We start from the raw sequence: 70,606 nt of genomic DNA, 5'->3' as shown, positions 1-70,606 counted from the left end.
CGGACATGGCTAGATCGACTCTGCTAGTGATGCTGATCAAGAAAATATATACTTTATAGGGTCGGAAACGTCTCCTTCACTGCGTTGCAAACTTCTGACTGAAATTTTAATAACCTTTGCAAGAGTACAATAAGTATTACTATAAACTCCCAAGTATCAAAAATAATAACTTTGCTGATTTTTGTTTTTTTTAGTTCTTCTACATATAGTAATGGTTAAATATTTCAGAATTACGGTTTAAATTTTATCAAAATCGGACGACTATAACATAAAGCTCCCATAGGAACAAAAAAAATATTAAAATAGAAAAATTTTAAAAAGATTTAACTTTTTTACTTTTTAATTTTTTTTTTAATTCTTTTTGACTTATTAATAATTTGACAGTTCAGAATTACGGTTTTAATTTTATTACAATGGGATAACGATATCATATAGCTATAGATAAATGCAAGTAAATCATAATTTTAATTTAATTTTTTAATTTTTGCAATAGCTGCATGGGTATATGAATTTCGGCTTCCGAAGTTTGCTTCCTTTCTTTCTAAAACAAGAATGAACGCTATGGTAGAGTTCCCCAACTATTAGATATCCATTACCCAGCTAAGAAAATTTCAAACTAAATATTCCCCCACAAAACAATCGGGGTAAAGGTGGCATCTTCCGTCTCTCTACATCAGCGATCGCCACGGCCCTATCTAATGAGCATCGGATAGGCGTTTGCAGGCGTAGCAGCAGCAACTCAAAAACTTCTCAAACAATAGCTCGTTTTTGGCTTTGGTTTAATTGTATTTTATTGTTTGGAAAACGCTAAAATCGCGAAAATGTCTTCTCGAAAGTAATTTCCTGTGGCTGTGCGGATAATGTTGATAAAACACAGAAAGAAAAACACTAATTCAGCAAAATTGCTAATTGTTGAAATTAAGCAAAGCAACGGTGCAAACAGTATTAAAATCTTCGTATTAAAAAGTATTAAAAATCATCCGTCTGTCCGTCCGTTTCTACGCGAACTAGATTCTTAGTTCTGAAGCTATCTGCATGAAACTTTTCCAAAAGTTGTCTTTATATTGCAGGACGTACCCAAGTCGAATCGAGCCGGACCAAACGACTATAGCATATAGCTTCCATAGGAAAAATCGGAAAAATAAATGAAAAACAGCTATAAGATTGCAGAATTCGGTTTCAATTTTATCAGAATCGGACGACTATAACATAAAGCTTTAATGGAAACAACAAAAATATTAAACAATTTTTTTTTAATTTATCTTTTTTATTTTGTAATTTTTTTTTAAATTCCTTTTTACTTATTAATAATCTTAAAGTTCAGAATTACGCTTTTAATTGTATTAAAAACGGAAAAGGACATCATATAGATGCCATAGGAACTATCGAATAATTGAGCTGTAAATCATTATAGCTTCAATGTTTTTAAACATATGCGGAAGTAAATCATAATTTAATGTATTCAAGAATATTTAATTTTCGCAATAGCTGCAAGGGTTTATAAACTTCGGCTTGCCGAAGCTTGCTTCCTTTCTTGTTCAGATTGGGAGCTATATGCTATAGACTTCCGATCCAGCTCGTTACCTTTAATAGAAGGACAACTTTTGGGAAAGTTTCATGCAGATAGCTTTAAAAATGAGAGACTAGTTTGCGTAGTATGGGACGGACCGACGGACATGGATAGACTCTCCTAGTGATGCTGATCAAGAATATATATACTTTAAGGGTCGGAAATGTCTTCTTCGCTGCGTTGCAAACTTCTGGCTGAAACTATAATACCCTCTGCAAGGGTATAATAAGCTATTGATTACCGAAATCGGGTAAGAACTGGAGATAAAAATGAAATTGTCATGAAAACAGGTAACAAGTGTTATTTTTGCCTTAAAAAAAGTGGTACAATACAAAGAACTTGGAGTGTCATTTTATGAATCAGGGAGTCCATCTGCACCGAAAAATCAAGGTTTGATTTTTGGAGGATTTTGTATGCCAGTGTTATTATTGCACTGATCACAATGAAGCAGAGATTACCATGAAAAAGGGGTAACAACCTAAGGCTTTTAAATAATTATGAACATTTTAACCCAATTCTTATAAGCGAATAGCATTAACCTAAAACTGCGGCGGCGATCGACTGGAAAACAGACTTTTTGCTCATATTTATATTGTTATGTGTCGTTTTTTACAGCAGCATCTTGTTCTTGTTCAACATTGCTTTTCAAATTCTGTTTTCATTGATTTACTTCTTTTTTGTTTCACTGTATTTGCGTTAAACTGCAAGGTGTCACATTTACTTAACACATTCACGCATCATTTTTTTCTGATGAGCATTGCGTAACTTACTCTTAAATTCACTATCTAATCTTAATATTTATCTCTTAACAGCAATATTTCTCTTTTCAACATTGCCCATTCTGAAGCATTTTAAACTCCAAAAAAAATCTATAATATTTTCTTCTTTGCAGGGAATTTTTGGATAACCCATGGATCAAACTTTGTGAGCGTTGTTTTTCATTCGATAAATTAAACGTTGAGAGGAACAACCTGAACATCACGTTTTCCAACTATTTAGATCGTCCGTTTTGGTGATGTGACCTATGATGCACTCTGTCTGCATTATAATTATGATGCGTAACTGCGATATCTTTCTATGTTTTTGGCATGTTTAATTCCACAATGGCAGAAGCATCTTACACCTGTCATGCACGAGACAGACCTTTGGCTTTTTTGCTCCATTTGGGCTACCTTGTTAATGCTACTAGGGGCATTGATCACTTAAGACTCTTAGCTGATACGCAGGTGGCAAGCTAACGGAAAATAATAAGAAAATAATAGGTCCCTGATTTTTTATTATTATAAGCAATATTTAGCCTGCATTCTGACTTGGCATCTGGCAATTGACTGTATTCTTTTTCCCACAGATTCATATAATTGTCATCCACCGTTGAATATTATGCAGAATACTTCAATAAAAAATTGAATAGATCCACTATAAGTTTTTTTGTCTGGTGTTTTTTTCACTAGATATGTTTTATATCACAGTTTAATTGGCATAGAGTAAGAAATATCTATCGCTTGTCTCTGAAAAATGTCTCTGAAAAATGATAAGACTACCTTGTATAATTGCACCATTGTTGTGCCTTCAGATCCGGCCGAAGACCCAGTTGAAGAAAGTAAGAGAGGGAGGGGGAGGAAGACTTCCTAAAGCCACTTTGAAGCATGCTAAATGCACATTTAGAAGGGGAGCGGCGGATGACCTTATTCCCTACACAAATCGGACCATTCTGGTTTCATTGCACACGGGGGTGACAAATGATTAGAAGGGGGTGTCTAGTGGTCTAACAAGGAGGAGAGCAGGGTATTTTTAGAATCTTACAAACTGCTAACAGCAACGAGTAAGCTAGGACATAAAGCCTTCAATCTATAATTATAAGGCAGCTAGAGAGGGTAAACATAAATCCTTCTCTTTTCCATCTTTCAACAGCCGACAAGGAGAAAAAATAGGGAAGGCACTTTTCTATTTTTTTAGCTGCCGACAAGGAAGGGAATAAATCCTTCCCCCATTCTTCGCTCTTCAAGCACTAGAAGGTGCTATTAATCACATTAAATAAAAAACCTTATTTTTTTAGGAAGCACCATCTGGAATTTGGAATAAAAAAAAACGGGTATTTTATTTTTTTCTTTTCGGTTAATATTTTTGAAGTTATACGCAAATTTTAAAGGTGTTTCAGGTGCTGGAAAGTAAAGCACAAACTTTAAACGAGTTTTTCTCAAAACGGTGTTTTAAAAGAAGGTGCCAATTTCACTCGAAAACGGCTAAGCCGATTTGATCAAATTTTATCACGAGCTTCTTATATATATTTTTTTGTTAATAATCAAAAATTTTTTCTCACCGATAAATATTTCATTTTATAAAAAATTTAATTTTATAAAAAACGTAAAGCCGAAATGTTGAAAAAAATTCAAATTTTTGTTTGACAATCTGCAACGCTACTAAACTGAAAAAAAGTAGTAAATCCTAAAAATTTTTTGACTCAATTTATAGCGGCTAATAGATAATTTAAACATGTTTTAAATGTTTTTGCTTATTTTATAACCTTGCAGAGAAGGAGACATTTCCGACCATATAAGGTACATATATTCTTGATCAGCATCACTAGGATTTAGCCATGTCCGTCTGTCCGTCCGTTTGTCCGTACGTCAGTCCGTTTCTACGTTTAAGCTATCTGCACGAAACTTTCCCCAAAAGGTGTATTTCTATTGGAAGTAGTATATAAGTCGGATCAGTATCAAATTTTGTGACGAAAAATGAGTGAGCATTCGACTAAGAACATTTTTTAACTGCCCCCATGCGGCACGCTGAGATAAATAATGCCTGTGTAGTCAAAATAACTGGATAAAGCTGTCCGAATTTGAACATTTAAAGAGTGTATTTTTTTATTCGAGTGCTTATTGATTTTGAATTTGATATCAGATATTTTGTGTGTTAAAGGTTCGATCGTCACTACTTTTTTACATCGTTAAGAGGTGTTTTTGTTTGATATCACATAGCTCCCATGGAAACAATATTACAAAAAATAAATGAAAAAAAAAATGTATTTTCTATATTTGTTTTTTTTTTTTTTTTTTTTGACTAATAAATGGTTTAGTAATTAAGAATAACGTTTGAAAATTTATTTAAGTCGAAAATATCATATAGCTGCTATATATATATGCGCAAAATGCCTATGCAAAAACTAAAGCTTATAGAAATATATCGGAAGAAAAATATTTTGGACATTGTCGTTTAAGACAATCGATAAATTGTCTCATTTCTCTACTTATTTTCCATCTCTAGAACATTGGACAAAAACTTTTTACTTCAGACAATATTTGTATATATTAGAGGCTTATCCTTTTAGGTCATTATTAGAAGTTTTACCCCTTATCTCCAAAATGTTGAAAATTTATTTTTCTATAAAAGCTATTTTTTTTACAAAGCTAAATATTGAATAAAATCTTAGTTTGAAGTTTCTTTCTCGGTTGCTATATTAAAATAAAAAAAAAAACGAACAGTCTTTTATGCTTGATTTGATAATAACGATATTTAAAAAAAAACTATAACATAAGTATTTTTTAATTAATTAATATCTTACACAGAAAAAAAATGAATTGTCAACATTTTTGAGAAAAGAACTTTGAGAAACTTATTTTCTAAAATACGTTCACAATTATTTTTTATTAATTTACTAAAATAAATCTTGCGTTAGATTTTTTTTTTAATTATTGTCAAGCAGAAAAGAATGCACTTTATTTTTATTTTAATGCAGTTACCTAGAACTGTATCTCAAAACTGTTCTGTCCAAAAAATTATAAGGGCAACCTAGTTTAATTAATTTAATTTATTAATTTGTTATTTCTTGAATAAAATAGATATATATGGCTGCCATACTACAGCATACAGCTTCAATATTTTTAAGCATATACGCATAAATTAGATGTTTTAAAGAGTATTTTATTTTTGCGATAGCTGCAAAGGGTTATAAACTTATGCTTGCCGAAGTTTGCTTTCTTTCTTGTTAAACTTTAAGCCGTCGTTTAATTTTTTTTATAACTGAAGCAACTAATTATTATTTCCTGTATAGCTCGTTCGTATTTAGTCTAACAAGTACACATTACAATCTTGTCATAATTCCGGACCAAATCGCTGAAATATGCTTTTGAGTGATATATTTAAGCGAAATAATATCGCTCACAAAAAAATTTTTCCTTCTAAGCGTTATTTGTTTTCGCTATAATTTTTACTTTTTGATATATAAGTTCAAATATTGATCTTAAAACGTTTAGTGCTTATTTCAATAAAACAAAACGATATCCCTTCTTTCGTTCATATCTCGCGTTTATCCTCTCGCGAATTGTGCTACAATACTGCTACCCTCGGTTGTTTTCGCGTTTTTTATAAAAAAAAAAATAAAAAACGATATAGGCGAGTTCCCAGACTATGGGTTACCCGTTACTCAGCTACACATTTCCCCACAAAAGTGTCGGAGCTTAGGTGGCGACATCTAGAAGCGGCAGAGCAGTGGCTGAATACTTTATAACTTCTAAAATAATAGCTCGATTTTGAAAATTGAACGAAACACATACACAGAGTTCAATAGCTAAGATCTAATATAATGGAAGTGACGTGACAGGGTTTTGACATTTGTGAGCGTCAGAGTGGGCGTGGCTCCGATTTGAAATAAACTTGAGTTACTAAAACCTGCCTGCCAAATTTCAAATCTCTAGCTTTTGCAGTTTCCGAGATCTCGACGTGCATACAGACGGACAGACAGACGGACATGGTTGGATCAACTCGGCTATTGATCCTGGTCAGAATATATGTATACTTTATTGGGTCTTACACGCTTCCTTCTAATACAATATACCCTTTTACTTTACGAGAAACGGGTATAATTAGAGGAAACGCTTAAGTCGAGTGTCCCGACTTTTAGATGCCCGTTACTCAGCTAATCAACTTTATAATAATAAATATGTCCCCAAACATTATCGGTGTTTAGGTGGCACCATCTGCACAAAAACTTACAACAATCAACATCAGATTTAGAATATGTTTGTATGAGTCGTTAGATATTGACCGAATAATCTTATTACGCTTTATAACCATGTGTTATAGTGCCGTGACAGACTTTCGCAATTTGGAAGTGGCCCCATTTTAAATAAACTAGTGCTAGGCATAATCAGAATGTATACATTTGAAATCCCAAATCTCCAGCTTTTAACGTTTCAGATATCTCAACGTTTATACGGACAGACATTGCTAGAAAGACTCGGCTATTGATCCTGATGAAGAATTTATACCTTATTACAAAATATGAGGCTTCCTTTTACCTTCCCTCGATAAAGATTTTTATTAACGCAAGAATTTTCTATGCTTATTATTTATGTACCGAAATACTTTTATTTATTTTTGTTTTCAAATTAGATTGATACCACTTAATTAAATTCACTGCAACTTGAAGATAAGTTAATTCCACCGCATACGCAAGATATAAGATATTTATTTTTACATGTTTCTTCTACCTGACTTAATTGTAAGAGCGTCTATGTCAAAATTCAACTGCAACTTCGTGAAGAACAAATTGACCTCCAAATTAAGAAAATTTAATAAAAATTATTTATAAAAAGTTAAGTACTTATTTTCACAAATACCTTGTACCTTACCTATATAGAAAAAAAGCTAATATACTAGCTACCTTTCCCAAACGTTTGTATACCTTTTTACGTTACGAGTAGGGGGTATAAAAATATGGTCGGAATTATCTTCTAAACTGTGTGTTGCAAACTTTAGACTGAAATTATAATACCATGTAGAAATGAAATTACTATTTAACTAGCAATATTAATAAATTACACTTATAATCGGTTCCGAAACCTTTTTAAAACTTAAAAATTCTATGCCAAATTCAATATTTTGACCAGTGCAGCCGCATTGAGAAGTGACGTCTAGTCGCACCCAGTTGAATCCAGTTGTCCAAATGCGCCGAACTAATGACCGCATTAAGTAATTTCCCTCGCACTTCCCACCCTGGAATGACCCAGTCTTGGGGAATCTCTGACTTTGTATTCTCCATAGACTCGCAGTTGCATTAGGTAGTTGGCCGTCTGCGTTTAAATGGCTTACTCAATGGCGCTTTCGTGGTAATTGGCATTTGGCATTTGGCTTTGGCAAGTCCGATGTCCAAACGCCGGACGTGCTTAACTAAATGCATAAATAGCTTCGGTTTCATGTACCGAGTGGATTCGGATGCTTAGTCGGTTGATGCTGAGATTGGAATTTAGATGTTTTTTTAGAGGCAGAAAAACTGTTAGAACAGAAAAAAGAAATTAGTCGAGGCTACCCAGCGGTGGAATGAATGCAAAAAGTATACAAATTTTGGTTGTAAAAGTGAGGCTGGATTTAAGATATTTAAATTATAAAGGAGCTAAAATCAAACATAAATTGCTTTGCTCCAAAGTGGAAACATTCGAGTTTTTACGGCTTAGGCGAAAACAAATCCCGAGTCGCTGTTGAGATTTTTATTATTTAATTTATTTCGGTGTCAGTTTAAAAGCCATTTATTCATGTGTCAAGTGCCTGCAATTGATTCAGTCTGGGCGCCTAATGGATTATAGATAATGCCAATGTACGTGCCGCATAGATAGGCATGTTTAGCCCAATTTGCTGGCCAGCTCCGTACGTTGTACATTGTGGGCCACCCACTGACGCACAAGGACCCGAAACAGAATTAGCATTTTCTGTGGATTCGACTTGCCGTTTTTTTTTTTTTTGGGTTAGGTTTTTGGCCTTGCCTTTAGTCCTTTCTCCTTGCTTTCGCGGTGGATGCTACTACTGTTATGCTTTCTTTTCGATGAAACGCAACGTGTTTTTGTTTATTCCGGCTGGTTGGCACCTTTGCTCGAGTTGCTTGTCTCTGGCTCCGAGTTTGTGTGCTGCGGCTTTAACGGGTATTTCACCGATGGATGGTTGCTCCTCCTAAGCCGCCACCCCAAGCCTCTCGAAACCCCCAGCCACATGAAGAGCGCATCTGCCAAACAATCGCAGTGAGTTTCAGCCCGCAATCGAATTTCAGCGGCTTTGACGGCAGCAATTTGAGTGGTTCGCAAGCCCCGCAATCCTTGTCCTTGTACTCAGCATCCTTGTTTGGCTTCGACAAGCGCTATTTGAGTTCCAGTCGAGCAATAAAGATGATTGGGCACTTGTGATTAGTGGCGGAAAAGTGGAAAAGCAATTTCTGCACATCCATTGAAGGTGGCCCAAATAAATCCTCTAAAATTGCCTCTCAGAATGGTGTTTTCTCTTTCGATTTGTTTACGAGGCCGTCCATTATTTGATACAAGTTCCAACGCAACAATCATTATGGCTTCATTAACAGGCAGCTCGCCTCGAAAAAGTTTTTTCGACTCTGGCTAATAACAAAAACTCGTCACGCACTCTCAGCCAAAACTAAAAACTTTATTTTCACTTCTGCAAAACATAGAAGCACACACTCCCGCCCACAGAAAAAAGAAGAATATAGAAATTGACAAGATTTAAGCCGGGGCTGACTGAAGTTTTGTGTCGACAGTCTAAGCCACTTTTCAGTGTTGTAGAAACAACGGCCAAATGCAACCGAAACTTTTCCGGTATCCCCCGAAAAAGTTTCACAGCAATGGGGCATGCAGCACATCCTATTCAATCGGCTGCAGTTGGCCACTCAAAGAAAAAAAAACAATCTTACCGACAATTAATAAAGAAAATAAATATAATCCAAATTTAATCTCTTTGGAAAGGGGTTGTGTAAATATCTTTTTTTTAATTAAAAAAATTGCAATTAATTAAAACGCGACTGCTAAAGACAATTTGAAATTTTTAAATAGGGACTTTGAATTAAACCGCAGGCATATTTTTTCAGCGTTGGTGTTTCAAATGAGTCCATGCATGCATTTCCACATGTGGGTTTCTTTGCATTTTTGAAAATCGCGATAAAGTCTTGCATGCCTTATTAACCCTATTTTCTTATTAATTATTTTGTTACTTTTTTTAGTTTTTAAAATACTACAGGTTTAGATTAAACTCTATTTTTTTTTTAAGAAGAAAATATCTTAATATACATATTTTGTTATATATTAACGTGGGACCTAATAATTTAATTGACAACGGAATTATACATATTAGACGAAAAGTTCTTAGCTTTGCTGTGCGAATTGGTGATTGCTTTCAAAATCTTAGTTACCTTCAAATAAACCGCATTTTCGCATCTCTTCAAAGGGTTTATACCGAGATCTTATGAATTTGAACAGCAGCTGGGTAGGCAAAAAGACATATAGCGTTATATTAGTAAATTATCTTTTCAACATCAAAAGACTCTTTTTAAATGTAATTAATTGAAATTTAATTTTCTCAATTCAACTTTAAATGTGAATTCGTATGACAACTTATCAGTTAAATTAATTTGATCGCTGATCAACATGAAGAAATATCTAATTTTTGTTTTCAATGCAGACACAATGCAACGTTGGAGGTAATATTATTATTCGGTGCTTATTACGTTTGTCAAAAACTTCGAAAAAAAAAAAGAGCCACGTGGCTGCCTATACTATTTTTAAATTTTTGAATAGAAAAACACCAAAAACCTTCAATGCTCTTTGGCTCGTTTTTATTTTTCCCGTGTGCAAGCACAACATGCCCGTGGCGTCAAAAAGTTGCTTAGCCAAGTCGAGTCAAGTCAATGACTGACTGGAAATCAAATCTGTTTCCCTGAACCCGAGACCATTGATGATGTTGCTGGTGTAAAGAGCCGGGGCTGATGCCGGAAAATTTCATAAATCAAGGTGCCGCCGGAAGTGCGTGGTGCAGGACCTGAGTACCTGAAGGAGCGGCAGGACTCAATGCCGGGCGCTGTAATTGCTTTATGCTCTGGACCGTGGTGCGGTCAACAAAGCAACGTGAGCGAATCATTTTTGACATGGCCCAGAAGCAGTTTTTCCTATCTCTTTCGACCCGCTGTCTCACACACATTTGGTGAAACGGAAAAGTTAAAGTTTTATGATATTTTTTGGTCATCCGGTTGCTCGATGCCTGGCTAGGGTAATGGCATTGCAGGCAAAGACCAGAGCTCGAAAGTCGGGCAAAACTTCTCGCATTGAGGTCAGCAGACACGATACTTTTATCCACAAACTTTGAGACAACTATGTATTTCCATTCCCAAAATATTGCTGACAAAGTAACCAAGAGATAATCGTTTAAAATGTTAGAAAACGATGGATTACGTAATTAAAAGCGGTGACTTTGAAAGACATTACTAAGCATCAATAGATTATAGATAGATTTTCGACGCTGTGTTTTATGTAAATAACAAAAAAGAACAGCGTGTCAGATATATTGAAGCTGTTCGATTTTTGACAATCAAGCCCAAAATTGTAAGACTTAAGTAAGTTAAATGTTTTAAAATGTAGAAAATTTAAAAAAAAATGTTTGTATTAAAAAGATTGTATTGTTTCTAAGAAACTTAAAATTCTAAATTGGGACTTAAATTAAGATTAAAGAAACAATTATTTCAAGAAATACGGTAGTTAAATTAAGATAAAAACGCTGTTGTTTTCATAAAATCTTTTTATAAAATCAAGAAATGCTTGTCTTCATTTTATGGTTATTTATCATAGATTTTAGAAAAAATGTTATGTATTCAAAAAAGTATGTTTTAAGAAAATAATTTTAAAAGAAAGGCAACTTGCCATTGGCTGGAAATTGATGGCGATTGTCTTAAATCAAAGAAAAATTTCTTTAACCAAGGGCCATTTTTTGAGTGTACATTTCGAATTTATAACTTTTTGACAACTCTGTATAACTTCGAGCACGATTAAAATCAATCTGAAATAAGGACTCAACTCAAACACAACAATATATTAGTCTAATCCAGCCAGTTCCAGTTCCCGTACCTGCAATAGAATAGCTTTTTGGAAAAGTTTAACCAAACGGGAACTAGTTAGCGTCAATATAGACATGCAAGCGGACATAGCTAAATCACCTCACCTTAAAACTTCATACTTCAAGCACCGAAAATATATTAAACTTTTACACTATATACAAGTTGTACAATAATTTTTTGTATAAGTTTTCTTAGGGATAAAAAATGTTTTTAAACTTAATAAAATGTTCTTCAAATGCACCAAAGAATGTTGGGAATTAAGCTAGAGAAAATTTTGCAATTATCCTTACATACGTTTTTACACATAGACCCACGTTTTCTGCAAGCTCTCGCTCTTTTTATAAAGGATCCACTTTTGGCTAAACTTTAAAAATTGCATGACAGCGGGTAATAAATTATGGTATCCCACCACCACACCTCCGCCTCCGTCATGTTTTATGCGGCTCTTAAAAAATGATGTATGAGCGGGTGATAAAATGAAGATTGCAAAACATCAAGCGAAACACCTCTGGCTAGAGTGCATCGCACTCGAATGTCAAAGCTAATAAGCAGCTTCAGTGGGAAATATTTTTCCCGGGGGAAAACTCTGTCGCCGTTCTTGTTTCGTTTTTTTGCCGGCTGTTCTATTTCGTGGCAGATTTATGGGTAAATATAAAGCCGAGGTGATGACGTTGAGGCTAGGCAGGTGGCGAAAGTTTGGTGCCCACATGTGGGTGTTTCCCACAAAAAGCGCTGCATATTTGCGGCTGGCTCTAATTAATGAAAGACTTCGCCCTTACCTTTCTGCCACTGTCAATGCATAAAGAAATTTTGCTAATTAAAAATAATCGCAATAGCAAAGCTGCTCTCCAACTTTGTCTTTGCCTCGGAAAACCCTTCAATCCCCCTTCCACTCTGTCCTTTAAAATTCCCTGAGCAGGTCGGCCATTCCTTGTGATTATTTTAACAACTTGGCCATGTTGCTGCACCCGCTGAAGACCCAAAGAGCCATTCGCACCATTGCAACACTCAAAAAAATAAACACACGAATTAGAAATGAGAAAAACATACAAGTATATTACAAACTCTGTAATTTAATGCACCATGATGCCATCGCAAGCCAAATTTGAATTGATAAATACCTAAAAAAGAAAGTGGCTTAAACTTTGACCTGGAGAAATGTGAAATGGGGCCTGAAACATATTTTTTTCTCTGCAAGAAGACATAGAAATTGCTCGCGGGCTGCAAGTAATTGTCTCTGGCTCGTTTCTTTGGATTTGGATTCGGATTTGGCGGCTTGGCTGGCAACATCATTAAATGTGTATATAATGGAATTGCTGTGATTTGTTCCTAGCGGAAGATTTATTATCACGCTGCCATTTTCCAGGCGAAAAAATCGGCATTATGTTCCGCATGCCTGGTGACAAAGTGCAGCCAGACGATGGCTTCCATTTTAGGTTGCTCCACAGCAACCGGGGTCGTTTACATAAACACTTTGGAAATTTATTGCTTTAGGCTGGCGTGTGTGTCTGTCAATGGCAAAAGTTTGTGCATTTAATTTGTGCAAAATTTGCTTACAACTCAAATTGAATTAACATGATGACTCAGTGGAATGTGAGGCGGTGTTCCGGCAACTGAGTTCGCCCTAATTCGGATTAAATATTGAGTACTAGCCGAGGCGATGTCTCTATGTTGGAGAAATCCCTACCGAAACGCCATCGTTTGTCGTACAAGTTGAGCCATATGCCAACTGATTTGCATTTAAAGTTTTTCCTTTTCACAAGTTTTGCTGTGAACATATGCTCGAAACCCTATTAGGTCTTCATCAAATTAAAATATGTCCGCCTTGACGTGAATAATGCCCGAGGCCATGGCTAAACTTAATTGCCTGCAAAACTATACAAAAGTTAGAGTCATCCTGGCGCTTCCTCAACTAGAGAAGGTGCGCAATTTTGCAGTAATCAAATAAATTAAAAGTTGACCAAGGACCCAGAAACAATGGAGGAAGCTGCAAAGTCTCTTAAGTCTCAGTTAGGTTGTTCAAACATCTGGGCAAATGTGTGAGGGTTTGACAGAGATTATATCTGGATTGCTGGATTCGGGGACATTCGAGCCAGAGCTTGAAATGAATTTGTGTGACAAAATGAAATACTTGTGCCTAAGTGAAATTGTTTTACTTTGCTGTTCCGCAGTGCGTAAGTAACGAAGTAAAATAAATGACAAATATACTCGTACATATTTTAAAAAATATTGGCAGTGTGCAAAGTAATCTTAATTCCTTAATGGACTTTGCAGCTTGTATGAAATCAATTTGCACCTCTGGTTTGATGTCATGTCAGGGGGGCATATAAATTACATACGTAATCCCCTAGCATGTGCATTACATTAAACAACATCAAATGTGGCTTGCATTGACATTTTAATGATTATTGTTCGTCGTATGCGGGGATATTTCTGTTAAGCAAATTCAGCAAGTCTTTAATTGCAGCTATTTAAGAACAATGTTTGCGTGAATTTTTCGCAGATTCTGGCGTTCGAAATTCCCGGGGCGAGCCAGTTTTGATCAACCACTCTGTTATTTGGCACTCTCCCTGTTGGCAGATTGAGTTTGCGCTTAATACCTTTTACGTGTCCGGCTTGCTAATTAATGTCCGTCGCCGGCCGCTCGGTGTAATAAATTGGATTTACTGTTAACATTTTAGTCAGTGTTTTGTCATTACCGGCTGTGGGGAGTTGCTGTCAATTTCGTGGTGGCCAAAGTCGGCCAAAACGCCCACAAATTCGGATACCACTTTAAAGGGAAATCTCGGCTTTAATAATCCGTGTGCGTGATCAAACTTCGGCCAGCTGGCTACTAATGCCCATAAATAGTTCATTGCATTTCCATTAGCCACTTTGTGGCAGACCTGACTGTTCGTTGACCTAATGTGTGCAATTCATTATGTGCAATTAGAGTTCAATTCAGGGGCTCTGCCTGGTCAAAGTTCAAGGATCGGCTAGGCCGGCCTCTTGAGGCCATAACACATCATTAATGGGCTGTGCGGCCGGGCTGCCAAAGAAAGTGTAACAATAATGGGCTCGTTTGTTTTCATTGCACACGTGCTGGAGCCCGGGCTTTGGTTAAATGTGCTCTTAATAGACACAGCATTCAGGGCCTTGTTTTTGCGGGGCAAACATTGGCCAGGTCTCCTGTCGGCGGCAGCTCCTATTCCCCTTTCAACGAGCCACTCCTGTGCTTCTTCTGATGGTTTTGTTTCCCTCTGAGCGGTCCAAAAAAATAAATTGAACGCGCAAATGCATATTAAATGGTGCGAAAATGTGTGAAATCATTTTGAACTTAATAACTTTACCCACCTGAATACTGGTTAAATGTTTCGCTGGATAAACTGAAAATATAAATATTTTCTGCTCATAAAAAATCATAAAAAAAAACTGAAACTAAATTCATATGCAAAATTCCAATTTCGAATGCATATTCATTTTATTCAATGTGATCATTGTTTTCTTAAAATTTGCACTATTTAAGGCACAAATACCATATAAAATATTTACACACGATTACAGGTAACTTATGTGTTCACTATTCTTCTTCGAACTCGTCGGTGAATGTTTTTTTTACAATGCGTATCCTTTACCATAATTGCATGCATACTGCCTGCATCAATTGCATGTGATTTTAACAGAGATTTTTTGTTTTATTATTATGATAAGTCCGCACGATGTTCTCGGCTATTTCCATATTTATTAATTAACACCAACGGCTTCAAGGAAATCCCCAAGGACACACACTCACGCGTTGACAGTGACAACTATGCGGCATATTTATTAAAGCTTTAATTGGTCAAAGTGCGGCCCGCTTCAGTATGCCATTTAAAATAGATCACAGCACATATGTCTCTTGACTCTGAAATTCCCGTGGGGCAGTGATAAAAAATTTTCAATATGTCCATATTGACCATTAAGTCCAACTCCTCGTTCGCGGATGTGCTGCGGGGTAAGACAATTCCGGTGAGCCGTCTGAGCCAGAAGTCGATGGCCAAGGCGCAAGGCCAGGCCAAGAAGGTGGAGCAGTTCCTGACCAAGGCCAAGTCCTCGTCCCTGATTTCGCTGGGTGGACTGCCCTCCCATTACGAGTTCAATAGGCTCCAGGAGCTGAACCAGTGGTGGGAGCCGAGGACTCGGTTCCGGGATGAGGCCGATGTCAGTTTGCATCCCAGCTACCAAATGAAGCAGTTCTCATAGTCCGATTAAATCCGAGTGACGAGTTCCTTAGTGTTCTAAACGCCCTATTTTGCAGTGATCTTAATTGCTATGTGCGGTATTTGGAAGCCAAGGAACGGCACGAAAGGCAGTTCGCGCAGGAAATGGAGCACTTCATTGCCAATCAGCGCAATATCTGCGACCAGTTTTTTCTGAAGGCGTAAGCTCACAGTTTAAAATGAAAACAATGTTTACCTTAACCTTTTTTTGGCTTTCCAGCATCCTGTGCTACAAGACACGTTGGCCCCCTCTGCACACAAAGCGAGAACTGAACAACTTTGTCTCCAAGTTCTTTCAAATGACTGCAAAGGAAAAACGTCGGGTCGAATATCTTATGAAAACTGATTTAGGTCTGGGGTACTAAAGCTTATACAATTGCAAAGTAAGCTCTGCCATTTATAACAACGGTTTAATTAGCAGATTTAATTTTGCAATTTTATTTTGCAGTACCAATCTAATTACTTTATGAAAAAAATACACAACCGATCAATTTCATTTAGCAATTAATCAGTTTTACTTTACTGCTCTGAAATTAATAAGGCAAAACATTTGTGGCTAACGGTATGGGCATTTTACAGTTAAGAATATAAGGTTATATTAACGTATTAATTTTTAATTAGATCTTTCGCACAAAAAGCATGATTGGAACACGAGGCAATCGAAATTGTGCTGAATTAAATCCGCATCTGTTAACATTTTTCCGCTAAATTACGCTTAAACAAACTGCCGTTTGTGCATATTAAATTTTTCAGATGCATTCATATATGAATTGAACAATAAATTATTTATTGTTGAACTATGTAACTATGTGGGAAATTCATGTTTAAACGCGGTGCAATTGTTTCGACCTTTTTTTACAAGTTTCCAATAGGAGACAGATATGTGCATTTGGGATTGTGTGTGTTGACAGGAAGTGCGCCATTTGTCAAAAGCTAGTTTACGGCCATTTTTTACCCGTTGACTCGAGTTTTGTTTGCGCTGTGTAAACACACCTGAAAAAGGTCAACTGGACAAATGTTTACTTAGTGAACAATGGCACGGATTCGTCATGTAAATTTTGCTCTTTAATTCAGCTATGCCTGTGGCAAAATTTCTTCTTTAAAATCAATCAAAAACCTTTAAATTTATTGTTGTGTATTTTATATACAGGCCACAATAATAAACAATCATGAATATTTGGTCAGGCGAAAGTAATTGCAAAGCTTTAAAAATTTGTTTTCAATGTGACTTTACAATTTACAGTCATTAGAGTGCGATGTTTTGATCATTGGTTAGTTGCCAAAGAACTTTAATTCAGCTTAAAACTATGCACATAAAGAATATATTCCGCTCCAGTTAATGCAAAACCCAGTATTATAAAGACTTTCTCGCCTTTTATCGACACACTATGACACTTGGAAACTGCCCTAGACTACGGTTCATGCCTGAACGGACTTTCAACCCCGATAGCCAGCTTCAATTAATGCCGAAGTTGACCAATTTTAAAGCCGCTCTGAGAAGAAACGCCCTCGCAGGGAAAAAATCACTGTGAAGCTCTGGCATCCGCAGCTCACAGCTATAAATTATAATTTCCGCATGCTGAGCTGCCCCGGCCCCCATTTACGCTACCATATATCCATATATCCAAGGGCTGGCCATCGTCCGCTAGTCCCTGGTTTTATGACGCTTATGGAAAAAATTCTTGCCACTGCATGGCTGCAAGGTGTGCGCCAATTTCCGGCACATGTGAGCGTGTCAGAGTCTGTGTCGGTGTCTGCTCGCCTTTATGCACATATATATTTTAAAAATGTTTGGCCGACACCCGTGTCCGTGCCCATACATACATATGTTGCCAGAATAGCCGGAGAAAAAATTATAATTAATAGCGCTCGAAAAGAGCGTCGCAAAAAAGCAAACTATGCATAACCTAAAGCTTGCCAAGCCACAAGCTGTCCATCATAGAGAAACGTATTTTTAATGCTCATACGCACTGGGTAAGTGGAGGCCAAATGACCTATACTCACCTTATGAAAGTATTTTATAAAGGCTCAGCCCTCACTTAGGGATAATTTATCATTCTTAAGCAGCTCATAATCGAATGTGATGTATGATACCCAAAGATGAATGGCTAATCTTGCGTAGCCGATAGCCACATTATCACTCTAACCATTGTCTAGGTTAGGCTAGGCTAGGTTAACCATTGCCCACGCTATGTTTGAATTCCATATGTAAAATGTGATTTCATCATCGCCACGTCACATGCTCAACTTTAACCTTCTGTCAATACCTCCCGCTTTTTACGCTGCACACCCAATTTCCCAGCTATCACATAAACGATCCTTCATTTCTGCCCCATTCCTCTGGAGCAACCCATTTGCCGGCGTAATAAATGTTGCTTGTTTGAGTAACATATTTAACAACAAGTACCCTTGCTGAGCAATCATTGCTTGTTTTACTCGACTGGGGTATTTGCACTGGCTGAAGAAGTTTGCTTGCGGAAAATATGATTAAGTCCTGCTGGGGACTAAAGTGTAAGTGATGTACGTCTTGAATATTAGGTACACATTGAAGTGCTTAGAGTAGTGTTTTGTTTTGTTTTACTTCATTACGAACTGCGGCTTAGGGAAAAATATTTCATTTACACGTATTTCACTAAGAAAGTGAATAATTGGTTAGGTCTCCGGAGACTTATGTGTTCTGTTTTAAAATAATTACTACATATGTTTCTATTTTTGTACGACTTCTTAATTCTGGCATAATCAAAACTAGTTGGCAACACTGAAAACGATTTATTTTGTGGTAAATTTATTTGTTTTTGAGCTCGTGCAGTATTTAAAAGGTATATCATAAATATTAATATAAATATAAATAAATGTTTTTCCTCTATTCTGTTAGCTTCTCTGTAATGAATACTTTCAAAAAAATGCAAAAAGAGCTACAGTAAAGGAACATCATACGGTTTCCCTGATTTCGTAGTCCATAACTTCCGACATCAAGATTTCGGGGCGCACACATAGGCACCCACCCACACAGCCACAGCCAGAAGTCGGTGAGTATCTGTGTGTGCTGGTGGTCCTAGCTCGCTGGTCGTAACTTCCGCTCAAAACGCACACCACTTGAGTTTTGTGTGGCATTGCAAAATGCATTTTATACGCAATAAAAATACACTTACGGGGTTTTTTACAGCTCGCTCGCTTTGAGGCAGTCTGCCGTTTCGCCCCTCGACGCCACGCCTCCTTGGACCCGGCGATTTCATTTCTTTTGGCGCCGTTTTTCTACTATAATATTTCCTACTTACGAAAATAAAAACGAAAAGTCAGTTGGTCTGCCAGTGGCTTGTTTGTGCTCTGTTTTGTTGGTTAAGAAAATTTAATGAGCTACTTAATGACGTTGTGGTGCAATTTTCCCTGCTGAGTGTGTGTATGTGTGTGTGTTCCTGGCCCATCCCTCTCGCTTTAAGATTTTTACCAGTCGGTTGTTAAATAAATTTAAATTATATTGTCGCTCCCTTTACAAGCCCTTTCTGCGGCTCGGTGGTCATTCCCTCTCCAAACAAACACATTTTTCCGGCTTGCGGTAGAAAAGTGTGTGCTACAAGTTTATTAATACTTGCCCTGCCGGCGAACACTCAATCATCGCAATGCTTCGAGGGTCTGGGGCAAACTCCTGTAAAACATCGACAAAGAAGTGAAAAACTCGGGAAGAACGAATGCCGAAAATAAACACAAATAAATTGCCTCATCATCACATTTGCCTGGAGGCCATATTTTAGCCCAAATGATTCGAAACTTTTGAGCTCAGGTAAAGGACCTGTAATGCTTATGAATAACCGCAAAATTCTGCACTCGAGAATGAAAATTTAATCAAACATTTTGCCTTCGCCAGTGCGGTTTCGGCAAGAAAAGCCCGAGCTCATAGTTTCTGCGTAAACGAATTTTTTAAATTTTCCATGTTTCAGCAGGATGCTGAAAGTGCTTTTAGAATATTTTCAGGCATTCTGTTTAAGCTGCCCCAAAAATGGCTGAGAATGCAAGCTGAAATTTTATTTTGTTGCGCACACAGAATAGTCAAAAAAACTAAAAACGACCAATTTAATTTTCCCAGTTGAAACTAAAAACTCTGCACAGAAGGGTCACTTTGTCCTCAATGAGGGCATTTTAAGCCCTTTGCCATTGATTGGCAGCTTGTTTGTAATTTTGTAACTCAATTTTCCAGAAGGAGCTCACGTTTCAGCTGGGAAATGGTCCAAATGCCCTTGGTCACTCTGTAAGTGATAGCTTGAGCCCCTTTTGATTTCCGTTTTAAATTAATTGTGCCATTCATTATTCGGGAGCAAATAGTCGTAATAGGAGCGCAATCAGCAGACGTAAAAATCAACTGCCCTTTGGCATTGCATATGTGTTTGCACAGGCAATTGCCAATGCACAGCATGCAAAATTGGAAATGCAAATGCTAAGTAAATAATGTCGTTGGAAAAACGGCAAATGATGTGGCCGAGTCAGAATCAGCGGTAACAATCAGCAGGGCAGGCTCAAATCGCATAAACCCGCTCCCGCGGCCTTTAGTTCAAATGTGCAGCGTTCGCACACCCAAAAAAAAAAAACTGAAAGTTTTGTTTTAAGTGTGTCATGAAAAAAAACCACAGTCGGTGTTTAATTGTAAGTATAAAGTCTATAATTTAGTGAGGCCTTAGTTTTAAGCCACATACGTTTAGCTCTGATACTTTCGTGGTGTTTATTTACCAACCAAATTTGTATGAACATTTTTGTTTTGGGTGCATGCACTGTGCAGACCCGGCCAAATGGATTTCCAATACTCGATTGTTGGCTAACACAACTAAATTTTCCGACTCCTTAAATGCTCTCGCTTCTGCCCCATACAAACGTTCTAAAATGCATAGATTTTCGAGCCATTGAAAGCCATTCAAAAGCACGCGAAAGGCCGCAAAATCGACTTTGGCATTTGTGACGAGTGCATCCAGGCCAACGCCATAAATTGCGAAAAAATCGGGAATCGTTCTGGGGGGCTTCGGCCTTGGTATCGGGTCAATTCGGGGTTTGGGTTTGGTTTGGGTTTGGACAGCGCTGTGACAGTGCCAGTTTGGCTATGCATGTTAAACGAAATTATTGCAACTTTTTGCCCGACCCTCATGGCGTATGCGTAACGCTCGCTCAATTCATCAATCACCGAATTTGTCTGATGCTCATGTTTTTTGTTTGTTTAAAAAAGGCTTAGATTTATGCGATTGTTGCCGCAACCCAGTGTTTTTTCTGTGCAACAACTTGTTGTTTGTTCAAACATTTTTCCGCTTTTATTCCACTTATGCTTAAATGCTGTTTTTTTTTGCCCAGCAGGACGGGCAAGAATTTCGCTTGCAAATCGTCGGCATTTAATCCAATTTCGGGTTCATCCGCCGCGCTGGAAGTACTGTGGGAATTTTCAGGCTCAATAACAGTACAAAATCTGAGTTTTAATTTCTGAATTGATAAATTTTAAAAACCAATGGCTCGAATTGCTCAAAAGGTTTGTATTATTTGTCCTTATTTTTTATTTTAAATGGCACGTTCATATAATATCAATGCAATGATGGTTGTAGTAGGTAAATAATTTAACAGTTTTATTTGACTCGCTAATTTATGGAAATATATTATTTTTGTAGTTATTTTCTGCCATGGTATCTGAGCAGATCGTTAGCGCAGTTGGCCATTTTAAATGCTGCGAACACAACTCAATTAAGCCTGTTACTGACGGAGCCAGCCTCCCACTTGGCCATTTCCACTTCTGCCCACGAGCAGCATTCATTCGCACAACCATAGAGTTAGAGTGTGATTCTGGACACACTCCATGCCAATCGACGGCAGCCGGATGGAATGGGATTGGATGGGATGTTCTGGGCTGAGTGGGGTTGGGCTGAACCGGTCTGGGAATATCTGTCTGGCAGGTGTACGAGTCGTTTTGCCACTCCATTGCAGCAAAACCAACGCCTGTGCGAGTGTCCGTGTGCGTGTTAATTACATTTGGCTTGCATTTGGGCAAAGTTGGGTCTCAAAATTGAATTACAAGTTTTTCGCTCGCCAGCATTTAGCAAAAGTGTTATTTGTTTTGGCTTGCGCAATTTAGCCACACATGGCCAGAGAGTTCAGCTGAGCTGGGAAATTTTCTCTTTATTCTATTTTGGCAAAAGTTGCTTCAAGTTTCTGGCTAGTGCTAACCAAAAAATAAAATGGTTTGGTAGTTTGGGAAAAAGCTGAAATATGGCCATTTTTACACATACACAAGTGAATTGTTTTTAAAGTGCTAAAATCGGTCACAAAATCTTTAGGGTGTTAATGTGTTTTAGATTTTAACCTAAGTAAACCCAAGTAAAAGTGGCAACAATTTATTTTTTGTTGAATGACCCTAATAATTTTTAGATAGGTAAGGAAAATAGGCTTGCAAGATGCCGAAATGAGTGCTAATAAAACTTTGCCCAAAATGGTATTTTTGTTTTTTTAAATATATAAGTTATTGTGACAACTCATTAATGGCAACAAGTTGCCCAAAATATAATCAATGTGTTGCATTTGATTTTTAATACAAAAAAATACTTATATCCAGCTGTAGAAACTTCATGAAAAATCTGTTGCCATTATTTTATTAAAGCGACGCTGCTCAGTGGGAGAAAGCTTGCAAAAGTCTTTTTCAAACATTTTCAGCTCCTTTCTCGTGTGCAGCGGCGGCCAAAGCGAGGTATAAGCCATAGTCCTACAAAATAAAAACATTTTTTTTACACATATTGTGTATTGCTGGAAACAAAAATGATCAAATTTTCAGATTTTTTTTGTACATTCTACAAATAAAACCCTTTTTATTTTCTTGCAGATGATACTAGTTGTAGGGGAGACATTTTTGGCCCTATAAGAATTATAAACTATACCTATATATACTATAGCTGCAAGGGTATGTTAACTTTGGTTTGCTTCCTTTCTTGTTTTTTCATATATTTTTCTGATTGATTTATATGATCAGTCGTCCATCCGAAACAAAAACGGAACGAGTCAGACCGGCCAACTACATCATATAGCTCCCATAAGAACAATCGAAATAACTGTTGACAAAAAATTATAGCCTCGCTGCTTTTCAATTTTGTTTAATATTCTTTAAGGTCTAGTAATGGTTTAATATTTCAGAATTACGGGTTTAGTTTCATTAATATCAGACGATTACATTTATAACTATCGTTAAAATGAATTTTAAACATGTTTTTCAAGTTATTCGAATGTACGTAGAGAAAAAGTAATTGTTTAGAATTCAAATTTACGGTTTTAGCTATACCCGTTAATCGTTATTCGTCAAACGGAGCCACGCCCACTCTAACGCCCACAAATCGCGAAACACGTCTGTCACGTCACTCTGATACATGTTAGACCTTAGCTGTTGTACTCTGTGTGTGCTTTGGTCAAATCTATCGGTAGATATGGTGGCACTGCCGCAGCTCAGCCACTGCTTGGCCGCTACTCGGCTGCTGCTCGGCCGCTGCTCTGCTGATGGTTACAGATGAGAGAGAGAGACAGAACTGTTAGTAAGGTGTGGGGGTGCTGCACTCTTCAAGGGTTGGCTGTGTAGTTCTCTCAGATGGCGTCACCGATTGTTTTGTGGGGGAATATATTGTCTGAAATTTGTTAGCTGAGTAATGGGTATCTGATAGACGGGAAACTTTTCTATTAAAGCGGGCACCGAAGTCATTTATGGTTTACCTAACAAATTGCCAGGCATTTTCGGCTGTAGACTGGTTGTCGATCAGCAGTTTTATTTCCCGCTTGAACTGCTGGGCGTACTCCCGCTTGGAATTGTGGTACCGCTCTAGACATCGTATTTGCCTGACAAGGGAAACTATAATAACATTTTGGCATTAATGTAATATGTTTGTTGCAATCTCACAATGGTATGCGGTGCTTAGAGAAAGTGGGTTCAAGCTTAAGGTCCCTGTCGTCATCAAATTCCGTTTGATAAATGGGTTCAAAAACTTCTTCATCATTCGCTTCATAACTAGCATCAACAAATTGCTTATCAGCAATATGGCGCCTCATCATGGATGAGAACGAGTTTCGCGGATCGTCACTTGGTCGGAAATTGGTCCCAATAAAAGAAGCGCAGAAGGACTTCATTCCCATGTTCATCCTTTTGTCCTCCATTAGTTTTCTCTTTTCCTGAATCATGGTCCTCCTCTCAGTCGACTGGCTCATTTTAAAAGTTTTTATTAAATATAAGTTTATCTCTGTGGATAATATTTCTTTGAACTGGTGAATCGAATATTTTTGTTTTTGTGCTGTTCATGTGTAATTTTTGACTGAATGTAAGGCTAGGCTATATTGATAGCACATTTTGCCTACACAGGTATCTTATTCATTTTTTGTCACTAGATTTGATATCAGATATTTTATATGTTGAAGGTACCTCGTTAAGAGGTGTTTTTGTTTGATATCAGAAGTTTTTGCTTAAAATATAGTCAAAGTACCCCAATATTTTTACAAAAAAAAAAACTTTTACTTTTACCAGCACTAATTTTTTTTTAATTACGTTTGTCGAGATTTTAAAGATTTATTAACAAGAATGCAAGCAAACTTCGGCAAGTCCAAGTTTATATACACTTGCAACTATTCCAAAAATTAAAAGTTTTTAAAACAACAATACAACAGCTATTTGATACTGTAGTCTGATTTTTATAAAATTAGAACCGTAATACTGTAACAATAAACAATTACTTTGTGTCGTGTATATTTAAATTACTTGAAAAACAGCCAAATTATAATTTGTTCTTAAATTTTCCCGATTGTTCCCAGGGGAGCTGTATGATATAGTCGTCCGATCCTGCTCGTTTCAACTTCTACTAATTGTCGTAAAACTGATGGGCTAGTTTGCGTAAAATCGATTGGGCAAACATTCGGACATGGCTAGATCGACTCTTTCAATGATGCTGTTAGGGTCGGGAATCTGTCCATCTGATTTATTTTAAAATACCATTTGTAAATATATAAAAGTCAACGAGAAACGTTTCTGGCCCTGCAACCTCCAAAATTTTAATAACTTCGTTGTTTTTAAGATATTTCCTTACGTCTTACTCATTTTTTGCCAAGTATCTGATTTTTTAAAGGTTTGCTTAAATTAAGATTAGTTTTAAATTCAAATTAAAAAAAAAATTAATAATTTACAATTATATAATGAAAATATATCTTCGCTTAACCTGAAATCATTTTTTTTATAGAATTTTTCCTCACCAAATTGGTGGTGGATACTTTTATCAGGCTATTCTTGCCTAAGCAGCGTTTACTTCTCCAAACTGAAGAAAATAGCCGTTTTGGTTGCTTTACTTTCCAAAACATTAATGCAGAAAAATTTTTACATACCAAAAGTTGAGGAATCTATAAACATAAAAAGTTACAAAAAAATCGGGTCTGACAATTTTTAAAAACTAGCAAATAAGTAAAAAAAATATAAAATTTAAATAATTATTCTTCAACTATTTTATTTAGCCCAATTATCTTAAGGTTTCGTGATAATACCGTTTCACTTGATAATACCTTTTATATCTCTTGTCTGTGGCTTTACTAGCTTAGAAGTTAAATCCGTGCAAAGCTGAGCTATTTTTAGCGATTTCGTACTAAATAAGATAGTTTTTATACCCTTGCAGAGGGTATTATAATTTCAGTCAGAAGTTTGCAACGCAGTGAAGGAGACGTTTCCGACCCTATAAAGTATATATATTCTTGATCAGCATCACTAGTAGAGTCGATCTAGCCATGTCCGTCTGTCCGTCCGTCTGTGCGTCTGTCCGTCCGTTTATATGCAAACTAGTCTCTCAGTTTTAAAGCTATCTGCATGAAACTTTCCCAAAAGTTGTCTTTCTATTGCAGGTAGTATATAAGTCGGAACGAGCCGGATCGGACGACTATAGCATATAGCTCCCATAGGAACAATCGGAAAAATAAATGAAAAAAAATTATAACTTTGCTGTTTTTCAATTTTTTGTTTAGTTCTTCGACATTTAGTAATGGTTAAATACTTCCGATTTACGTTTTAAATTTCATCAAAATGGGGCGACTATAGCATATAGCTCCCATAGGAACAATCGGAAAAATAAATGAAAAAAATTATAACTTTGCTGTTTTTCAATTTTTTGTTTAGTTCTTCGACATTTAGTAATAGTTACATATTTCCGATTTACGGTTTAAATTTCATCAAAGTCGGACGACTATATCATATAGCTCCCATAGGAACAATCGGAAAAATAAATGAAAAAAAATTATAACTTTTCTGTTTTTTATTTTTTTGTTTAGTTCTTCGACATTTAGTAATGGTTAAATATTTCCGATTTACGGATTAAATTTCATCAAAGTCGGACGACTATATCATATAGCTCTCATAGGAACAATCGGAAAAATAAATGAAAAAAATTATAACTTTTCTGTTTTTTAATTTTTTGTTTAGTTCTTCGACATATAGCAATGGTTAAATATTTCAGAATTATGGTTTAAATTTTATCAAAATCGGACGTCTATATCATATAGCTCCCTTAGAAATAATAAAAATATATAAAATAACTATCAAATAATTGAGCTGCAAATCATCATAGCTTCAATGTTTTTAAACATATACGAAAGTAAATCATAATTTTAATGTTTTCAAAAATGTTTAATTCTTGCAATAGCTGCAGGGTATATGAACTTCGGCTTGCCGAAGTTTGCTTTCTTTCCTGTTTTAAAATGTCGTAGAACAACCTTTTTTGTAACGACTTGACCAACGCAAAAAAAAATTATTCCAGTATTCTAATACAAGACAAATTTTTTTGAAACTGATAAACCACACGGAAAAATATTTTATATTTTAAATACACCAAAAAAAGTATTTTTTGAACGGAGCGAGGCGTATTTTGAATAAAATTTAAACAGTAATAAAAAGTGTAATATTTTACCAACACAAGTTCGAAAACTTCACTTAAAACAAGAAATAACGCTACAGTCGTGTTCCCCGACTATTAGATATCCGTTACTCAGCCAACAAACTTCAACCTAAGTTGTATTTCCCCTACAAAACATTCGAAGATTAGGTGGCGCCATCTGTCGAACTGCATAGCCAACACTAAGGGCGTGCAGCACCCACACGCTAACAGTTCTGTATTTCTCTATCTCTCTGTCTCTCTCTCTCTCTCTTTCTCTCTCTCTCTCTCTCTCATCTGCCAGCAGCGGCAGAAAGGCGGCAGAGAGCTTCATAAACTTAAAAAGAATGTAACACATAGAAGAAAGTGTTTCCGACCCTATAAAGAATAAATATTCTTGATCAGGATTAAAAGCTAAGTCGATCCAGCCATGTCCGTCTGTCTGTCCGTATGAACGGCGAGATCTTAAGAACTATGAAGGCTAGAGATCTGGGATGTGAAATGCAGATTCTAGTACTTCTATCGCAGCGTAAGTTTATTTCAGCAACGACAGCTGAGTAACGGGTATCGAATACTCGGTGACGTGACAGACGTGTTTAGTGTTTCGCGATTTGTGGGCGTTAGAGTGGGCGTGGCTTGCGTTGCGTAAGAAATACTAGTATCTGCATTTCATTTCTTATGGCCTAGTTACTCAGACACAGTTTTGTTATGCATTAGTCACAAGTTTGCAACGCAGTGAAGGAGCATGAAACTATTTTAGTATATGCATGGTATAGGTTCTAGGCACATCTCCATCTGCAATAAATCGCTTGACTTAAAGTATCCACGAGAGTAGCTGAGTTTGCTTTGTGTGGGTTTTGCCAATATCTAAATAATGCAACTTTAATGCAACTACAATTTTTAAATTGAATTTTTCCAAATATCTTTAAAGTGCTTGTTCACTTTTGTTATTTATATTTGGGTCCGCCTTTAACCTTTTTCTTTCTTTCGGTAAATTTGGTCAAGAAACCCAAGCCACAAAGGCGCAGCACCCCTTGGTCCATGCCTACTGGTTCCTGCAGGCATCATTAACCTTTCTACGAGAACACAATTAATGAGCCAAGCCATTGTGTACTTTGTTTTCCAGCCTCGCCACGCCTGGTGAAATGCAATCAGCCAGCAAACAAGTGCCAACTTGGAGATGGGAAGCGCCAAACTCCCGGAAAAGTGCTGCTTGCATAATAGAAATTCATTGCCAAATTGCATAGAAAATAGTTGAGAGCGCTAAGAAGTGCCGCTGGGCAAGTTTGCAGTATCTCGAAAGTTATTCCACTCGACTATTACCAACGGGGAATAGCGATTTTAATTACCGCAAATGCTCGCCTGTAAGCGTATTACGTATACGCAGCGTGGCAACAGCAGCTGATAAAATCGCATTGAGTGTAAGTTAATTAAAAGCTGGGCGCCCTGGCCCCCAAAAATACTCTCGACTTGACTTTAATTAAAACATCATTTGAACAAAAGCGGCCTTCGTTGCGCTCCTCACGGTCGAATCGTATTCTGGATCCAGTCCATATAGTCGGAAACTCGTGTGTACACTCCCGGCCAGCCCTCTAGTCCACAGCGGTTGCCGAAGGAGACCACGCCCTCCTGGTACCAGGCCTGGTCGTACGCCCTCCGCATCAGAGGTCCTCCGGAATCCCCGTCGCAGCTGTCCCGGTAGAATTCCCCGCCGACGCATAGCTGGGAGCTGATCAGGTTGATATTGCGCGTCGCGAACTTCCGTGCGCAGGAATCGTGGTCATTAACCGGGAGATCCAAGCGCTGTTTTATTGTGCTCTTGCGGGCTGTAATACAAGGATTTTCAAAAAATTTCAAGGAATCAAAAAATTTTTTAAGCTGGCTTAAATAGTCAGGAGATAAAAAATGTTACAAGTATTTCTGGTTAAACAATACAACAGATTTACATTTTTGGATGCCTATAAGATTACGATTTTTTTTGGGTCAAAACAGTATGTTGACCAATGCGTTATTCTTAAAACTGCAAGTAAAGTAGGCGGAATATTAAGAGTTATTAAAATTAAATTAAATAAGCATTAAATTAGTTTGAATTGTTTTAATTTACTGTCTAGATGAAAACCTGGCAAATCTAATGACATAAACATATACAAAAGGATCGAATTTGTTGGTGTAAAGAACTAATTGTAATAAAAAAGATGTTTCTTTTTTCACCAATTAAAAATATGTTGTTGGTGTGTACTTATACCTTAAAAATAAAGTTAACAGTACTCCAGAAGTTTAAGTTTGCCTAATGTCCTGACCAATATTCAAACCCTAAATATTAAACTCACCGGTAGTGGTACGTCCCCATCCGCTGACTACCAATATTTCGCCCGTACTGATGGCCTGTCGTGTGCTGACCAAAGGCAAACAAACCGGCTGGATGTACTCGTTTAGCAGAACGGCCCGATCGAGTCGCAATAAGGCAATGTCGTGTACGCGGTCCTTGTTGGCAGGATCATATTGAGGATGTACTATGGTCTGTTCAATACCCATTTCAAGGATGGGCTGGTTGCAGTCTCCATCCACACAATCAATTTCCTTGCTGGTGTCGTATTCCCCCAAGCGAACAGTAGTGCTGGAATAAGTCAGGCAAAATAATTAATTTTTTGACGAAAATCTATTTAAACTCAACATTTTGTTCGAAACAGTTCTCTTACAAAAACAAGTCTAACCAGATAAAACAATGTAGGGGGGGTTTTATGCTAATTTAAAACCGAAACGTTATGATACCCAATGTCAACTAAATTTCAAACGTACGAAAAAAAATAAACAAAAAATAAATATATCATCCGAGTATTAATGGAAAAACATGAAAAAAGCCACTTTATTAAGGTGTCTTTTCCAATTAAGTTTCATCCGAAAGCTAAATCTAGAAAACTATTAATTTGTAAGTAAACAATTTAAAACAAAACAAAAGGCAACGCTAATTAAAGTTATACAGCGCCGAAAAGATAAGATTAATTACTTTTTGCTCGAAAGAAATGTATAACATTTGCTGTTTTCAGTCAGCGAAGCTGTAACAGATGCTCACACACGACTTCGTTTTTTCGATTCCCCTTGTCACCGTTGTGCTTCGGAACTCTAAATAATAATTATAAATAATAACAGCATTCTGTTAGGTATAGTTTAAGTAGTTAAAATATAATCAGGTTTTGGTCAAGTTTATCCAGCAGACATAAGATTCAGGTTTGATTCTTACTTGGAGAGAGTTTATTTTTATTTCTTTTTTAGCCCTATGCAATACAACTCACTATACGATTTTTGAATTTCGTATTGAATTGTAACCGGACCCGAAGTCGATTCGGCGCTCGCATACGTTTCCGATTACTAGTAATGCAGATTGTACATATATATAAGCCATATCGTGACAAATTAATCCAGTTTTTAGTCCATTCTTAACTACTTAAGCTGTACCTACAACAATGTTGTTATTTTTTGAGTTCCGAAGCCCAAATGTGACGGAGGGAAAACGAATTAACGTAAACTAAAAACATCATATAATGTGATAAAGTCATACTGAGCAACACTGAAGAGCCCGCGATCTACTCTATTAACTTTGTTTGCTTTTACTCTGATTTCACTTCAAATAAGTACGTTTTTAGTTTATTTCGAATATTGTGCCCTGCATTTACTATGATAATAATATAAAATAGAACATTCTTATTAATGTTGTGTAAGCTACTTACAGGCGACCTACATCCCTCTCTACTTCCCCAATCACGCAATGAGCAGCGGTAAGGACATATCGACTGTTGATCAGACTGCCGCCACAACTGAGCTCACGTCGTCCTCTACCTGCAAAGAGAGAAACACATTTACTAGCTAGCAACTCCACCACTATCTTCAAGATCCCACTTACGATCCACATACTCTAGCAGGGCCATCCAGTTAAACTCATCCACAGCCGTGTCGTTGCCATTGTAGACCTTGTTGCTGAAGGAGTGAGGCCCACACTTGGGTGGCGAGGGCAGCAGGTTGCCCTGACCTGGCTGACCCTGCTGACTTGAACCGGTAGGCGTCACTGGTGGTGATGCAGAAGTGGTTTCCTGAGCTCCTCCGCCTGTGCAGCAAACATGTGGTGTTCGGCCCACTCCATTGGAGCACGATGAACTGCGAAGGAATGTCCTGTCCTCCGGACTTACGAAAGTTTGTTGAACCAAAGAAAGCAAACTTTGACAGTCGTAGATAGATATGCATCTGCCCTGAACCTGGTTTGGGTTTCTACAGCCTAGGTAGATTTAACATTCAAAATTTCATTAAATTTTTTTTTAAGTAAGATGGAGAAATGCCGATAATTTTGGAAATCCCAAACTTTTTAGCCTTGCAGTTCTAACGAAATCTTTTATTTTTTTGGAAAAATATAAGCGAACTTCCCCGACTATAAGATACCCGTTAATCAGCTAACAAATTTCAAACTAAGTATGCCCCCACAAAACAATCGGAGTTTAGGTGGCGCCATCTGTTGACTATGCAACACAAGAAGCTAACTGTTCTTTTGTCGCTGTCTCTATCTCTGTCTCGCTATATCAGCGATCACCCGCAGAGCAGATTCCGATAAGTACGATCAGAGCGGCGGCAGAGGACTTCTAAAATATTGAAAGATTTTGAAAATTGTGAAATTGTGCCTACCGTTAGATATGAACGAAACAACAGCTAAGATCTAACATGTCTCAGAGAGACGTGACAGACTTTCGATGGGTAATAAAAAGACTAGAATCTTCATTGCAACTCTTCAGCTCTTTTAGTTTCCGACATATCGACGTTCTTACCGAAGGACAAACAAACATACGGACAGATAGACGGACATGACTAGATCGACTTGGCTATTGATCCTGATCAAGAAAATATATACTTTATAAAATCGAAAACGCTCCCTTCAACCTGTTACATACTTTTCATCGATTAAAATATACCTCTTTACTCTACGAGTATAATAACTATAATATTTTTATAACCTTGCAAAGGCGAGTATAATTACAGTAAAAAGTTAAGAATACAGTAAAGGAAGCTTTCCAAAAAACCAAAAAATAAATATTGAAAAATATTTTTTTTAAATGTCACGATGTTACAGAATTGGAAAACCGACATAGCTTTATTCAAAATATATTCGCTTTAAAGGATATTAGGTTTTGGGTTTTGGTGCAAGGACTTTTAAGCATCGGCTTGCTTTTTGTTTCCGTTTGTATATAAAATGAAAAAAAAATATTGAACCAAGCAAATCGGTTTTTAAATTATTTTGTTCTAGTTCAAGTATTTAATTAATCGCTAAGCACTTTTTTAACGGGCACATAACACTTTATACAAAAAGCTTGATAATGTAATCTGTTGTGCGACCCATACAATTCATTCAGGAGTATTCAAGAGCACACAAATTCACTTAATTAAGTCATTGACATCAAAGAATTGTTAGGTTCGAGTCTGATAATTACATTGAATCGCAGTTAAGCTACTGAGCTTAACTTCGATAAGTACAGTTAATGAGTCAGCTCCGAGTGAATCACATACAACTTGGTACTAACTTCCTTGGGCCTGTACACTTTGTAGAACGGTGAGCTGCAGTACGCAGGTTGTCCAAAAAAACCCAATTACTTGGCGTGTTGCTTTCATCTTGTGTGATATTTCCCATAAACCGTAATAACAAAATTCCCAGCAAATTCAATCAAAACGCGTCTTGGCGATTACGCACTCCGACCTCGAACCAGAAAACCGGGACGCAAACTTAAACTACAACCGCCTTTGAGACGCCCCAACAACTGATCGCGAGCTGGCGGATGGAAGACCTTTAAATACGATCGGAGATGATAATCATGAGAGATAGCGGTAGAGAGAGGTCGTGAGCTGAGCTTTGAGCCGATCGAGAGACTCAAGCTGAGCTTGCCAAAGCTGAGAAAGAGAGAACTTGCTAAAAAGCTCTTGAGAGTCAAATGTCCCACGCTGAGAATTTTTTATTTTGAAACTCCAAAATTTTAACTTTTGCTGCCTTCCCAACCAGCATTTGGAAGTTCGTTTTTTTTATTGAATAACAATAAAAAAATGTAAGACAATCGAAAATTAATCATCGTGGGGATTGAAATGTCACTATCATTGGGGTGTTGCTTTGCTTTAAAAAATCGATGAAGAGATCGCCGCGATACAACTTCTTATCTCGTTAATCTTTTTAAACCGGTACTTCTCTTTACAAATTTAAATCTCGCGCTCTAAAATTTTGCATTTCTTATCATTGGATTTGGTCCGAAAATGCATAGCAGTGTCAAAAGAGGTGTTTAAATTCATCTACAAGTTCAAGGTGAAACAAATTAGCTTAACATATTTAATCAAGAAAGAAAGAAACTTCGGCAAGCCGAAGTTCATATACCCTTGCAGCTATTGCAAAAATCAAATAATCTTGATAACAATAAAATTATCCTTAACTAGCGTATATGCTCAATTATTCGATAGTCCCTATGACACCTATATGATATCGTTTTCCGATTTTAATAAAATTAAAAGCTTAATTCTGAACTGTCAAAATGAATTTTTAAAAGAAATTACGACTTCTGTACTACCTGCAATAGAAAAACAACTTTTGGGAAAGTTTCATGCAGATAGCTTTAAAACAGACAGACGATATGGCCAGATCGATTCTCCTAGTGACGCTGATCAAGAATATACATATTTACTTTATAGAGTCGGAAATGTCTCCTTAACTGCGTTGCAAATTTCTGACTGAAATTATAATACAATACTGCAAGGGTATAAACACCAAGCTTATTATTTAAAAACAAATTTTTTTTTATTGTTTTAATGAGGTCTGTATGCTATAGTCATCCGATCCGCTCGTTCCGACTTAAATAATACCTGCAATAGGAAGACAACTTTTGGAAAAGTTTCATGCAGATAGATTTAAAACTCAGGGACTATTTTGCGTAAAAACGGACCAACGGACGGACAGACGGAAATGGCTAGAAGGTCGGAGATGTCTCCTTGACTGCGTTGCAAACTTCGGACTGAAATTTTAAATACGCAAGAAAAGTAAGTAGTTTTCGATTAAAAAATTCCAGAAAAAAGAAAAAGTAGCCCCTTAAAAATTACGCAATGCTATTTTTTTATGTTTTAATTCTTTTTTTAATTTTTATGTTTTAATTGGTTTTACATAGTTTAAATGTTTTACTTAATAGAGTTCATGTAAAATTTGTCGCCATTATTTTATTGTACCGACGCTGCTCAGTAGAAGAAAGTTTGCAAAAGTCCTTTTCAAAAATCTTCAGCTCTTTTCTTGTATGAAGCGGCGGCCAAAGAGTTGTATACGCCATGGTCCTATGAAAATGATATTTTAATTAAACATATTTTGCTATAATTTGTTCATATCAGATGTTTAGTTTGCAACAAAAAACGTTTTGAATTAAGTCAGGATTAGCATTTCAATATTGTGCATAACTTATCATAATGCAAACAAGAAAGGAAGCAAACTTCAGCCAGCCGAAGTTCATATACACTTTCAGCTATTGCAAAAATTAAATATTCTACAAAACATTAAAATTATGATCTACTTGCGTATATGTTTAAAAACATTGAAGCTATGATATTTTACAGCTTAATTATTCAAGAGTTCCTATGACAGTTATATGATGTCGTTTTCCGATTTTAATAAAATTAAAAGCCTAATTCTGAATTGTCAAAATATTAATAAGTCAAATAGAATTTTAAAAAAATTACAAAATAGAAGTTACATTACAATTTTTTTTTTTTTATATTGTTATAATTCTCATGGGAGATTGTATGATTTTAATGAAATTTAAAACGTAATTCTAAAATATTTAATCATTACAATATGTCGAAGAACTAAAAAAAAAAATTAAAAACAGTGTTATATTTTTTTTTTATTCATTTTCAGATTGTTTCTATGGGAGCTCTATGATAACTTTTGGGAATGTTTCATGTTGATAGCTTTTAAACTGAGAGACGGACGGATAAGCGGGCGGACGAACGGACAGACGGACATGGCTAGATCAAACTTCTGACTGCAAACTTCTGACTGAAATTATAATACGCTCTGCAATGGTATAAAGATAAAGATATTTGTTTTTTAAATCCTTCCTTACATGTTTAGTTAATAACCAAAAAGTAATTGACTTATGAAAGGTGTAAGGTTTGCAAAAGAACGGCGCGTATACCTAACAAATTGCCAGGCACTCTCGGCCGTAGACTGATTTTCGATCAGGAGTTTTATTTCCCGCTTGAACTGCTGGGCGTACTCCCGCTTGGAACTGTGATACCGCTCCAGACATCGTATTTGCCTGAAAATAGAATATTTAAAGAATTTGTTATGTTACTTTGCTTTAAGTTTTGCGATCTTACAGAGGTATACGGTGCTTTGAAAAAGTAGGTTCAAGCACAGGGTCCCTGTCGTCATCAAATACAGTTTGATATATGGGCTCATATTGCACTACCTCTATGTCCTTATAATTAGCATCAACAAATACCTTATCGGCATTATGGCGCTTTATCATGGCTGAGAAAGAATAGTGCTCCTCGTCACTCAGTCGAAAATGGGTCCCCACAAAAGAAGCGCAGAAGGACTTCATTCCCATGCTCATCCTCTTGTCCTCCATAAGTTTTCTCTTTTCCTGAATCAGGGTCTTGCGCTCAATAGATTGGCTCATTTTAAAAGATTGTGCTAAATAGTTTTTTTATCCCTGTGGATGATTATTTTTGTTTCGATCTATAAAATCGATTTTTATTTTATTTATAGCTGTGTGTATGTATATGAGTGATACGCCAGGCAATATTGAAAGCTAAGTTAAATTTTGTTAACACATTCTTAAAAATGTATTCTGGTATACTCTAGTTTTGACATTTAATTCAAAGCAATTTAATTCGTACATTTCCGTATTCTAAAAAAAAAAGGAGACAAGATAGGTTGCTACAAAAATATAACGTATTAATTATTTTCAAAGAATAAAAGTTATTAAAAATGTCGTATTAGAAATGCAAGCTGTAGTATGTATAAGCTCAGCTTACGCTACTCATGTTTTGATTAATTAACAAATAAATGCCGTTGCTGGAGTAGTACTTAAAAACATCGCAACAAGTAAGTGTATTTAAATTTAATTATGACAAAAAAACTTGAATTGCCTTTGTATTTCTTAAAATATGTTAAAGTCTTCGACCTTACCAAAAAAATCGTTGAAGCGAACAGAGGGCTTTCCATGAAATTTGTATGTTTAGTCGAAGCGACTTTGAATCCTTGCAGATTAACATTTGCATTTCAAGCGCTGCAGCGTGCCATAGTAAAAAAAAACAGGAAAGAAGAGGACGAACCGGAGCTCTAAAGTAGAACACCAATCGAGTACAACTTTTGCAGAAGTTGTTTTCCTTTGCCTGTCGGCATCGAAGCGTGGTCCTACCACCCCATCCCACCCCGTCCAATTCCATCTCGTCCCTCCACGCACCTCACATCCTCACATCCTGTTTAGCTTCAATGAAGGCTCCAACGCTCCGTTAAACCCCCTTTAGCCCTTTTAGCCCCTCTCGGCCTCCAGAAGGCCGTTCCACTTGGCCCATTCACGATGTCTATCTCTGTTGGGCGCTTTGTTTTTGTGCCGGCCTATTCATAATTCCACAGCCGGCTGCTGGCACAAATTGAAAAGCAAACACGTGGCTCTGTAGTTGGCCTTATCACTGGCTACATTGGGATTCGTTGCTCAGAGCCACTGACACTTCGTCATGTCCACCAGTCCGTCCGGCTCTGTTTCAGTACCAGCCGGAGTCGAACGGAGCCCTCGGAATTTGAGTTTTTGTGTTGGTTGCTGTGACACTTTTTTGTTGGCTCGTCCTCTGCGTGTCATTTTGTTTGTGGGCTTAGGTCAGCACTTTGCCATTTCATAGCTGCATGCACCAGGGTCCTCATTGTCATCATGCTCGTCTCATCTCCACTTCGTCCTGCAGTCCCAGGGCATTGTTTAATAATTTCCCTGCTTAGGGCAGGATGTTCCAGCTGCTCGGAACATGTCGGTACACTTTTTCGAAAGCCCCAAACTTTAACTTTAGCTTAACTCTTAATGATGGCATTAAGGCGAAGGGGTATCTCTGCTAATTTTCTTGGCCAGCAGCGAAAGTTTAAGCCACCTTTAAGGAATTCACTGCTCGCTTTTTGAGCTTCGGTGCCAGTTTTTTCTTACAACTCCAGATGGACGACTGGGCAGCCATCAAAGGCAGACGCCACTTGAGTTGATTTCCTATCGGAGCCATTGAGATTGAGTTGAGTCCTGGTCAAGGACCCGAGTCACTCGTGTGTCGATTTCACTGGGTCTGTACTTAAACCCTCGATCCTTGTATATTAATTGAAATTAAAATTATTTTCGAGTGTCCTTCCACTGCCTGTCATTAAAGTTATAACGCGGAAATCATTTTAAGTGTCAGGATTGGACTACGAGCTTAAATATTTAATTTTATTTATTTAAACCAAATGCATACAAATTTGGTTTGAAAAATCCATTTTTATTGATTTACAGAAGTTATCTTTTTAATCTGTTTATTTTAAACTTCCTTCTTATGCCTTCTTCGTTTAAAAATGTATTCTTTAAGGGTTGTACTTGATGAACTGTAAAGACCTTAATATGCTTTCAAGAAACAAGATTTAAAAACAAACTTTAAGTTTTCATAATTTTGTTAATTTCTGTTTTAAGCTCGCATTCTAGCTTACTCTGAAGTTTACTATTCAACTGTATAAAAGTTTTAGTCTAATCATTTATTTGTGCCAAAAATGTCTGTAAGAACAGAGTTATTACCCAAACCAAAAACAAGTTAGCTGTCCAGCTGTCAAAATATATATCCCATTACCTTTATGTGAAAAAGTCTGAGCTTGAATATTTATTAGTTAATATTTGTGGCCAAAGTAATGTTTAAATTAACAAAGAAAAAAGATGGGAGTGCAACCGAATTTATGCCTCAATCTCTGTGGTCTCCACCCGCTGTCAAGCATAAATTCCGCAGCAAACAAGCAAAAAATTTAAATTAGCTGGCACAAGGGAAATGGGAAAACTGCCATGGAGGAGAGTGGGGCAAACACAGCTAGAACACAAATGAAGTTGGCTTTTAATTTCCAATATACCTTCCCCCCGCAATGTTAATGAACTGTAAAGCGCTGGAGTGGCAACAAAAACCAAATTCAAAAGGTGTGCTTTGGGTCGGTGCTTGCATTGCTTGCATATAGTGTGCTCCTGAATGTCGGACACATGTTCAATTAGCAAAACGCTCGTTTTGTGTGGCATTTTTACGGTTTGGTCAGTGCAGCATTTTCCATTTTGCCATTCCATGTTGCTTTTGCTCTTTTCGGGCGGGAATGTAATTCATAAATCGTTCCCTGCATGCATACGGTTGCTAATTTAATTAGCAATGGAAGGCCCAACGAGTTCCACGAATTTTCCAACGCCTGGCCGCATCTCAACGAAGGATTTCCACGTGCTCAGAGCGGTCATTAAATTAAATTTCAATTAGCTGTGCACTCTCTTGAAGGTTAATGTGTGTGCAATTGCACTGAAAAAATAAATAAAATGTTTAATTGTTATTATATTTTTAATCCCCAATTCAAAAAATTGTAAATTATCCCTTTTAAATTTTAGTCATCTGCAAAAAGGTGAAACATTCATAAAGTGTACAAGACCAAATTATGTTTAATCATAAGAGTTATGTTTACACTTAATTATTTTAATTTTGCTAGGGGGATCCCTTGTACTTTGTATTTTGTTAGTACTCCTTATTCATCCGTTTTAGTCGTGTGTGTTCCTGACGCGTTTCACATGTTAATCAGCGAAGCGTGAGAAAGGATACTGTTGCCAGTAATACGCGGCTAGAACTTCTCGCGATTGTCGGCCAAAATGGTATGAAGTTCACCTTGGCCGAAAGGCTGTCAAGCTTTGTCTAAATCTTGGGGCCGTTTATATCAGTACCGTCTTAAAGAGCGCGTGGAATGCAATTTGATTAGCATTTCGCACAGCACAACAATTTGCCGTTGACGCGTATGTGGGTGCCGGCTGAGTAATGAAAAGGGCAACTAAAAACCCATTAACCCACATTGTCCCCCGCGTAAATGCTCAGACGTGCCCCACTCAGCTGTCGCCCCCGCTGTCCACCCCTTCCACAATTTAGTGGGTGTGTCTGCGGGGGTGCGTGTGCGCGGGGCAAACAACAAACAATCAACAGCAAGAGCAACAACAAGGGCCAGCGGACTTGAAATGCATTTCCCCTTCCCCCCACTGCAACCTTTTATTTGCCAGAGGAAATCCCTAAGCAGAAAGCGGCGACTAGGAAACAAGTCAACATCGCCTACCAACAATGCCAAATGTTTCATGTGCTACCACACACGAACTCACAGCTTACACTTAAAAAAATATTTGAGGGTTAAGCTTTATGTGCTGAACGGCTTGAAATCTTATCAAAAACACTTAAATACATCATACCCGTAACCCTGTCATGGGATATAGGTTTTGAAGTTGTTTTTCTAACCTTGCAGAGGGTATTATAGTTTCACACATTTGCAACGCATTGAAGGAGACATCTCCACCGTTAAAAAGTATATATATTCTTGATAAACATCACTAGGAGAGTCGATCTAGCAATGTCCTTCTGCCCGCCTGTCCGTCTGTCTGTCCGTCTGTCTGTCCGCCTGTCTGTCTGTCCGTCTGTCCGTCCATTTGCTTCCACGCAAATTAGTCTCTCAGTTATCTGCATTAAACTTTCTCAAGAGATGTGTTCTATTGCAGTTACTATATAAGGCGGAATAATGCTCCCATAGAAACAATCGGAAAAGTAAATGAAAGTTAATTTTATTTTTGCTGTTTTCTAATGTTTTTGTTTTAGTTCTTCAAGATATAGAAATGGTTAAATAATTCCGAATTAAGGTTTAAATTTCATTAAAATCGGACGACTATATCATAAAGCCACCATGGATGTAATCAAAATATTAAAAAAAAAAAATTAAAAATAAATGTAACTTCTCTATTTTTTAATTATTTCAAAATATTCTTGTTGACATAGTAATAATTTATTGGTTAAGAATTACACTTAACTGAACGGTGCTCATTAATATTTTAATATAGCTACAACAGTATATGAACTTCGGGTAGCTGAAGCTCGCTTATTTTCTTGCTTATTTTCTTGCTTATTTTCTTGCTTATTTTCTTGTTTATATTATGTTATATTTTATATGGTTTATTTTAAAAACCTAAAATATCAAATTTAACATCTCACAAATTATTTTTAAGAAAATTAGTAGCGCCAGCATTATAATATTAATAATACACAAAGAGTTTTTCTGACTCATTATTTTAATTTATGTTTTTTTATTTATTTTGATTATTTGTTGGGCTTATATTTATTGCATTAGTCGAAACTGATTGAACATATTAAAATTTATTTGAAACTATAACTAGATATTTCTTAGTCTAACAAAATTGTTATTATATTTATTGTTATAATTACTATGTATTTATCTTACTATTTTTATTTTATTTTTATAAATAGTTAAAAGTATTCTGTACCTGAGATCTATTTTTACATGGGAAACATATTTTTCTAGGAAATATTTCAAAAGCAAATTCTATTTTATGGTTAAGCTTAATCGCTTCGATAACTTTATGATACCGTAAAATGTTTTGGTTTCGCATATCTTTTAGGGGGTTATCCGAATTCAAAGGAAACATATTTTAAAATTCTGAAAATCATTATAATAAATAAATAAATAAATTTAATATTAAATATATAACTTTTGTTATGTGTGCTTATCTATAGATAAATATTGCAGCCCTAGAATATTAAGATAAGTCAGAAAACCAAAATTAGAGTTGACAAACTCAATGGCAACATGCTTTGCAAGGGATTTCTGTTCCCAGGAGTCACAAGTGGCATCCGTTGTGGAGCTTTCAACGTGCGAGCAGTGCGCCCTCATTGCTGCCTTCTCGTTTTCGCGGCGCAAGTAATATATCCCCATCGCACTCCCGCGCTAAGAGAGTCTGCAAAGCCACGGAAACTAAGAGAAAAAAGCTCCGAAGGGCCTTCGGGTCCTGGGTCCTTTCGGAAGTGCTCGGCAGACCGGCTGGATTTCAGTCGACGCGATAAGAGACGCACAGAAGCATGCTACACTTTTCGCAGCGCAAACTTCAGAAAGTTTTTACGAGTTCGAAGCAATGACTCTGAACCCCGGCTCAGAATGTATTGACATAGTTTGGGAGCTGGCTCGAAAGTCATTCAGGTGCAAGTGGCGAACTTTCTCCGGCAGTTTGCAAAGCCAGCGCTTGTATTTATTTTTATCGCTGTTCATTAGTTGGATGCTGTCATAATTTCAATTTTATAGTTTCGCCAGCATATTAATTTGCGACGCTGGCGGCCCCTTAGTTCAGTTTTTGGTGGGAAATTTTAGATTGGTTTTCGGGCTTGATTGTCTGGCCAAAACCAATTGTAGTGAAAATAAAAGGAAGCGCGGTTGACGCAAAGCTACCAATTTATCATGAATATCAACATGCACCGGAACGAAATAAATCAAACGAAATTTGTTCGCTCCCATTCCATGAAAGTATACTTTGGCAAAATCAAATTAGATGTAAGCCGATTTTCCTGCGGAATTCTTTGGCCTGACGGTAAAATATTCATGCCATAACTGGGAGGCCCCAATTGAGCCCAACCGATATTTCGCCCATTAACGCAAATTGAATGGTCGGGAAGGGCTCAGTTTACCCCATTATAAGCGAGTTTTGATTGGAAAACTCATTTGTTTGCATTTTATCTTTTTAACCAATAACTCTTCTATGCGCTACGTGTGGGAAATGTAATATTTTCATCTGATTCGGGTGGGGGAGTGTCCAAAAAGTTGCTAAAACGCAAATGCTGGCAGCCATAAATTTACCGTTTTTCTGCTAAAAAGTGGCCAACAGTTTTGTTTGCCATGTGCAGACCGTATTTGACTGCCTGACTTTGCATATGCAAAAACTGGGACTGCCATAGTCGAGGAAAGTAGTCGCATCTTCCCGCAAGGGCCAGCAATTGCGGCATATTTAGCCGCTTGTTTTGGAAAACTCAATTTAATTTGGTTTCATGTTTCGTCTAGCTCACGTCTCAGTGCGCTTTGGCCTCCCGTTTTTCAAGTCGGCTGCGTGCGGCGCCATTTTCATTCTTTTCCTGACATTCTCCTCGTAGTTTTCCTTTGCGGCTGTCAGAAGTCCACACGAGTAGCCCATTGCCCTACCGATGGTGCAGCATTTAATTTAAGTTACAGCACAATCTGCCGAGATTTATTACTGACCCTTAACAAGTCTCGCTGCCCCTTTTTCTGTCCACTGCTTTTCGTCCCTACTCTCCCTTTTTTTTTTACAATTTTTTAACGGAGGAGATCTGGCAGCAGACACAATGTAAGAGTTGTAATTTTTTGCTTCCTGTCCTTTCGAGTGTTATGTTTTTTATTGAAAATTACACTGGGCAGAAGTTTGAGAGAGTGCTTTCAGCCCGGAGGAAATTGTTTGTATATTTGGGCACCCAGTTCATGCTGGCCACTTCTGTTAATACTTAACTTGTAATCGTTATTACAATATTTTGTAATAACGTTCAGATATTAAGTTTCAAAATAAATCAAATAAATACGATAAATAACGTCATCATAGTTTTTTGGTCTTTTACCCATATTAAATTAAAAATTAGTCTCAATTACTTGAAAATTAAAAAGTTACAAAGATCCTTTTGAATTAGCCAAGCAATTACTAAAAGTAATGACTTAAGCTTACAAAACAATTTTGGGTTTAATTAGTTTTCTTTACAAATAATTTTAAACTTATTTGATTTATTTTAAATTTTATTTATTTCAAACGTGTTTATTAATAAGGTAAATAATCAAATAACTAAGGAAGTTACATTTTATCTCTTTGCATACATTTCTGTAAAGTTTAGTTAAGTTTAAATTTTAAATTGTAATTTCCGGCTAATATTTTAATATTGTCCTTAGCTCAATTTAATTAACTTTCTTCATAGCAATTTCCAAACTTCTTTCTTTGTTTAAGATAGTTTCAGAAATCACAGACATTTCCATTTATCTTTATGCAGCTTGGTTTTGTGAATAAATTGATTTCATCAGAGGGAAAATTGAAACTTTGTCGAACTTCGGCCTTGGACCTCCCATCGATTCCCCCTCATTTGGGTCATTCATTTCGGGCAGTGCAATGTGTGTGCCACTTCGTGATTTTGACCCGACCAGAAGCCCATAACCAATCTCCGTACAATAAATTAAACCTAAACAATTCATTCGGCTGAGCGAGGTTCGGTTTCGGTTCCAGCGGCTAGGACATCCTGGACGGAGGATGGCGAAAAGCGGACGCAGGATATAGGGGATTCTCAGGGGCAATAAGGCAGAAAGCCACTTCTTAGTTTGCTTGCAGCTCAAGCGGAAACCATATAAATGCGGAAATGATAAAAATGCCTGCGAACATGTTCCCAGAGCGTATGCGATAAATTGCAATGGCAAGAAGGTCCTTGGTCCTCGATCCTTGGGCTTCGAGCTATGGTCTCCCAACTCCCACATGAACGTTGCAGCCAGACAATAAAATAATAATAAAAAAAGAACATAACCGGCGAGCAGACGACATCCACAATGACGAAGTTCGGATCGTTTGGGACCGGGCTTTCTGCCACTGTTCAATAAATGAATGTGGCCAAACGGAGGACACTCCGTCCTCATGAAACCGTTCGATAAAGCAAACAGAAACCCACACTCGTACACGCGGAGAATAGTTGGGTGCGCGGGAAGGAACGCGTCAACTGTCAATTTAATGAAATTGTTTTACACTCAATTGAGTTGCCAACTGGAAAAGAAAACAAAAAGCGTACCAAGAAGCACCCGAACTAGACAAACAAACCGTTTTCGCCCGAGAAAAATTTCGGGTAATTTGCATTGCCTTTGAGCACCAACGACCCACATTCGGCTTTAAGTTAATCTTTTCTAATACAAAATGGCCCAAAAGCTGTCAGCTTTCTGGCAAAGTGGCTGACATCAGAGATGCTCGGCTGAAAAGACAGGGATATGGGCGAAACTGATTTAATATTAACAAAAGTTTGAGAAAATCAGCTTACACAGGATTTCCTTGCACATTTCGGAAAGGGACTTAAGTATAAGTTGTTTAACGAGCTCATCGCTTCAAAATATTAAAGATCAACATTTTTCTATAACTTAGCCAATTGGTTTAAGCATAAATAACGGCCGAAGGTAAATTAAATATGTGAACATTTCGGTTGGTGGACCGTATGGGGTTTTTTTTACCAAACAAAAACGAAAGCTAACTTTGGTAATAAAATAATATATTGAATAAACCAACTGAAAGCAAGATTTTCATCTGAATTTAATTAAATTACGGTTTAAATTTTACGGTTTTAAGTTTAAGTCGGACAACGATATGACATGTCTACTATACATAATTAAATTGAAAAATAGGGATTGTACACTGACACAAAAATGAAACGATAAAATAATATTTTTGACTATTGCATTCCAAAATGTTATATATTATATTTAAATTTAAAATTCATTCATAATATTAAAGAAAATGCATACTACATTAAAACATTTTAATTTAAATGCCATATCCAATTATAACATTAAAGAAAATGCTTACTACATTTAATTAAACAGTTAATATTAAAATATTTTAAATGATTTGTGAAATGTTATATTTAGAATAAATCCTATTTTATTTAAATAGTAAAAAAATGGTACTGTTAATTCCGCAAGGGATGAATATTAAAGCGAAAAATATTTACATTGTTTACAAAAAAATTGGACTTTCTTCATTTTTTTTACAAGTCTGAGACTTTTAAAAAATTGTATCCAGATAGCTGGGGATACTGACTTTACACTGTATAGGCTCGAAAAAATCACCCTCAAAGCTTTGCAAACTTTTGACTTAAAATTTAATACCCTCTGCAATGGAATAAAAAGTAGGTCAAATAAATCACTTGGTTCATAAAACCACTTCTCTCATGTTCTCTCACACACTAATTGCTGTTGCTTTTAACATTACATTTTTCATGTATAGTTTTTTATTTTTAGATGAAAACTCATAACAAGTCATAACAAGTTTCGATAATATATCGAAGCATCTCAACCGATAGTTGACTAGGCATTCTATTTAAATGCCAATGGGTGTGTTTATTCACAATTTCTCAACCCGCTAGAGAGAGCATCTGAGAGAAAAACCATAAAATAATAAAAATAGAGAGAGCGCTGGGAGGCAGAGATAACAAGTGGAAACGATCGTCGACAGAACCATTCAATACAGAGCGCTGGACGCATATGGTTGCTTATTTAAATTGTCTGCTGCTGTGAATTAAGAGCAATGTCGGCGTTTGAACTCAAAAATTTGAACGAATGCTTGGAAAAGCATTTGCCTGCTGACGAACTAAGGGAGGTGAAGCGAATTTTATACGGAGTGGAAGAAGAGTGAGTACAGCTGAAAAGCAATTGTGATAAGAACGCCTGACAAAGTAAGAACATCAGGTGCGGTGACCATAAAATATATCTTCAGATAATTCTAAAAATATTTTATCTCAGTTTTTTGGCAAACACATGGGACAATTTAAGCAATTCCAGTGGTCTCTAAATTTTTCGTTTATTTATTCAACGATCGAAATACATTTATATATAGAACTAATACAACAAATTCCGTTTCATTGTATCTACACAGTTACGTATATTTCGAAGAGAACATCTGGTGATAAGAGTGAAATGATCCTCAAAACAAAACAAAACAAGAAAATAGGGAAACCTGTTAGAACAATGTACGGGGTTAGTTTAATTTTCTGACGTTTTCAAAGGTTCAAAAGACTTTTCTTAGTTTTTGCGACTATAAGTGATAAGCTGCCGATTTCAGCCAGTTTTGACGAAGTCACCACATGGCGATTATCTCGAAAATTTCGAAGAGTCAAAGTGGGGTCAGCGAAAAAAACATCTGGCCAGGCTATAATAATCTCTTAGGGTATATGCGTTTGTGCATGTGTTTGCTTTAGTTTTAGCATCAAACCTTTTTATATGTACCATTGCAAAGAATATTATAATTTTATATATACTATAATGTAAATATATATGTTTGATCATCATCATATGTAAAGATTTAGCCATGCACATCTATCCGAATGTCTATTTCTAAGCAAACTTATCTCTCAGTTTTAAAGTTATCTGGATGAAACTTTCCCAAAAGTCATATTTTTATACCCTTTCAGAGGGTATTATAATTTCAGTCAGAGGTTTGCAACGCAGCAGACATTTCCGACCCTAAAAAGTATATATATTCCTGATCAGCACCAATAGGAGAGTCGATCTGGCTATGTCCGTCGGTCCGTCTCTCAGTATTAAAGCTATCTGGATGAAACTTTCCAAAAAGTTGCCTTTCTATTGCACCTAGTTAGAAGTCGGAACGATCCAGATCGGACGACTATCTTATAAAAAATTATAACTTTTCTGTTGTTTTTTTTTCATACTTCTTCGAGATATAGTAATTGTTTTTTGTTTCTTAATCATAGTTTAAGTTTGATTAAAATCAGACTTCTATATTATATAGCTCCCAGGGGAACAATCGAAATTTTACAACAAAAAAATAAAAAAATGTTGCTTCTCGAATTTTTATTTTTTTGTTTTAGTACTTTTGGACATAGTAATGGTTTAACAATTCAGAATTACGTTTTTAATTTTATTTAAATCGGAGAACGATATCATATAGCTGTCATAGGAACAACCTAATAATTAACTGAAAATAATTATAGCTTCAATGTTAAAAAACAGTAGATGTTTTAACAATAGATGTTTTAAAGACTAATTCATTTTTGCCATAACTGCAAGGGTATATAAACTTCGGCATGCCGAAATTTTCTTACTTTCTTGTTTTTAGGTAGTATATAAGTTGGAACTGCCGGATCGGATGACTATGTCATATAGTTTTCATAGACAGAATTCGGAAGCAAGATTAATATATTTACAATTTCAGAATTGTGGATTACATTTTTTCAAAATCGTAAAACGGTATCATAAAGCTGTCATTCACAAAATACAAAAATACACTCAAACAATTTTTTTTCTAAAACATAGAAAATCAGCATTGATTTTAGAAAAAAGGTTTTTAATATATATGGCGAAATTTTTTCTATATTTTAGAAAGAAAGAATTTCTAAAAAATACCCTAAACCCTTAAAGCTTGGTTGGGAGAGGGCTGGTACCTATACTTAGTAGGTGATTTGAGCCCGGTACCAAAAAAGGCTAAGCATTTTAGAAAATTATTTTCTAATAATAAGGGCATTTTTATTCATATTAGAAAACAATTTGTTTTAAAAAAACGAGATTTCTGTATATGTAAACATTTATCTAAACTTAAAGTCGTTTTCCTTAATTTTAGAAGAGGCAAGTGTATTTATTTTTTAAAAGTAAAGACGATTTTACCTATAAATATAGAAAATTAAGACGAGGCTTAGATTTACAAAAATTTAAAAATTGGTTTATTTTTGAAAATATTTTCAAAAAAAAAATTTTTTTTACAAAAATTTTCTAGAATGCAGAAAATAAAAATTGTGTGTAGGGTGTATATGCGTTGGCTTGCCGAGGCTTGCTTTCTTTCTTGTTTTTAGCTTGTTTTTAATTATTAAATATAATTATCATTTAAATCTAACCTTATGTATGTAGCCAAACGCTGGAGCTGCCCGCAAGTGCAAAAGACATCGCCCAAGAGAATGGATTCGACATTAAGGGCTATCGCTTTACCGCCCGAGAAGAGCAAACTCGGAAACGCCGAATTGTTAGAGTTGGCGCCATACAAAACTCGATCGCTATTCCCACTACGGCGCCCATTGAAAAACAGCGGGAGGCCATTTGGAACAAGGTTAAGACCATGATCAAGGCGGCGGCGGAGGCTGGATGCAATATTATTTGCACCCAAGAAGCGTGGAGTGAGTACATCTGCGTATTCAGTAATGCATTTTTTTCAAGACAACAAAATTTATCAATATAAATGACAGTTCCGTTAAAAAAATTAATAGAAATGTTCCCATATGAAACGCCTTCACCCAGAGAAACACCTCATAGTAAAATTAAAAATGAAAATATTTGAATGTAACAGTTTTTTAAAAACATAATTGAACTAAAAACATGATAATGTAATTAACATATTTAATTGGTAAAATTGGAAAACTGTAAGTTTGAATTATTTTTAAATTCAAAACAAAGTTTTTCCGAGCTTAAAAATAAATAATTTAAACACACAACTTTAAACAACATTAAAATCAAAGTGACTTACCATGATTTTTCTCTGGGTGTACACAGGCATTTTCTCTCGCTGTATGAAGAGGTGTTTTGGTTTGATATCAGATGTTTTTGTTTGAAATATAGTCAAGGTAACTCCATATTATTACGTAGATTTTTACAAAAAAAAACTTTTAACTACACTTTACTTCTAATTTTATTTTAACAAAAAAAAATGCATTTAGAGACTTAAAGCTTAAATAACAACAATGGAACAAACGTCGGCTAGCTGAAGTGTATAAGCCCTTGGAGCTATTCCAAAAATTAAAAGATTTAGCAGCTCTGAACTGAGAACCATTGCCGTTTTTGTTGCTTAATAACTTTCGAAAACGACGTTGTAATCAAAAGTGGAGGAATCTGAACTAATAAAATTTTAAAAAGTATTAGTGAGGCCCGTTTTAAAAAAAAAACTTGCAAACGCCAAACTAGCTTGTTTTTCAAAAAATCGTAGAACAAATGTTTTTATTTAAAATCGACCCAAAACTTAAAAAAAAAATTTGTAAATAAAGTTGTTTAACAATCGCCCCCTTTTTTAAGCAAAAATGAAACTTGAGCACTTCACTAAACCGGTCCCAAAATTAAAATAAATTTTAGTATGTCACTTTCCCAGCGTTTTTCTCCTGAACCAAATCTTTTCAAAGTTTTGGTATGCACACCATATTCTTTTACCGATACCTTTCCATTGGGGTGTTAGGTGTTTAAATCGGACAATCATATATATAATAGAAGTCCGCTGTGCTCACTCTTTTAATGCGCAAGCTCTTCGCTTGTAGTGTGATCTTGCAGTTCGGAAGATTGCGCAACTTCAAACCCAATTGATTTTTGGGGGGTATCCACACAGCTATAGTCTAAGATCTTGTTTGTTTTTGTTTTTAAACTTGTTGATAAAATATTGTTGAAATTGCATAGCTGGCTCAACTTCTGGAAAACTAAACTAATACAAATAATTTTTTTAGCCATGCCATTTGCTTTCTGCACTCGTGAGAAGTTTCCCTGGTGCGAGTTCGCCGAGGAGGCCGAAAACGGTCCTACGACCAAGATGCTAGCTGAGCTGGCCAAGGCCTATAACATGGTGATCATTAGCTCGATCCTGGAGCGCGATATAGATCACGGCGAGACCATTTGGAACACGGCCGTGGTCATCTCGAACAGCGGTCGTTACCTGGGCAAACACCGTAAGAACCACATTCCGCGGGTGGGCGACTTCAATGAATCCACGTACTATATGGAGGGCGACACCGGGCACCCGGTCTTCGAGACGGAGTTCGGCAGGCTGGCCATTAACATCTGCTATGGGCGTCATCACCCGCAGAACTGGATGATGTTCGGCCTGAATGGTGCGGAGATCGTCTTCAATCCCTCGGCCACGATCGGTCGGTTATCGGAGCCACTCTGGAGCATTGAGGCCCGAAATGCGGCTATCGCCAATAGCTACTTCACAGTTCCGATCAATCGCGTGGGAACGGAGGAGTTCCCACACGAGTACACATCTGGGGATGGTAAAAAGGCCCACAAGGAGTTCGGGCCCTTCTACGGCTCTTCGTATGTCGCTGCTCCTGACGGTTCAAGGACCCCGGTAAGTTAGAATAACAGCATAAAAAGGATAGTGTTCCTCAGACATTTATAATAGTTTCAAATAACCTTTTAATTAGTCACCTGAGTACTACTTAAATTATTCTGACTGTTATATTTCCAGAGCCTGTCGCGGAACAGAGATGGCTTACTGGTGGCTGAACTGGATCTAAACCTGTGTCGCCAGGTAAAGGACTTTTGGGGCTTCCGCATGACCCAAAGGCTTCCACTCTATGCTGAGTCTTTTCAAAAAGCATCGGAACAGGGTTTCAAGCCGCAGATCATCAAGGAAACATGAACTTAAAACTATAAAATCTGTAAGGCACCCAAAGCGAGTTAAAAAGAAAGCATTTTTATTGATATTATAAATAAAATTGAACACTTTTTTAAAAGATCAGCTAACTATATAGAGAAGTTTCAGAAAAAATTACAACATTTGTTTTGTAGAGACAAAGAACATTGGTTTTGGAACTTTCTTAAGTTGCAATAATATCATCAGGATTTCTAGCCGGTTAACAAAAAATGTGTAAATTGAAGAAAAACAACAAAATATAACATTTTTTGTCATAAGTTGTTCAAACTATTTATTTTTTACAAACAATTGAACTACCTTGTAGTTTTAACTACATTTTACATTGCAACTTTGATTACTTTTTATTAGATACTTGTAAAATTTCTTAGTATTAGTATTACCGCTAAGAGTCAGATCCTTGAAGAAGAGCATCTCTATTGTATCTCATTCGCCGACGACTGCTCTAAAATGCTTCCTACTCCCTACAAAATTCCGCAATCTAGCATTGAGCTTAGCTTTGACTTTTACGATTATGTTGCGGATGAATGGGAACCGAGGGCGGAGATCCGGGATGGGATGTGGCATGGGACATGGGACATGGGTTCGAGTGTGGGTCCCTGTGGGGATGGGATATAATCTGTTTCTATTACGTTTGCTTATCTGCATGCGACTCACATGTGCGTTTCTTTGCCGACTCCTAATGCAGTAATAATCGTTTGTGCGTTGCCAAAATGACTCGGCTGACCTTGTCAGTAATTGGGCAGATTATTCTGAATTGGTTTCTCTGCTCTCGTCCTGACCTTGCGAGGCAATGGAGTTATAAAGCGCAAATTGCTTGTCGAGCAACGCAACACAAATGGAAATTATAAACTTCTATGCAATTGGCTAGAGAAGGAAATGGGAATATGCAAATTGAATTTCGGGCTACAGCCAAGTCAAAAAGATACAAAGAGGCAAATGTGTGAATTTTGATTCTTTTTTTATACCAGAGGTCACACAAATATAATCGTGAAATATTTACATAAACTTTATTTATTTATAATTACTGTTGGGAAAGCTACTAGTTTTTTGGAACAAGGCAAGGAACAAGATATTGGCGAAATTAAGTACGTACCATAAGTATAACTAACTTATCTTTTAGTTGCAGTGTAATTATGATATTTTTTATTAGCATATATTCGAAAATAAATAAATAAAATAATTTGTATTTTAGTGCTAACCTTAAATTCAAAAAACAAAATTAAAATATTTCATAATATTTAAATCTTTATCTGGGTAAGGTAAATGGTAGCTATAAAATAAGTAATAAATGAAACTTTTGTTAAAATAACCAACATTACTTAACTTATACTTCTCCATTTTTTAAATGGTTATACTTACTTTACTGGTACAGGCAACCGCAGTATCGTGTTTTTCTTTTCAAAATAACATTTAGGTAAGTTCTAACAAATAAAAAGTTCTATTTAGAAACCTTGTCACAAACCAAGTTTGATAATTCATGTAAATAGTGAAAGTCCCTTTCGTTCTACCATTTTGACCCATACTGTGCAGGAAGTGTGGGCAGGAATGTCGGATTTGGTGTGTGTCTATTTGACAAAGGTCACCCGAAAATAAATCAAATATTTACCCTGCAACATTCGTTTATTCAAATTGAAATTCACTTTCGCACACACACTCTGGGCGAAAACTGATTTAAGTCCTCGATTGCATTACCCATTCGACATGTTGCTAATAAATATGTTTTCCGTGGAAAAGCCAAATAAAACCCAAAGTGACAGAGGCCTTTCCGAACGAGCCGCACAGGGAATTGCCAATAAAATGTGGATGCTGCTCGTTTATAGCCTTAGTTTATCATCGACCAGACTCGAATATTTTATTCAGTGCCTGAGTTGATTGATTAAGCCCAAGATATTTTCCGAACCGTCGGCATGCTTAAGGTCCTTCAAGTTAATCTATATATCGGATGATAATTTTGAAGCCAGCCTCAAGCAATTACACTAATCACTTCTCTTCCCTCCGTTCAAAGGGCAGATAGCAATTGTGACAGCTTAGATATCAGAGCGATTTCAATTAAGGCTCAAACTTTTAATTAAACAGATAAAGTGGCTATAAAACGGGGGAGGCAGCTGGCCAACAGACTAAATGGACGAACTCGATTATGAGCTCATATTTAATTAAACATGATGCTTAGAGCTAAGCAGCTCCCAGCGAAGACCCTTAAGTGCTCGTTAAGCTTGTGCAATATATGTGTGAGTCCTGAAGGCTTCCGGGACTCAAGACTGTACTGCAATCAGGTCCCCGGCAGGATGCGTGTGTGCATTATGCGGCAGGCTGGCTGAAAAAACGCCATGGACGTGAATCAATCTGCATGCATAATAATGGTGCCACTGTGGCAATCAGTTACTCCCAAGGCGGCATTAACCACCAGCCAAATGCATATTGAACAGGATGTCGACTACGCATAGAGCAGATGTATTCTCCTTCAAGATCAGGGGTACAGGCGGATCGAAAATGTTCTGCTCAGTGGCTTATGGAATAATCATGAACCGGTTGGGGTTGCCCTTGTGTATTTGGCTACAATCAATACGCACTACGAACAAAATTGTTCACTGCTCAGTAATAACGTACCTATTCACACTTATCGAGCGAGGAATAGTACTTTTAAGGGGGTTTTCTGGTCTAGAAGCCTGAATTTAAGGCATTTTTTCAAGTAAGATAAAGAAAAAATGAAATGTATTTCCTAAAATAATCAGAATTTTGAAAAATCTTTTAAGAGTCATATTTTTAAAACAACAATCGAGATATGCAAAAATAAAGATTTTTTTAATTTCTATATCAGAATACCCCCTTAAGAAATGCTGGTCTAAGTTAAATGGTCAAGAAAACGAAAATCTGCGACATAGACGATAAAGTAGGCGAGTTTTAAAACTATCATAATAACTTTAATTATTATATGTTTAGTTCCGTTTATAGTTCCGTTTTTAAGAGCAGGGAAAAGCAGTTCAGATGAGTTTGGTTCAGAGCCGCCTGCATCCCTGTTTGAAACAGCAGCAGTCACCGCACACGATATGAATGGGAAATCTTAAGCCGCGTACGTGTGCACAACAGCGACGAGAAATGAAAGGGAAAAGGAGCTGAAAAGGAGCAGAATCACCAGGAGCTACAGAAGAAAAAGCAGGCACAGGCTCAGGCACAGGCACAGGCGAGGAAAATTGGAAAGGAAATGCGATGCCGGGTGGCATTGTTGGGGCTCGGATGGAAATGGGATGGAGATGGGGCTTGGGCTGTTGATGGGGGCAAAGGGGAGATCTGGACGCGGAGGTGCCTCCGACTGTGCCGCTCATTCCCGGGGCCTTTCCATTAAACGGGATTATTTATTTTATTTCGTTATGCGCGGCAAACAGCTTGTGTAAAGGATTTAAGCTTCTGCTGAATGTGGCAAGCGGCACACCAGCCCGATCCTTATTCCCAATCGCAATCCCAGTTCCAATCCCAACTCCCTCGTAATGAAATACACGAAAACTTAAAACCAACAAACCAGCGAGGAGGACAACAAAGGCGTTCGTTATATTAAATTCCAGCCGCACTTGCACTTGTTAGGGCCTGTAAGATTATGATTCTGGCACACGGATACTCGCAGATAACTGGCAATGAAAGTGGTGGCTTCCGGGGGGCGGTGAACTGTTGTGCCGGGACAATGCAGATAGGCGTTGGGGATAATAAAATATTATGCAACTGGGACTGGAGTCGGTAGACGCTGGTGGCAGGAAAAAGGCGCCAGAGCGGAAATGGAAAACTTGAATGCAAAGTGGGAAATGGTTACGTACGAATGGGGCCTCTTTTATGGAACATGAGAGAGAGAGTGTGTGTGCTGAAGCACAAAAGTCAATTCCCTCAAGGGAGTTCAAAATCTGACCTAATAATTCCAACTTGATTATTGGTAAAGCCCTTTTTGGGTATGAAAAAACTTAAACAATTGCGGCCAACGCAATTGCCTTAAATAAGACTTGGGCAAATTTATGAACCCAAAAATGCTCAAATATTAAATTAAACAAAATGTGCATCTTAAATTGTTTGGGATTTCTATATCGGTTGAGAAAACTATGAGCTGCAGTTGAGGTTTTCTCTTATAGCTAATAATAACTAATTTCATTATATGCTTTATGAATGCTTTTTGTCGCTCGATTTAGTATCCCGATTTTGGAAATAAACGAGAAAGATCGGCTTAGCCGTTACTACTACTATTTGGTACCCGTTGCTAAGAAGCTAACAAATTTAAAATCTTAATATACCCCCACTAAACAAACGGAGTTTAGGTGGCGCCATTTGTCTAACTACATAGCCAACACTATAGTGTTAAGCAATAAGATTTTAAATCGGCAAAATGTTTTACGTATTGTAAAAACATCCGATTTTGATAAAAAAAATATATTATATTTGAAAACCAGTAGTTTTTATTTTATAAAAGACAATATTTTATTTGAAGGAAAAACATACATTTTTCTTCAAAAGCTTGTAGCAACATTTTGCTCAATTTATTATCGTTATGAAGTGGAAGGATATGGGCCATTTAAATTAATTAACCTTAAGAGAATACATAACCCTCCAGTTCACATGCACTGTTCTGTGGACAAAAACTATGTTAAGCCGAAACAATTTAAATTCGCTGCATTAAGTAATAATTAATTAGGAAAAGATTATTTTATAACAAATAAAGCAATAAAAAACAATACAACTAATAAAAATAAAACAAACTCAAATTTTAGTTTTAGGGCATATATGTCCTGAAAATAGTGCTGAGGTCAAAATAACTGGTACATTTTACGCTAATTTTATGGTCATCTTTGAATGATTTCTTAGGTCGAAAGTTTCCTAAATACGGACTGGGAGTTTTCAAGTCTATAAATCGCCAATAACCTAAGAACTAGGTCATTCATTTATCCTAAATTTAAGGTCTTAAGTAGCCTTAATGTTTTCTTAAATTTTAAGTTTGCAGGTAGCCTAAAAATACGGTAATTTTTTTTAGGCACTTTAGGCAGTTATTGGGTTTTAAATCCTATGCTGCCTTTAAAAACCTAATGAATGATGATGCTGAGTCGAACGTTCTTTTGACTGACTCGTTTACTTCGTCTTTTAAAGTGGTTTTTCTTTCGCGTACATGTTGTAAGTTAAAGGATGCTTTTCTATTGTCTACGGATATTTCTCTATGGATCTGAAGGGCAATTTCGCCTTTAAAACTAAATAAATTTTCCTCAGCTTAAAAGATATGCGTAAGGCCACAAATATTAATTAAAAAGCATATCTGGTACTCGGCCGCTCACATTAATTGCACTTTGTGTCTGCAAATATCTGGATTTACTCATTGCGATTGCCGTTACTGAGAAGCTTCGTTTAATGGACCACAAGCCAAGCAGAAAATTAAGTGCAACACGCAAGATGTTCTGTGTTTATGACCAGGGCCCATTGAGGTCTTATAATTAATACCTGTTCGAATTAACGGCCGCCAGGTGAAAATATTCGCAATTGTAATGATAATGTGAAGCGGAGCGTTGCAGACCATTAAGCTTTGGCAAAAGGCACACTCGAATAAAACAAAGAAATATTTAAAATTTTTGCCCAACATGAATAACTTTTTCCTCCTTTGGCTGATTCCTCTTTTATTTTATTATTCTTACGGCTGTTTTTACTGTTATGAGCGGAAAGACAAAGGAGCTGAAACCGAAGCCGAAACTGTAAGTGTAATGGCAAGTGTAGCTGGAGTGGCTAGTGAGTGCGTGGGTGGCGAATGGTGGTCTGGTTCTACTGCGGTTCTGCCCGACTGCAGATCCTGCGGCTGCCTGTGAAGTGTGTGCCACGCTCGACTTCTCACCTGCTTACCGCATCGATGGCAATAACAACAGCAGCAGGAAAATCGAGAAAAGTGGGTTTTGGCGGGAGAAAGTGCGGCCGTTGCTCTGACCTGCTTGGACATTCTCTTTCTAGGGTGGTCACAGGAGTTGAGCTTAATTTTTATGCGCGTGTAAACAGTTATTACATGGAGCAGTAAATGTTTATATGACCCTTGTATGGGTCGTTAAATGTGGTGCTAGGGGTGCGAAAGTCAATGAAATTATATTCGTTTTCATGAATATTCAATATATTTTCCAGCAAACACTTTGAATTGCCCTATATCGATGAAAGTTAGCTTATTGGTTAGTCGATGGTTAATTGTAGAATGTTGGTTACCCCGTTATTACAAGCTTTACAACTTGAAGATTTTTTAAAAGCGAATCTGTATCTTTGACATTTCCCGATGTTTAACAAATTCTGCAGTTTTTATATATTACTATTACTTAAATCGTATAAAATGGCCGTTTGACACGGGTATTCATTAAAAATTACAAAGAAGGTGTGTGAATTTACGTGAATTCCATTAAAAATGTATCGATCGTTCCTATGGAAGTTATATAATGAAGTCTTAAATACTTGTTGGAAATATTCAACCAAATACATTTGCAACTCAAAGATTGGTTTGCGTTGAATCTGACAGACATGGCTTGATTGATTCCACTGTTGATAATGATCAAGAATACTTATCTGGCAACGTAAATGTATTACAGTTAATTTTAAATATTTTATTGGAATTTTAGCAACCTGTAAAGGAATGAATGAAATGAATGAATTAATCGAAATGAATGAATTAATGAAATAAAAATAAAACGGTTGAATATTTTTCAAATGTCCAAGCCTTGCGTCTTATTCGTTCAAGACCACTTTATTCATTTGGAAGACTTGCGCTAAGTTGTTTGATTGACCCAATTTTTCACACAGATAGTATGGTGCTCAATGGCCTCAATAGCAACTTCAATCTCGTGCCTTAGGTCGTCAATTGTCTCTAAATGGTTGGCATAGCACTCATCCGTGACGGCACCGCACAAAAAATAGATAAACGTGGTCGAATCGCAACGTCTCGCAGTTGACCAGTTGTCATAGCCTTTTCGGCTGATTATTCGATTTTCGTCATATGTCGTCGATGTATTCATCTTCCATTCAGGAAAAAGTCTTCCAACACACCGCAAAAACGGTAAGCATTGACCACCTTATTCCTCCTTATTCGTTTTCGAAGAAAAACGGGTCAATGTACCGCCTGACCACATACCGCACCAAACAGTCACTTGTTGTGGAAGGATTGGCTTCCCAACACGTTGTGCGGGTTTTCGGAGTCCCGAATGGATTAATTCTTCTTATTGACGTAATGAGAAATGAGATTCATCTCATTCACCTTCCACCAAGCGCTCTTCTTTCCATTGCGCGCACTTAAAGCGAATGAAGGGGAATTCAACAATAAAAAAATATATGAAATATATATAGCGAAATGGTATAGTTATTATTTATTTGTTGAAAACAGAATTTTTTTTCAGTTAAAAAGCTGACAAAAGAACAGACACACAGTCAAGAAACGAAACAATTTCATAGTTGTTTCGGCTGACACCTGCAGTGACAACATTCACATTTACTTACTTTCCCCGTCCCACACTCCCAGTTTTAACCCACCAGCAAGTGCTAACCCAAAAACGAAACCATATAAATTAATTATTTATTTTGTTCTTGCAAAGAAAAAGAGAAATGTGTCCAGAAAGGGAAGAGAGCTAGCCAAGTGAGGACAGAAGAGCCAGGGAGTGAAGTGCAGTGGGGACGACTGATGAATGAGGAAATTGTTCTGAACGTTTATTGTTCAAATTTTCCACATTCTCTTCCGCGCACAAGCACTCTTCCTAACACACATGCACTGCAAAAACAAGTGTGCTTTATTTGTATACATTAAAACTTGTTTAAGCTGTTCCAAAAAGTAACTTGACCTGGAAGAAATACAAATTATAATGTTATTTTCCATAAGCCAATAAATAAATAAATTTATACAAAAATCAAATAGATATAACATATATTTTTTCTTTCTGTCGGGAAACAACCTCATGAGCTTGGACCTTTGGCTGGGTTCAGGCTAACACCTCTTTCATTTTTTAACAGCAAAAGCAACAGCGTTGCAAGGGCGATAAATAGAAAACAGAACAGAGCACCGGCAACGGCTTAAACAACAGTGTGCAACGGGCAGCGACAACGGACTTATGCCTAATTGCCAGCGACATAGAGACGTCTATCACATTCCACTCCATCGGCCCTCTTTTCCCCGGGAGCCAAACAATCGTCCAGCTCAGCTCTCTGTCAGTGGGCGTCCTTTCCCTATCGATCTGCTTTGCATATGAAAATCTTCTCAACACCCTTCTCGACCCGAATGGAAGTTAATAAAGCCCAACAGCCGGGTGGCGGCAATTCACACTCCGAGGTTACGGATGCGCAGCCACATGCTGGTGGTGTTGTTATTGCCAGCTGCCAATAGCGTTAATTACGGCCACGGCTGATAATTAAGTTTTAAATGCGCAGACGACTAATGAACTCGAGCCCAAGGACGCGGCATTCGAATGGAGGCAGACAACAACATTAAGGCTGTGATGGAAGAGCTTTGAACTTAATATAAGGCTGCTTTTAATTTCATGTCTTTTATTCAGAGCTTGACGTTGTTACTAGGATTAAACTAGTTTTATTGAGACATCAATACGGGCTTAAAGAAGATTTAAGTTAATTTCCGCATGTTGCATATTTAGTGAGTTTGTGCTATGAGTTTTTGTGAGTTTAAAACAAATGACTTAATATGGCGTTGCCTAGTCTAACTCATTGAAATAAATGTTTTGAATGTCAAGAGACTTTTATGACACCCCTGGGCAAACGTTGCCCCAGTGGTATTCAAAATGGAAACCCATTCTCAAGAAACCCACAACATCTACAAAAAAAAAAGGCTCAACCTCTTGATGATGATTATACCTTATATGTTTCAGGAAAAAACGAGTCACGCCAACAGCTGCAGACATCTACTAAACAATAAAGGATGCCTCGGCTCTAAAGTGGAATACCAAACATTTCTTCTGTGTACGCCTTTATTGAAAAATTGCTTCGCCCAAATCGATGCCGCAGTGGATGTGGATGCAAATGACTGGAGACCAAAGGCAGGGAACGCTTGAAAAAAAGATAAAATTAAATGAAAGCCGAAACCGAGGGATCTAGCCTAGTGTGGTGCGAAAAATCCATTAGCTGGAATTGATTTTTCGGTTTGCTTTTCAATCAAATTAAATCCTTGCGCTTGCTGAGGACGCTGGAAAAATGTTGTGGACCCGTTTGACCATCAATCATGATCCGCAGTCTTTTGTGCGGCTAGCAACAACAATGAAATAATGCAACAAAACAAAATAAATCATTTAAATTAATGCCAAATTGGACAATGTATAACGGCGAACAATCGAATACGTATTTGACAACCTTTCAATGTCACTGCTCGACGATATTTTTATTGGCGTTCAAAAAGAAGCCGGTGGCACCACTTAAAGTGCTGAAAAAAGCTTTTAAAATGTAATTTACATTGCATCATTTCAGCCCCACTCGTCTGAAAATTGCCAATGGCCGGGAAACTCAACTAAATAAAAGGCTGTGAAAGGAAATCTGCACATATTGGTCATTAATAAAAGTTTTTGCATATTGATACAAAAAGTAAATATTGATAAACAAAAAATGAATACGGCTTATATTTGTATGGGTGCGTCACAAAAAGAATAAACGCAACGGAACAGAGCATATAAATAAATAAATAAAGCGTGTGTGAAAAGGCAACCATAAAACACGAACAACAGGTTTCACAAAATAAGAGATGGCCGCGTGTCGTGAATAAATCGCAAAAGGATGTCACGATGTAAAGATAAGTTCCTTTCCGAGGGACCTAAAGTGGCTGGAAGAGAGTTTTGAAGAATTTCCCATGTTTCACTGAAGGGTTTGAACCCATTTGTTAACTGCGCACTCCACAGACACATATATATGTATAAATAAAATGCATTGCGCTCGTCTGAAGGCAACACTCTTTTATATCGCACCATCCCTTTCGCAGTGAATGCGGTAAAAGCGGTCCCGATTTCAAGTCAATTGCGTCGTTATTTATCAGCCACCATAAACGTATAGTATAGTCTCGTCTTTGTAAAAAAAAAAATGAACGTTGAACGTTGTGGTACTGTCTTAATTTGGTTGAAATCTGATGCATGATTGCGTACTCCAGTTATAACTTTAAAATAATTAAAAATTATAGACTCTACACTTGATTCCTTGAATTAAAAAAAACATGGCCTTAGGAAAAATTGGTGTAATTTTGGGAATAATAGTTAGTTAGTTTTAGGTCATATTTTCCCAAATGTTGAATGAAAACTACTTATTTAAGGCAATTACTCCTAAAATTGGGCCATGTTTTCCCTAATTCAAGTGTATATTAAGAGGGAAAATATATATTATTTAAGTTTTTATTTAATGCAAATAAAAATAACTGTGGACGGCCGTCTGACTTTTGTAGCATGGTCGTATTCTGCCTTTAATACGCGTCCTACGACTCTTCATCTCAATATGTTACTCCGTTCAAAAAATATTCAATTATGAAGGGTTCGACTGCATTTTTTACTGTTTTAATTATTTCGATTTGAAAATCTTTTGTTCTACCACTTTTTGAAAAACCTAACAAAAGCTAGCAATGCGGTAAAAGGCTAAACGAACCCACAAATTCCAAACGACTTAAACTTCGGATACGTGCTGTTAATCGTAAAAAAAATTTTTTAATCTAAAATCTAATCCATTGTTGACAATAGTTGGATATTTCTAATTTATGAGTATGTTAAAATACTTAAAAAGACCTAATAGTTCAAAATAAATGTGAAAGATAAAAAAATTGTTTCATTAAGTTTAAATATGTTTTCTTTTATTTATCTTTAAAATGATTGTTATGAATTTGTTAACCATTTCTATAATTATCATCTGTGATGTAAAAAATAATTTTAAATGATTTTCACCTCAATTATTTATATCATAGAAATCTTAAATATTCATATTCAAAAATTGTGTGAGCATTTAATATGACAAGCTTATTCACTCATCAATAAAGAATTACTTGGCTAAGAGCAGTAGCTAAAATCCAATAATTTAAAGCACTCAAAGCTTGTGCATATTAAAGTGGATATATTTTTTGCCTTTGTCTACGTGATTTATTTTTATTGGAAATGTACTTTTATGGTCGCAAATTTCCGCTGTTGATTACGAGCATTGTGTTGTGCATAAACAAACGAGATATTTGCCTGAATGAGCATTGCGGTTGCCCTTTTATGGCTGTGATTATGTCTTTTGTGTTCAATGTGTAAAATCCTGATACCTATAATAATTAATTGATAATATTTGTTAGCGAGGGCCCAGTTTAATTAGGTTCGGTTGGAAGGACATACGAAGAAAAAGTATTGCTGATTTAGTCATCCAACTTTTACGGGAACTATTCTATTAAAAAAAAATGTGTTATTTTTTAATTGTGATTAGGTATCACAAAGCTACCCTTGAAGACTTTTGTTTTTTTCTTCACTTTTTTCTATACCTATTAATTTGGGTTAAAAGATCGTTCGAGAAAATTGAAAATGTTATGACTTACCGCTTGACAGAATTTAAAACCAATTCTTAAATTTAAGCAACTTAGTTTGTGCCAACAAATTTAAAACTTTAAGCCGCCATATCTGCTCTGAGGTTACTACATACATGTAAAAAAGTGGTGAACTTTAATGGTTAGAACATTTTGAGTAATGGCACATTTATATACAAATTTTATAGCGGTATAAGAGTGTATTTAACTTAACTACATTTATTTTTGAAAAATGTTCTCAGCTTATATAATAAATTAAATTTCGTCATTATAACTTATTAAATGATAAGTTAAGATAGGATGGTTACACTCAAGATTTCGTTTTGACCCTGTTATATTTTCTCATTAAATCGCGCTGCAGCGTTTCATTTGGTTAAGCCTGGAAAAAGTGATGTGGCATGAAATTTATCTGCATAACTCATACGTCATGTGGGACGGCTTTCGGGAGGGAAACAGTTGCCTCTCCTTGTCGGCGTCTGTGTCAGTTAGTTTGTGCCTCCGGAGTCCTCTGTTTGTCGGCATGTGTGCGAGTGTGGGTGGGGCTGCAGATGCAGCTTAATGATTTTCACGCTTCTGTTGCACTTAAGTTGCAGTTTTCTCTATTTTTTGGCCTGAAAAAGGCGTTAATGGCAAACAGAAGCGACAACAGCTGGCTTGCTGAAAGTGATAGAGAGCAGGCGGAAAGGGGTCACGCACACATGCTCATTTGGCTGCCGGGCAACAAATTTCAAGTCATTAGTCGTTGTCCCGTCTCCTTTAACTGAAAAAAAACACCCTGCAAACCAAATTACAAAAAGCATAACACGAGATCAGAGGAACAAGGACGCAAAATGGTGACAACTTTTGCCTGCGGAGCGATTCTTACTTTCGCTTTCCCCTCTATATCGTTAAATTATATTGAACAGGCACAGAATTAAATACCATTAGGAAAAATGTGTACCCCAAAATATGCAATATCCCAGGTGAGTTCTTTACTATTGACCTTTTTGTTGACCTTTTTGACGTCTTGGGTTCACAAGAAAAATACAATATAGCTTAAACAGTTTTAGCAAATTCGCAAAATATAATTAGCTTGACTTGAAAAATATATATCGACTATATACTGCTTGCAAATCAATTACTTAATTTTAAAAGGGGTTTGCACATAATGAAAAAGAACAAAAATAATTTAAAATAATAATAGATGTAGTCATATATGCGAAAACCAATAGGTAAAAATACAATATATTTAGATACACTATTTCTCAAGTATATGGGTAAGGTCTTTCCAAGGAGAATTATAATTTTATTTAAAAGTTTTCACGTAGTGAAGCAAACATCCAGCCATGTCCGCTTTTACGTAAATTAGCTTTTCATTTTTAAACCTATATGGATGAAACCTATAATAACTGAGGAACTTGTAGACTGATCATATAATGAATATAATAGAAAAATTAATATTGTGTTAAGAACAAATTTAAAAACTGGCATTACCTTTGGAAAATCTATTGAAATATTATTTTTAGTAGCATTATTTTCTTGACATCAAATGCTAATTATACCCGTCACTCGTAGAGTAAAAGAGTATATTATATTCGTAGAAAATTAAATAAATAATAATAATAAATTTAAATAAATGTTTTTGATCAGGATCAATAATCGAGTCGATCTAGTCAGTCAGTCTGTCTGTCCGTCTGAACGTAGAGGTTTTGGAAACTATAAAAGTAATTCTTACGCAGCGCAAGTTTATTTCAAAACGGAACCAAGTCCAATCTAACGCCGACCAATCGCGAAAGTCTGTCAAGTCACTCTGAGGCAAGTATGAAAACTGTTTTCATTATAAATCCTTTTATTAAAGGAAATAAAAAATCAATGCTAATGCTTATAGGCACAAATCTGGGACCTAGGTAAATATATTTCTGTTATGTTAAGGGACACAGGAACGTAGACCCTAAGAAATCAAAGAATTTTATCCCACACATTGTAAATTTAAAGCCTGTTCGCCCATAAAAAAAATAGTAGCCCTTGGATAGGATTAATGGTAATTTGAGGTTTTAAAACGAGAATTTTATTTTATAAAAAAGCAGAAGAACACTGTTAAAAAAGTTGTAAGTCCAAATACTTTGTACTCAATTTAAATATTTTTCGTTTTGATTTTCAACCATTAAATATTGTTTAAATTTTAAATTTGCTATGTTACTCTGAAAATTGTATTTTAATTTAAACCATATTGTAAAATTTGTCACATTAATTAAGATATTTGTATATTAAATCTAGCAATTGAATATGCATTGTATTTAATATTATGATTGAATATAATAATAATATACAATATTTATATATTAATGTTTACGTATTGCACATATATTTACCAGTATACATTTAAATTACTTCGTACCCAGTTCAATTTGTTCATTTTGAGGTGAAAAGATAGGCAAAAATCAGTTTTGGGAACACGCAGGAAAGGAAAGGCCCTAGTCCTGACAGCTTGTTCCGCACGCTCCACACTGGTGAGCATATTTCATAAGTCAGAAATGCTACCGGACGGGCTTCTTGCCATGGCCGGCAGTGGATCCGTCCGTGCCCGGCGAAAGCTGACTGTCAGCAGACGCCTGACATCTGCAGGATGTGTCCATGTCGCCATCGCCGTCGTGGCCCATCAGGCTCGTGTTGCTGCTGTCACTTGGGCCCCTTTGCGGGATGGATCTCCGTTGCCAAGGTAAACGATTCGAATTTAAGCCACAAGGAGAGGAGGCGTGTGTGTGACTGAGTCGGGCGCAATTAAAATACGAAAGCGAAATTAATATCCGCTTACTGACGTATCTTCCCTGCCTTCTTTGCAATGTCATTTTTCAAAGCTGTTTACGTAATTATGCACTGACTTTGAGAAATGCTAATGGTTATCATCGCGGCTTATATGCGGCTTACCGTTCATTTTGCAAATTATTTAATTTTCTTTCTCCGAAAATTATGCGAATACAGCAGAAATGACAATTTGGAAATGGGTAACATTTTGAAGATCTATTATTCAATTACCGCAATTAAATTTATCACGCAAACGGACAAACTTTATGCATTATTCTAATGGAATCTTAAATATTCATCAACACTCGGTTTGCAATTTAATTAATTTCCTATTTCGCTTGTTGTTTATCTATCAAAACCCACGCTGACATAATGATGCAAAGGAAGTTCCGCCGTTCCGGGTCAACAGGATCCACCCACTCCAATTCCCCCTGAACTCATTTGCATACGAGGTGCTATCAAAATAAAAATTTTACAATTCCAAATGAGGGGAGAGGCCAACTTGGTATGCAAATTGGACAGACAGAAACCGCAGCAAAGTTTGCGATGGGCCAAAAAACAAAAAGGTGATGTTCAAAGTTTCCACTCCGGTTGATATGATATGTTGGAGCCTCGTACGCCCCTGGTATTGTTTAAAAATCTGTTGAATATGCAAATTGCACTTAAACGATTGCGGGCGACCATTTTTCTACATATTCAAGTGAGCTTTTACTCTTAAGTAAATTTAATAATTTATCACCTTATTTGAGGCTTTAAGCTGCTTTCGATTGGCCTCTTTTTAGGGTCTTTTCTCATTTTTCTGTTAATAATACACGATATTTTGTCTCCAACACACTGATAAGCAGGCACCCCAAATTTTACCATTTTAAAATTTTCAAGCACTTTATGCTACTCAGATACGACCAAGGAAAAACTTTTCTCTCCACTGTTTTTCTAGTCTCGCTTTAGTTTAGAGCATAAGCTTTAATACAAAAGTTTAAATAAGTACAATAATACAAAATAGAAAATCTTGTATATTGGTAAATCAAAAAATGTATAACGAAAGACTATTAGAACTCATCAAATAATTTGCTAAGTACAAAACTTGTTTGAACGTCTTAGCTTAAAATTTTTCAGGTTAATTGAACTCAACTAAGCATGATACTTTCGCATAGATCCAAACTCAGCTCAGTTCAATTCCACCTTAAGCACTTTTGGAGCATTTATAATTCTGTTCAAAGGTTGGCATTTTACTTGCCTTGTTTAAGTGCCATTTGTGCGTTATTTTTATAAAGTTGCCTCATGAATTATTCATAAACGAAGCAGACGTACCGTTACGTTAGAAAAAAAGCGAAAAAAGGGAAAATCTTTAAGTTTTATACCTAGGAAAAGAGCTGTCGTTGGGAGGACAAATTCTGCCGGCTGGCAGGCGGACTTCCTTGGCAAATACGAAAATCTGATTAAATTATGGGAAACTTTCTAATTGGTTTGTTATTAAGACAGCGATTACCATAAATTACATTTGAAATAAGTAAGCCATTCGGCGGCTACACAGCAATTGATGGAGCCGTTTCCGAAATGGCTTAGCAAATTATCTCAGTCGAGTGAGCTAGAGAACCAGAGCCAAACAATGCGAAATCCTTGCCTCATGTTTAATGCACTTGACAGGCCCAGACCCAAAACCATCAAGAAAACCCCAATTTACGGGCCCAAAGTTATGACTTTTACGCCCCATTATCGCTTAAATAATTTAGCCAGCCACGAAAAGGAAAACTGAAAGCCAAAATGGCTAGGAAAACAAGAAAACCTTGCATAACTTATGGCCGATACAATGAGCGGTGGTGTGAAGTGGGCAGGGCCTGCATTTATAAGCAGGCAAATTAACCGCAATTAGATTTTTACAAGGCGTACGAAAACATTGCATGAAAAAATGCGGAAAATGACCGCACTGATTACAATTTCGCGCTCCAGTGTGTGGAGTCTGAATAATCAAGTGCTTGAAATTAAGTAAGAAATCCACTCGGGATGGCCAAATTTAAGGACTTCCAAAAGGCCCGTCAAACAATCGCCGGCACGGTGGCAAAAAGTAAACATTACTTTTTCAGCCTGTCAATTTCGTGCTTTTTAATTAAAATCAGGTACAGAGTAAACACGCCGACGCCAAAAGGGATAAGCAAGGCAGGAAAAAAGGTTCGCTGATTAAAAAATAGAAAGCAGTGCCCTTCAAAACGTCCGGGATCTCCATCCATCACTTGATGATGCATGGCCTTGAGGTGTGAAAAATTCGGCCTCATTTTTAAATAGACTTAAGTCGGTCCGCTTCCTATTTTCGCTCTTAGCTTGGGGCAATGGCACCGCCTGCCATTTATTTGGCTCAGTTCTCGAAATTAATTAAATACTCGCCGGGCGAAAGGTCAAGAATGGAAATGGTTTTCCCCTCATACACGGCTAGTGCCAACAATTAGCCTTTAAGAGGTCCACAATCGGGTCGGATGTTTGTCTAAGAAAAAAGGAAAAGGAAAACTGAAGCAGAAAAAGCAACAGAAACAGAAACAGAAACAGAAACAGAAATTTGCTTGGTTCAGAGGAAACGGAAATTTTAACTAACTAGGGGCTGGAAGGCATGCCGCTTCTTTGCCCATCTCACGCTTTACAACTGAGTATTTTAATAAAGTTTCAATGAGCTACGCGCATAAATAAACATAAACAGTTAAGCAAATAGTTCAGAAAACTTAGATGCAGCAGCCTTGATATTTTAAAAGTATCCGTTGAGTTGAGACGTCAAACAACAAATTTTAAGAAATGTATAAGAAAACTTTAAAAGATGTATTTGAGGATTTTATAAAGGCTTTATAAGGTTTAACCAAATCGGGAAACTAAGTCCTACTATTATTATGGGAACGATGCGCTTGTTGGGCTCAGATAATGTAAGCAAAACGTAATTTATATAAATTGTCTTTAATTTTGAATAAACTAAGCCCTGGATACTTTGTTATTTACAATTCCTTAGAGGAAAAAAAGTCAGAGAAACGCTTACAAAATTGCGCGCTCAAAGCAATCTGACCGCTTAAGCGTGCTTGATTTGATTAGTCAATTAACAGCTCAGTTGTCAATCGACGACGCCGTCAACGCTTTAATATCTCCACAGTTTGTCACCCAATAATCCAATCTTAAATCATTTTCATGGCTCCTGTTTGTTTGTGGGAATGGGGCAAATAAATCGAATACCCATTCACACGGCCACGCCCACACAATGTCAATGGGGAGCGGCAAAAACAGGACCCGAAATGAGATAGACTGCCGACAGAGAAGGCCTGGGCCATAAATAAGGATCCGACCAAACCGGGCCCAAGTACGCCGTGTTCCGGTGTATTTTTAATGCCACAATTAAATGCAAATACAATAGGGCGAGGAAAAAAGATGGAGCTCACTGGCTGACAACAACACAGAGCAGGCAAATGTTGAAGGATGGCCCTAGGACAGCTGAAGGACTCCCGGACGGACGGATCTGTTCCCTATCAACAGCTTTTTCCAGCCTGCCACCCATTTTTTCCCTTTTTTTGCGGCAGGAAAAATATTTTTGATGCTGACAACAAAAAACACTGGCGAGCAACAGCCTGCGGAAAATATATAGACAAACGCCACGCCCCCGCAACCAGCACCACAGCCCGCCCTCGGCAACAACAATGTGCCAAAGTAGCTGGAAGACAAAGGGAAAGAAAGGGAGTCCAGAATGGCCGGAGGTCCTTGGTTGTGGTTGGATGAAATGCGCCACCCACACATACATGCACGACTCAAATGAGATATTCACTTAAATTTAATTTCCATTATTTTTATGAAAGCATATTTTAATTTGCTTTATTGGCCACTTTCGTCGAGCAGCCAGAATACCAATATGAAAAAGGGGATATATAAAATATTTAGCATTCAATGTTTCCCTTGGCTGGCTGAGATCGTTAAGTATTTTTAATAACGTGCTATTCTGGAAAAGAAAGTAAGGAGTACGCGACAGGTGCAGGTCACAGACAGGTTTCTTGTATGTAAATAGTTGAACACTGGTTTTTTGCCTAACAAATTAATTAAATGGCACATAAAATAAATTTAATGTTCAGACTCCTGCAGAAAAAGCATGATTTATTTACTCTCTTTTCCCATTATTTCATTTCATCAGCGGTTTCGCTCGGAAAGACTGCACAACTAATTGAACTGCCACAAATACCGCGATGGTCGGAAAAATACCCGTAATTGTGCCAGCCACACTTTGACACTTTCGGCGAGCGTATCGCTTAAGTAAGGTAAAACAAAAGGACAACAAAATATTATGTTTTACTTAATACGGTGCTCTCCCACCATCCCCAGGCAGAATTCCATCCATTTTTTTGTTTCAAAAAGAGAAAACAGCAAAATATATTACGCCGCTTTTTTCTGACAGCCTGCTTCCGTAGTTTGTGTTTGGGAATGTTTTGTATACTTTGTTTGCGCCCTAATAAAAACAAAGGAAGTTCAAAAAAATGAAGTTTTCGCTTGGACAGTTTTTTGTAATAGGCGAATCATTCAAGCGAAACGGCTTTGGGTAAAAAATAAAAACAATCAATATCTGTAACAAAAACGCAATTAAGTTGAGACTGAAGCCCCGAGGCAAACAAGCACTTCTTAATTACTCTCATAAGTTTCGATATTCGCAACTGTGATTTATAGATTTTCTGCAGCGCTCAATCACCGAAATATTGTGGACATGGGGCCCCGGGCTCTAATGCCATTTGCAGTGGTTGCAACTGTGGTGAAACGTGACCGGCCAACAAAGTGAATTCGTTTATTGCCGGCGGAAAACTTGCACTGGAAAACGCAGTCTGAAGGCGGCGTGTGCAGGAAAAGGATAGTTGCAGCTCTTAAGCTGGTTTACCTTTGGCAATTCTGTTTAATTTTCCTTTGAGCTCGCTCCACTTGCAGTTAATGTAAATGAATGAATATTCCATTAAAAGTCAACTCGTGGAGCGGGAAGCTCGGAGCAACAGGCAACCGGGGTCCTTAAGCTGTGAAAACGCAAATTGCCTTCCCGACCATCGCCCTATTGACGTAACTCGCAGTGCGTCGCGCAGCTTAATTGGGATATTGAATTCGCCCGCCAGCTCGGGCTCTACATATTTATTTACAAAAGGCAGCAGGCTGTACTCGGTCCCCATCCGCCATCCGCCATCCGCCATCCGCCATCCGCCTACTCAATGTCGTCCTCGTCGACCAGCGTGGCATTCGGGTTGGTCAACAGTAGGGCCTCGTTGTGGTGCCTCACGTTGTAGTAGAAGAAGAAGGACTTGCTGTACTCGAAGGTGGAGATCATGATGGCGCAGGCAGGGGCCACCTTCAAGAGCCGAGGTCCGCATCCAGCGAAGAGTCCCCTCACTCCGTGCACCCTGTAGATGGCCGTCAGTCTGCTGTAGGTGGACTTCTTGCCGAAGTCCCTGGCGGGTGAGTCCGTGAAGATGACCCTTTCGCCAAACTCGATCTGCTCGTGGGTCTTGACCACGTCGAAGGGAGTGGTCACAAGGGCGGCCACCGAGCCCGCCAGCACGCCAGCCAGAAAACTCAGACTAAATGAGGGCTGCGACCTCTGGCCCAATTGCTGCTTGAGGTACTCGTAGATGGGCCAGTAAATCCCCGAGAAGGGCACGTCTCGGAGGATCGTGGGCCGTAGACCGCGCCACAGTCCCCACACTCCCTGCAGGGCAACCACATTCCGGACGAACTGCAGCATCTGGGCGTAGGTCTGGCGCTGGGCCTGCATCTTGGTTCTCACCAGCTCAATGGGACTCACCCCCGTGACTGCACAGATGCGGGCCGTGACCCCTGACATCATGGGAATCACCAGTGGCAGGCTCATCTTGGTGTCCCTAAGAAAGGGAAAAAAAGATGGGGCGATAAAAGTGTGGAGGTTTTGGTTAACAAGAATGGAAGCAAGCTTCGGCAAGCCGAAGTTTATATACCCTTGCAGCTATTTCAAAAATAAAACATCTTTAATTTCGATTTATATGAGTATCGTTCGTTCTTATGGCAGCTATATAATATCGTTTTCCGATTTAAATTACATTAAAAGAGTTATTCTGAATTATGAAATATTTTATATACATATAAATAATTACAAAACAAGAAAGGAAGGAAGAGAGGCAAGCCGAAGTTCATATACCCTTGCAGCTATTGCAAAATTAAATATTTTTGAAAACATTAAAATTAAGATTGACTTGCGTGTATGTTTACATTGAAGCTATGATGATTTGCAGCTCATTTCAATTAAATTAAAAGAGTAATTCTGAATTATGAAATATTTTATATACATATAAATAATTACAAAACAAGAAAGGAGGGAAGAAAGGCAAGCCGAAGTTCATATACCCTTGCAGCTATTGCAAAAATTAAATATTTTTGAAAACATTAAAATTAAGATTTACTTGCGTGTATGTTTACATTGAAGCTATGATGATTTGCAGCTCATTTATTTGATAGTTCCTATGGCAGCTATATGATATCGTTTTCCGATTTT

General features: G+C 37.0%; 6 protein-coding genes across 10 annotated transcripts in view; 2 read left to right on the top strand and 4 right to left on the bottom strand.

Moving 5' to 3' along the window:
• The first annotated feature begins 15,283 nt into the window (after nucleotides 1–15,283).
• LOC128266415 (uncharacterized) lies at nucleotides 15,284–16,436 on the top strand. Of its 2 annotated transcripts, XM_053002915.1 has the most exons (5): nucleotides 15,284–15,667; nucleotides 15,724–15,846; nucleotides 15,906–16,068; nucleotides 16,134–16,247; nucleotides 16,307–16,436. In XM_053002915.1, exons 1-3 carry the CDS (start codon nucleotides 15,369–15,371, stop codon nucleotides 16,048–16,050), a joined length of 567 nt encoding a protein of 188 aa, XP_052858875.1. In that variant the 5' UTR covers nucleotides 15,284–15,368; the 3' UTR covers nucleotides 16,051–16,068; nucleotides 16,134–16,247; nucleotides 16,307–16,436. The 2 variants fall into 2 exon arrangements, with proteins under 2 accessions (XP_052858875.1, XP_052858874.1); XM_053002914.1 differs by having other exon boundaries at nucleotides 15,906–16,247.
• A 5,785-nt stretch (nucleotides 16,437–22,221) lies between these two features.
• On the bottom strand, nucleotides 22,222–23,999 carry LOC128266417 (uncharacterized). Of its 2 annotated transcripts, none has more exons than XM_053002919.1 (3): nucleotides 23,586–23,999; nucleotides 23,402–23,524; nucleotides 22,222–22,409 (listed from the first exon to the last, which is right to left on the bottom strand). In XM_053002919.1, the coding sequence occupies exons 1-3, from the start codon at nucleotides 23,888–23,890 to the stop codon at nucleotides 22,274–22,276; spliced, it is 564 nt and encodes a 187-aa protein (XP_052858879.1). In that variant the 5' UTR covers nucleotides 23,891–23,999; the 3' UTR covers nucleotides 22,222–22,273. The 2 variants fall into 2 exon arrangements, with proteins under 2 accessions (XP_052858879.1, XP_052858880.1); XM_053002920.1 differs by lacking the exon at nucleotides 22,222–22,409 and adding an exon at nucleotides 22,656–23,345.
• Nucleotides 24,000–28,040: 4,041 nt separating this feature from the next.
• Nucleotides 28,041–32,393, bottom strand: LOC128266411 (serine protease 7). Of its 2 annotated transcripts, none has more exons than XM_053002910.1 (5): nucleotides 32,128–32,393; nucleotides 30,482–30,850; nucleotides 30,309–30,417; nucleotides 28,911–29,197; nucleotides 28,041–28,406 (listed from the first exon to the last, which is right to left on the bottom strand). In XM_053002910.1, exons 1-5 carry the CDS (start codon nucleotides 32,246–32,248, stop codon nucleotides 28,102–28,104), a joined length of 1,191 nt encoding a protein of 396 aa, XP_052858870.1. In that variant the 5' UTR covers nucleotides 32,249–32,393; the 3' UTR covers nucleotides 28,041–28,101. The 2 variants fall into 2 exon arrangements, with proteins under 2 accessions (XP_052858870.1, XP_052858871.1); XM_053002911.1 differs by having other exon boundaries at nucleotides 32,142–32,392.
• A 1,328-nt stretch (nucleotides 32,394–33,721) lies between these two features.
• On the bottom strand, nucleotides 33,722–35,463 carry LOC128266416 (uncharacterized). 2 transcript variants are annotated; one of them, XM_053002916.1, is made up of 3 exons: nucleotides 34,960–35,463; nucleotides 34,776–34,898; nucleotides 33,722–33,918 (listed from the first exon to the last, which is right to left on the bottom strand). In XM_053002916.1, the coding sequence occupies exons 1-3, from the start codon at nucleotides 35,262–35,264 to the stop codon at nucleotides 33,783–33,785; spliced, it is 564 nt and encodes a 187-aa protein (XP_052858876.1). In that variant the 5' UTR covers nucleotides 35,265–35,463; the 3' UTR covers nucleotides 33,722–33,782. The 2 variants fall into 2 exon arrangements, with proteins under 2 accessions (XP_052858876.1, XP_052858878.1); XM_053002918.1 differs by having other exon boundaries at nucleotides 35,085–35,227.
• A 9,437-nt stretch (nucleotides 35,464–44,900) lies between these two features.
• Nucleotides 44,901–49,888, top strand: LOC128266412 (beta-ureidopropionase). The gene is made up of 4 exons (XM_053002912.1): nucleotides 44,901–45,076; nucleotides 47,306–47,568; nucleotides 48,877–49,496; nucleotides 49,617–49,888. The coding sequence occupies exons 1-4, from the start codon at nucleotides 44,973–44,975 to the stop codon at nucleotides 49,788–49,790; spliced, it is 1,161 nt and encodes a 386-aa protein (XP_052858872.1). The 5' UTR covers nucleotides 44,901–44,972; the 3' UTR covers nucleotides 49,791–49,888.
• Nucleotides 49,889–69,143: 19,255 nt separating this feature from the next.
• Nucleotides 69,144–70,606, bottom strand: part of LOC128266407 (probable mitochondrial glutathione transporter SLC25A40) — a 4,517-nt gene continuing 3,054 nt past the window's right edge. Inside the window, exon 2 of the mRNA XM_053002906.1 lies at nucleotides 69,144–69,959. Within this exon, the coding sequence (XP_052858866.1) occupies nucleotides 69,287–69,959 (673 nt within the window). The 3' untranslated portion in view covers nucleotides 69,144–69,286. The remainder of the gene's footprint in view (nucleotides 69,960–70,606) is intronic.

The sequence above is a fragment of the Drosophila gunungcola genome, chromosome 3R, assembly GCF_025200985.1.
Source record: "Drosophila gunungcola strain Sukarami chromosome 3R, Dgunungcola_SK_2, whole genome shotgun sequence".
Lineage (NCBI taxonomy): Eukaryota > Metazoa > Arthropoda > Insecta > Diptera > Drosophilidae > Drosophila > Drosophila gunungcola.
The sequence above is the reverse complement of the archived record's forward strand: the minus strand, read 5'-3'. Positions and strand labels throughout refer to the sequence as shown.

Bases quoted from the DNA above. Each gene is read 5' to 3' on its own strand.
- LOC128266415 (XM_053002915.1), top strand. From the start codon at position 15,369: ATGTCCATATTGACCATTAAGTCCAACTCCTCGTTCGCGGATGTGCTG. The intron at 15,668-15,723 runs GTCCGATTAAAT...CCTATTTTGCAG, and splicing joins CAAATGAAGCAGTTCTCATA to TGATCTTAATTGCTATGTGC. The intron at 15,847-15,905 runs GTAAGCTCACAG...TTGGCTTTCCAG, and splicing joins GACCAGTTTTTTCTGAAGGC to CATCCTGTGCTACAAGACAC.
- LOC128266417 (XM_053002919.1), bottom strand. From the start codon at position 23,890: ATGAGCCAGTCGACTGAGAGGAGGACCATGATTCAGGAAAAGAGAAAA. The intron at 23,525-23,585 runs GTGAGATTGCAA...TTCCCTTGTCAG, and splicing joins TCTAAGCACCGCATACCATT to GCAAATACGATGTCTAGAGC. The intron at 22,410-23,401 runs GTAAACCATAAA...TTTATTTTGTAG, and splicing joins AATGCCTGGCAATTTGTTAG to GACTATGGCTTATACCTCGC.
- LOC128266411 (XM_053002910.1), bottom strand. From the start codon at position 32,248: ATGGGAAATATCACACAAGATGAAAGCAACACGCCAAGTAATTGGGTT. The intron at 30,418-30,481 runs GTAAGTGGGATC...CTCTCTTTGCAG, and splicing joins CCTGCTAGAGTATGTGGATC to GTAGAGGACGACGTGAGCTC. The intron at 28,407-28,910 runs GTGAGTTTAATA...CTTGTATTACAG, and splicing joins ATGGGGACGTACCACTACCG to CCCGCAAGAGCACAATAAAA.
- LOC128266416 (XM_053002916.1), bottom strand. From the start codon at position 35,264: ATGAGCCAATCTATTGAGCGCAAGACCCTGATTCAGGAAAAGAGAAAA. The intron at 34,899-34,959 runs GTAAGATCGCAA...TTCTATTTTCAG, and splicing joins TCAAAGCACCGTATACCTCT to GCAAATACGATGTCTGGAGC. The intron at 33,919-34,775 runs GTATACGCGCCG...TCATTTTCATAG, and splicing joins AGTGCCTGGCAATTTGTTAG to GACCATGGCGTATACAACTC.
- LOC128266412 (XM_053002912.1), top strand. From the start codon at position 44,973: ATGTCGGCGTTTGAACTCAAAAATTTGAACGAATGCTTGGAAAAGCAT. The intron at 45,077-47,305 runs GTGAGTACAGCT...TTATGTATGTAG, and splicing joins TTATACGGAGTGGAAGAAGA to CCAAACGCTGGAGCTGCCCG. The intron at 49,497-49,616 runs GTAAGTTAGAAT...TTATATTTCCAG, and splicing joins CTGACGGTTCAAGGACCCCG to AGCCTGTCGCGGAACAGAGA.